The sequence below is a fragment of the Symphalangus syndactylus genome, chromosome 1 (assembly GCF_028878055.3).
Source record: "Symphalangus syndactylus isolate Jambi chromosome 1, NHGRI_mSymSyn1-v2.1_pri, whole genome shotgun sequence".
Classification (NCBI taxonomy): domain Eukaryota; kingdom Metazoa; phylum Chordata; class Mammalia; order Primates; family Hylobatidae; genus Symphalangus; species Symphalangus syndactylus.
In genome coordinates, this window is record NC_072423.2 from 3,590,769 (window position 1) to 3,662,857 (window position 72,089).

Consider the following 72,089-nt stretch of genomic DNA (forward strand, 5'->3'; position numbering starts at 1 on the left):
CTATTACCCACTTAGCGCTACGAATGTCCAGTTGCATTTTCTACAGACAGAGTGTTTCAAAACTGCTCAATCAAAAGTATGGTTTAACTCTGTTAGCTGAATGCTCAGATCAGAAAGAAGTTTCACAGAATGCTTCTGTGTAGTTTATATTTGAATATATTACTTTTTCCACTACTACTCTCTTAGCGCTCCAAATGTCCAGTTGCATTTTCTACAGAAAGAGTGTTCAGATCTGCCCAATCAAAACTATGGTTTAACTCTGTTAGCTGAATGCACAGATCAGAAAGAAGTTTCACAGAATGATTCTGTGTAGTTTATATTTGGAGACATTCCTTTTTCCACTATTACCCTCTTAGCGCTCCGAATCTCCACTTGCATTTTCTACAGAAAGAGTGTTTCAGAACGGCTCAATCAAAACTAAGGTTCAACTCTTTTAGTTGAACAAACAGAACAGAAAGAAGTTTCACACAATTCTTCTGTGTAGTTTTTATTTGTAGACATTCTTTTTCCCAGTATAGGCCTCCTAGCGCTCAGAATGTCCAATTGCAGTTTCTACAGAAAGAGTGTTTCAGAACGGCTCAATGAAAAGTAAGGTTCAACTCTGTTAGTTGAATGCACAGAACAGAAAGAAGTTTCATACAATGCTTCTGTGTAGTTTCTATTTGAACATATTCTTTTTTCCACTATTACCCACTTAGCGCTACGAATGTCCAGTTGCATTTTCTACAGACAGAGTGTTTCAAAACTGCTCAATCAAAAGTATGGTTTAACTCTGTTAGCTGAATGCTCAGATCAGAAAGAAATTTCACAGAATGCTTCTGTGTAGTTTATATTTGAATATATTCCTTTTTCCACTACTACGCTCTTAGCGCTCCAAATGTCCAGTTGCATTTTCTACAGAAAGAGTGTTCAGATCTGCTCAATCAAAAGTATGGTTTAACTCTGTTAGCTGAATGCACAGATCAGAAAGAAGTTTCACCGAATGATTCTGTGTAGTTTATATTTGAAGACATTCCTTTTTCCACTATTACCCTCTTAGCGCTCCGAAATTCCACTTGCATTTTCTACAAAAAGAGTGTTTCATAACTGCTCAATAAAAAAATATGTTTTATCTCTGTTAACTGAATTTACAGATCAGTAATAAGTTTCACAGAATGCATCTGTGTAGTTTTTATTTGAAGATATTCTTTTTCCCAATGTAGGCCTCTTAGCGCTTAGCATGTCCAATTGCAGTTTCTACACAAAGAGTGTTTCAGAACGGCTCAATCAAAAGTAAGGTTCAACTCTGTTAGTTGAATGCAGAGAACAGAAAGAATTTTCACAGAATGCTACTGTGTAGTTTATATTTGAATATATTCCTTTTTCCACTATTACGTTCTTAGCGCTCCGAATGTCCACTTGCATTTTCTACAGAAAGAGTGTTCAGAACTGCGCAATCAAAAGTATGGTTTAACGTTGTTACCTTAATGAACATATCAGAAATAAGTTTCACACAATGCTTCTGTGTAGTTTTTATTTGAAGATATTATTTTTCCCAATAGAGACCTCTTAGCGCTCAGAATGTCCAATTGCAGTTTCTACAGAAAGAGTGTTTCAGAAAGGCTCAATCAAAAGGAAGGTTCAACTCTGTTAGTTGAATGCACAGAACAGAAAGAAGTTTCATACAATGATTCTGTGTAGTTTATATTTGAACATATTCTTTTTTCCACTATTACCCACTTAGCGCTACGAATGTCCAGTTGCATTTTCTACAGACAGAGTGTTTCAAAACTGCTCAATCAAAAGTATGGTTTAACTCTGTTAGCTGAATGCTCAGATCAGAAAGAAGTTTCACAGAATGCTTCTGTGTAGTTTATATTTGAATATATTCCTTTTTCCACTACTACTCTCTTAGCGCTCCAAATGTCCAGGTGCATTTTCTACAGAAAGAGTGTTCAGATATGCTCAATCAAAAGTATGGTTTAACTCTGTTAGCTGAATGCACAGATCAGAAAGAAGTTTCACCGAATGATTCTGTGTAGTTTATATTTGAAGACATTCCTTTTTCCACTATTACCCTCTTAGCGCTCCGAATCTCCACTTGCGTTTTCTACAAAAAGAGTGTTTCATAACTGCTCAATCAAAAATATGTTTTATCTCTGTTAACTGAATTTACAGATCAGAAATAAGTTTCACAGAATGCATCTGTGTAGTTTTTATTTGAAGATATTCTTTTTCCCAATGTAGGCCTCTTAGCGCTTAGCATGTCCAATTGCGGTTTCTACAGAAAGAGTGTTTCAGAACGGCTCAAACAAAAGTAAGGTTCAAATCTGTTAGTTGAATGCACAGAACAGAAAGAATTTTCACAGAATGCTACTGTGTAGTTTATATTTGAATATATTCCTTTTTCCACTATTACCCTCTAAGCGCTCCGAATGTCCACTTGCATTTTCTACAGAAAGAGTGTTCAGAACTGCGCAATCAAAAGTATGGTTTAACTCTGTTAGCTTAATGAACATATCAGAAATAAGTTTCACACAATGCTTCTGTGTAGTTTTTATTTGAAGATATTATTTTTCCCAATAGAGGCCTCTTAGCGCTGAGAATGTCCAATTTTAGTTTCTACAGAAAGAGTGTTTCAGAAATCTCAATCAAAAGTAAGGTTCAACTCTGTTAGTTGAATGCACAGAACAGAAAGAAGTTTCATACAATGCTTCTGTGTAGTTTATATTTGAACATATTCTTTTTTCCACTATTACCCACTTAGCGCTACGAATGTCCAGTTGCATTTTCTACAGACAGAGTGTTTCAAAACTGCTCAATCAAAAGTATGGTTTAACTCTGTTAGCTGAATGCTCAGATCAGAAAGAAGTTTCACAGAATGCTTCTGTGTAGTTTATATTTGAATATATTCCTTTTTCCACTACTACTCTCTTGGCGCTCCAAATGTCCAGTTGCATTTTATACAGAAAGTGTGTTCAGATCTGCTCAATCAAAAGTATGGTTTAACTCTGTTAGCTGAATGCACAGATCAGAAAGAAGTTTCACAGAATGATTCTGTGTAGTTTATATTTGGAGACATTCCTTTTTCCACTATTACCCTCTTAGCGCTCCGAATCTCCACTTGCAGTTTCAACAGAAAGAGTGTTTCAGAACGGCTCAATCAAAACTAAGGTTCAACTCTTTTAGTTGAACAAACAGAACAGAAAGGAGTTTCACACAATTCTTCTGTGTAGTTTTTATTTGTAGACATTCTTTTTCCCAATATAGGCCTCCTAGCGCTCAGAATGTCCAATTGCAGTTTCTACAGAAAGAGTGTTTCAGAACGGCTCAATCAAAAGTAAGGTTCAACTCTGTTAGTTGAATGCACAGAACAGAAAGAAGTTTCATACAATGCTTCTGTGTAGTTTCTATTTGAACATATTCTTTTTTCCACTATTACCTACTTAGCGCTACGAATGTCCAGTTGCATTTTCTACAGACAGAGTGTTTCAAAACTGCTCAATCAAAAGTATGGTTTAACTCTGTTAGCTGAATGCTCAGATCGGAAAGAAGTTTCACAGAATGCTTCTGTGTAGTTTATATTTGAATATATTCCTTTTTCCACTACTACGCTCTTAGCGCTCCAAATGTCCAGTTGCATTTTCTACAGAAAGAGTGTTCAGATCTGCTCAATCAAAAGTATGGTTTAACTCTGTTAGCTGAATGCACAGATCAGAAAGAAGTTTCACCGAATGATTCTGTGTAGTTTATATTTGAAGACATTCCTTTTTCCACTATTACCCTCTTAGCGCTCCGAATCTCCACTTGCATTTTCTACAAAAAGAGTGTTTCATAACTGCTCAATCAAAAATATGTTTTATCTCTGTTAACTGAATTTACAGATCAGAAATAAGTTTCACAGAATGCATCTGTGTAGTTTTTATTTGAAGATATTCTTTTTCCCAATGTAGGCCTCTTAGCGCTTAGCATGTCCAATTGCAGTTTCTACAGAAAGAGTGTTTCAGAAAGGCTCAATCAAAAGGAAGGTTCAACTATGTTAGTTGAATGCACAGAACAGAAAGAAGTTTCATACAATGCTTCTGTGTAGTTTATATTTGAACATAATCTTTTTTCCACTATTACCCACTTAGCGCTACGAATGTCCAGTTGCATTTTCTACAGACAGAGTGTTTCAAAACTGCTCAATCAAAAGTATGGTTTAACTCTGTTAGCTGAATGCTCAGATCAGAAAGAAGTTTCACAGAATGCTTCTGTGTAGTTTATATTTGAATATATTCCTTTTTCCACTACAACTCTCTTAGCGCTCCAAATGTCCAGGTGCATTTTCTACAGAAAGAGTGTTCAGATATGCTCAATCAAAAGTATGGTTTAACTCTGTTAGCTGAATGCACAGATCAGAAAGAAGTTTCACCGAATGATTCTGTGTAGTTTATATTTGAAGACATTCCTTTTTCCACTATTACCCTCTTAGCGCTCCGAATCTCCACTTGCATTTTCTACAAAAAGAGTGTTTCATAACTGCTCAATCAAAAATATGTTTTATCTCTGTTAACTGAATTTACAGATCAGAAATAAGTTTCACAGAATGCATCTGTGTAGTTTTTATTTGAAGATATTCTTTTTCCCAATGTAGGCCTCTTAGCGCTTAGCATGTCCAATTGCGGTTTCTACAGAAAGAGTGTTTCAGAACGGCTCAATCAAAAGTAAGGTTCAACTCTGTTAGTTGAATGCACAGAACAGAAAGAATTTTCACAGAATGCTACTGTGTAGTTTATATTTGAATATATTCCTTTTTCCACTATTACCCTCTTAGCGCTCCGAATGTCCACTTGCATTTTCTACAGAAAGAGTGTTCAGAACTGCGCAATCAAAAGTATGGTTTAACTCTGTTAGCTTAATGAACATATCAGAAATAAGTTTCACACAATGCTTCTGTGTAGTTTTTATTTGAAGATATTATTTTTCCCAATAGAGGCCTCTTAGCGCTCAGAATGTCCAATTGCAGTTTCTACAGAAAGAGTGTTTCAGAAAGGCTCAATCAATAGTAAGGTTCAACTCTGTTAGTTGAATGCACAGAACAGAAAGAAGTGTCATACAATGCTTCTGTGTAGTTTATATTTGAACATATTCTTTTTTCCACTATTACCCACTTAGCGCTACGAATGTCCAGTTGCATTTTCTACAGACAGAGTGTTTCAAAACTGCTCAATCAAAAGTATGGTTTAACTCTGTTAGCTGAATGCTCAGATCAGAAAGAAGTTTCACAGAATGCTTCTGTGTAGTTTATATTTGAATATATTCCTTTTTCCACTACTACTCTCTTGGCGCTCCAAATGTCCAGTTGCATTTTATACAGAAAGTGTGTTCAGATCTGCTCAATCAAAAGTATGGTTTAACTCTGTTAGCTGAATGCACAGATCAGAAAGAAGTTTCACAGAATGATTCTGTGTAGTTTATATTTGGAGACATTCCTTTTTCCACTATTACCCTCTTAGCGCTCCGAATCTCCACTTGCAGTTTCAACAGAAAGAGTGTTTCAGAACGGCTCAATCAAAACTAAGGTTCAACTCTTTTAGTTGAACAAACAGAACAGAAAGGAGTTTCACACAATTCTTCTGTGTAGTTTTTATTTGTAGACATTCTTTTTCCCAATATAGGCCTCCTAGCGCTCAGAATGTCCAATTGCAGTTTCTACAGAAAGAGTGTTTCAGAACGGCTCAATCAAAAGTAAGGTTCAACTCTGTTAGTTGAATGCACAGAACAGAAAGAAGTTTCATACAATGCTTCTGTGTAGTTTCTATTTGAACATATTCTTTTTTCCACTATTACCCACTTAGCGCTACGAATGTCCAGTTGCATTTTCTACAGACAGAGTGTTTCAAAACTGCTCAATCAAAAGTATGGTTTAACTCTGTTAGCTGAATGCTCAGATCGGAAAGAAGTTTCACAGAATGCTTCTGTGTAGTTTATATTTGAATATATTCCTTTTTCCACTACTACGCTCTTAGCGCTCCAAATGTCCAGTTGCATTTTCTACAGAAAGAGTGTTCAGATCTGCTCAATCAAAAGTATGGTTTAACTCTGTTAGCTGAATGCACAGATCAGAAAGAAGTTTCACCGAATGATTCTGTGTAGTTTATATTTGAAGACATTCCTTTTTCCACTATTACCCTCTTAGCGCTCCGAATCTCCACTTGCATTTTCTACAAAAAGAGTGTTTCATAACTGCTCAATCAAAAATATGTTTTATCTCTGTTAACTGAATTTACAGATCAGAAATAAGTTTCACAGAATGCATCTGTGTAGTTTTTATTTGAAGATATTCTTTTTCCCAATGTAGGCCTCTTAGCGCTTAGCATGTCCAATTGCAGTTTCTACAGAAAGAGTGTTTCAGAAAGGCTCAATCAAAAGGAAGGTTCAACTATGTTAGTTGAATGCACAGAACAGAAAGAAGTTTCATACAATGCTTCTGTGTAGTTTATATTTGAACATAATCTTTTTTCCACTATTACCCACTTAGCGCTACGAATGTCCAGTTGCATTTTCTACAGACAGAGTGTTTCAAAACTGCTCAATCAAAAGTATGGTTTAACTCTGTTAGCTGAATGCACAGATCAGAAAGAAGTTTCACCAAATGATTCTGTGTAGTTTATATTTGAAGACATTCCTTTTTCCACTATTACCCTCTTAGCGCTCCGAATCTCCACTTGCATTTTCTACAAAAAGAGTGTTTCATAACTGCTCAATCAAAAATATGTTTTATCTCTGTTAACTGAATTTACAGATCAGAAATAAGTTTCACAGAATGCATCTGTGTAGTTTTTATTTGAAGATATTCTTTTTCCCAATGTAGGCCTCTTAGCGCTTAGCATGTCCAATTGCAGTTTCTACAGAAAGAGTGTTTCAGAACGGCTCAATCAAAAGTAAGGTTCAACTCTGTTAGTTGAATGCACAGAACAGAAAGAATTTTCACAGAATGCTACTGTGTAGTTTATATTTGAATATATTCCTTTTTCCACTATTACGCTCTTAGCGCTCCGAATGTCCACTTGCATTTTCTACAGAAAGAGTGTTCAGAACTGCGCAATCAAAAGTATGGTTTAACTCTGTTAGCTTAATGAACATATCAGAAATAAGTTTCACACAATGCTTCTGTGTAGTTTTTATTTGAAAATATTATTTTTCCCAATAGAGGCCTCTTAGCGCTCAGAATGTCCAATTGCAGTTTCTACAGAAAGAGTGTTTCAGAAAGGCTCAATCAAAAGGAAGGTTCAACTCTGTTAGTTGAATGCACAGAACAGAAAGAAGTTTCATACAATGCTTCTGTGTAGTTTATATTTGAACATATTCTTTTTTCCACTATTACCCACTTAGCGCTACGAATGTCCAGTTGCATTTTCTACAGACAGAGTGTTTCAAAACTGCTCAATCAAAAGTATGGTTTAACTCTGTTAGCTGAATGCTCAGATCAGAAAGCAGTTTCACAGAATGCTTCTGTGTAGTTTATATTTGAATATATTTCTTTTTCCACTACTACGCTCTTGGCGCTCCAAATGTCCAGTTGCATTTTCTACAGAAAGAGTGTTCAGATATGCTAAATCAAAAGTATGGTTTAACTCTGTTAGCTGAATGCTCAGATCAGAAAGAAGTTTCACAGAATGCTTCTGTGTAGTTTATATTTGAATATATTCCTTTTTCCACTACTACGCTCTTAGCGCTCAAAATGTCCAGTTGCATTTTCTACAGAAAGAGTGTTCAGATCTGCTCAATCAAAAGTATGGTTTAACTCTGTTAGCTGAATGCACAGATCAGAAAGAAGTTTCACCGAATGATTCTGTGTAGTTTATATTTGAAGACATTCCTTTTTCCACTATTACCCTCTTAGCGCTCCGAATCTCCACTTGCATTTTCTACAAAAAGAGTGTTTCATAACTGCTCAATCAAAAATATGTTTTATCTCTGTTAACTGAATTTACAGATCAGAAATAAGTTTCACAGAATGCATCTGTGTAGTTTTTATTTGAAGATATTCTTTTTCCCAATGTAGGCCTCTTAGCGCTTAGCATGTCCAATTGCAGTTTCTACAGAAAGAGTGTTTCAGAACGGCTCAATCAAAAGTAAGGTTCAACTCTGTTAGTTGAATGCACAGAACAGAAAGAATTTTCACAGAATGCTACTGTGTAGTTTATATTTGAATATATTCCTTTTTCCACTGTTACCCTCTTAGCGCTCCGAATGTCCACTTGCATTTTCTACAGAAAGATTGTTCAGAACTGCGCAATCAAAAGTATGGTTTAACTCTGTTAGCTTAATGAACATATCAGAAATAAGTTTCACACAATGCTTCTGTGTAGTTTTTATTTGAAGATATTGTTTTTCCCAATAGAGGCCTCTTAGCGCTCAGAATGTCCAATTGCAGTTTCTACAGAAAGAGTGTTTCAGAAAGGCTCAATCAAAAGGAAGGTTCAACTCTGTTAGTTGAATGCACAGAACAGAAAGAAGTTTCATACAATACTTCTGTGTAGTTTATATTTGAACATAATCTTTTTTCCACTATTACCCACTTAGCGCTACGAATGTCCAGTTGCATTTTGTACAGACAGAGTGTTTCAAAACTGCTCAATCAAAAGTATGGTTTAAATCTGTTAGCTGAATGCTCAGATCAGAAAGAAATTTCACAGAATGCTTCTGTGTAGTTTATATTTGAATATATTCCTTTTTCCACTACTACTCTCTTAGCGCTCCAAATGTCCAGGTGCATTTTCTACAGAAAGAGTGTTCAGATATGCTCAATCAAAAGTATGGTTTAACTCTGTTAGCTGAATGCACAGATCAGAAAGAAGTTTCACCGAATGATTCTGTGTAGTTTATATTTGAAGACATTCCTTTTTCCACTATTACCCTCTTAGCGCTCCGAATCTCCACTTGCATTTTCTACAAAAAGAGTGTTTCATAACTGCTCAATCAAAAATATGTTTTATCTCTGTTAACTGAATTTACAGATCAGAAATAAGTTTCACAGAATGCATCTGTGTAGTTTTTATTTGAAGATATTCTTTTTCCCAATGTAGGCCTCTTAGCGCTTAGCATGTCCAATTGCGGTTTCTACAGAAAGAGTGTTTCAGAACGGCTCAATCAAAAGTAAGGTTCAACTCTGTTAGTTGAATGCACAGAACAGAAAGAATTTTCACAGAATGCTACTGTGTAGTTTATATTTGAATATATTCCTTTTTCCACTATTACCCTCTAAGCGCTCCGAATGTCCACTTGCATTTTCTACAGAAAGAGTGTTCAGAACTGCGCAATCAAAAGTATGGTTTAACTCTGTTAGCTTAATGAACATATCAGAAATAAGTTTCACACAATGCTTCTGTGTAGTTTTTATTTGAAGATATTATTTTTCCCAATAGAGGCCTCTTAGCGCTCAGAATGTCCAATTGCAGTTTCTACAGAAAGAGTGTTTCAGAAAGGCTCAATCAAAAGTAAGGTTCAACTCTGTTAGTTGAATGCACAGAACAGAAAGAAGTTTCATACAATGCTTCTGTGAAGTTTATATTTGAACATATTCTTTTTTCCACTATTACCCACTTAGCGCTACGAATTTCCAGTTGCATTTTCTACAGACAGAGTGTTTCAAAACTGCTCAATCAAAAGTATGGTTTAACTCTGTTAGCTGAATGCTCAGATCAGAAAGAAGTTTCACAGAATGCTTCTGTGTAGTTTATATTTGAATATATTCCTTTTTCCACTACTACTCTCTTAGCGCTCCAAATGTCCAGTTGCATTTTCTACAGAAAGAGTGTTCAGATCTGCTCAATCAAAAGTATGGTTTAACTCTGTTAGCTGAATGCACAGATCAGAAAGAAGTTTCACAGAATGATTCTGTGTAGTTTATATTTGCAGACATTCCTTTTTCCACTATTACCCTCTTAGCGCTCCGAATCTCCACTTGCATTTTCAACAGAAAGAGTGTTTCAGAACGGCTCAATCAAAACTAAGGTTCAACTCTTTTAGTTGAACAAACAGAACAGAAAGAAGTTTCACACAATTCTTCTGTGTAGTTTTTATTTGTAGACATTCTTTTTCCCAATATAGGCCTCCTAGCGCTCAGAATGTCCAATTGCAGTTTCTACACAAAGAGTGTTTCAGAACGGCTCCATCAAAAGTAAGGTTCAACTCTGTTAGTTGAATGCACAGAACAGAAAGAAGTTTCATACAATGCTTCTGTGTAGTTTACATTTGAACATATTCTTTTTTCCACTGTTACCCACTTAGCGCTACGAATGTCCAGTTGCATTTTCTACAGACAGAGTGTTTCAAAACTGCTCAATCAAAAGTATGGTTTAACTCTGTTAGCTGAATGCTCAGATCAGAAAGAAGTTTCACAGAATGCTTCTGTGTAGTTTATATTTGAATATATTAATTTTTCCACTACTACGCTCTTAGCGCTCCAAATGTCCAGTTGCATTCTCTACAGAAAGAGTGTTCAGATCTGCTCAATCAAAAGTATGGTTTAACTCTGTTAGCTGAATGCACAGATCAGAAAGAAGTTTCACCGAATGATTCTGTGTAGTTTATATTTGAAGACATTCCTTTTTCCACTATTACCCTCTTAGCGCTCCGAATCTCCACTTGCATTTTCTACAAAAAGAGTGTTTCATAACTGCTCAATCAAAAATATGTTTTATCTCTGTTAACTGAATTTACAGATCAGAAATAAGTTTCACAGAATGCATCTGTGTAGTTTTTATTTGAAGATATTCTTTTTCCCAATGTAGGCCTCTTAGCGCTTAGCATGTCCAATTGCAGTTTCTACAGAAAGAGTGTTTCAGAACGGCTCAATCAAAAGTAAGGTTCAACTCTGTTAGTTGAATGCACAGAACAGAAAGTATTTTCACAGAATGCTACTGTGTAGTTTATATTTGAATATATTCCTTTTTCCACTATTACTCTCTTAGCGCTCCGAATGTCCACTTGCATTTTCTACAGAAAGAGTGTTCAGAACTGCGCAATCAAAAGTATGGTTTAACTCTGTTAGCTTAATGAACATATCAGAAATAAGTTTCACACAATGCTTCTGTGTAGTTTTTATTTGAAGATATTATTTTTCCCAATAGAGGCCTCTTAGCGCTCAGAAGGTCCAATTGCAGTTTCTACAGAAAGAGTGTTTCAGAAAGGCTCAATCAAACGTAAGGTTCAACTCTGTTAGTTGAATGCACAGAACAGAAAGAAGTTTCATACAATGCTTCTGTGTAGTTTATATTTGAACATATTCTTTTTTCCACCATTACCCACTTAGCGCTACGAATGTCCAGTTGCATATTCTACAGACAGAGTGTTTCAAAACTGCTCAATCAAAAGTATGGTTTAACTCTGTTAGCTGAATGCTCAGATCAGAAAGAAGTTTCACAGAATGCTTCTGTGTAGTTTATATTTGAATATATTCCTTTTTCCACTACTACGCTCTTAGCGCTCCAAATATCCAGTTGCATTTTCTACAGAAAGAGTGTTCAGATCTGCTCAATCAAAAGTACGGTTTAACTCTGTTAGCTGAATGCACAGATCAGAAAGAAGTTTCACCGAATGATTCTGTGTAGTTTATATTTGAAGACATTCCTTTTTCCACTATTACCCTCTTAGCGCTCCGAATCTCCACTTGCATTTTCAACAGAAAGAGTGTTTCAGAACGGCTCAATCAAAACTAAGGTTCAACTCTTTTAGTTGAACAAACAGAACAGAAAGAAGTTTCACACAATTCTTCTGTGTAGTTTTTATTTGTAGACATTCTTTTTCCCAATATAGGCCTCCTAGCGCTCAGAATGTCCAATTGCAGTTTCTACACAAAGAGTGTTTCAGAACGGCTCAATCAAAAGTAAGGTTCAACTCTGTTAGTTGAATGCACAGAACAGAAAGAAGTTTCATACAATGCTTCTGTGTAGTTTACATTTGAACATATTCTTTTTTCCACTATTACCCACTTAGCGCTACGAATGTCCAGTTGCATTTTCTACAGACAGAGTGTTTCAAAACTGCTCAATCAAAAGTATGGTTTAACTCTGTTAGCTGAATGCTCAGATCAGAAAAAAGTTTCACAGAATGCTTCTGTGTAGTTTATATTTGAATATATTCCTTTTTCCACTACTACGCTCTTAGCGCTCCAAATGTCCAGTTGCATTCTCTACAGAAAGAGTGTTCAGATCTGCTCAATCAAAAGTATGGTTTAACTCTGTTAGCTGAATGCACAGATCAGAAAGAAGTTTCACCGAATGATTCTGTGTAGTTTATATTTGAAGACATTCCTTTTTCCACTATTACCCTCTTAGCGCTCCGAATCTCCACTTGCATTTTCTACAAAAAGAGTGTTTCATAACTGCTCAATCAAAAATATGTTTTATCTCTGTTAACTGAATTTACAGATCAGAAATAAGTTTCACAGAATGCATCTGTGTAGTTTTTATTTGAAGATATTCTTTTTCCCAATGTAGGCCTCTTAGCGCTTAGCATGTCCAATTGCAGTTTCTACAGAAAGAGTGTTTCAGAACGGCTCAATCAAAAGTAAGGTTCAACTCTGTTAGTTGAATGCACAGAACAGAAAGAATTTTCACAGAATGCTACGGTGTAGTTTATATTTGAATATATTCCTTTTTCCACTATTACTCTCTTAGCGCTCCGAATGTCCACTTTCATTTTCTACAGAAAGAGTGTTCAGAACTGCGCAATCAAAAGTATGGTTTAACTCTGTTAGCTTAATGAACATATCAGAAATAAGTTTCACACAATGCTTCTGTGTAGTTTTTATTTGAAGATATTATATTTCCCAATAGAGGCCTCTTAGCGCTCAGAATGTCCAATTGCAGTTTCTACAGAAAGAGTGTTTCAGAAAGGCTCAATCAAAAGTAAGGTTCAACTCTGTTAGTTGAATGCACAGAACAGAAAGAAGTTTCATACAATGCTTCTGTGTAGTTTATATTTGAACATATTCTTTTTTCCACCATTACCCACTTAGCGCTACGAATGTCCAGTTGCATATTCTACAGACAGAGTGTTTCAAAACTGCTCAATCAAAAGTATGGTTTAACTCTGTTAGCTGAATGCTCAGATCAGAAAGAAGTTTCACAGAATGCTTCTGTGTAGTTTATATTTGAATATATTACTTTTTCCACTACTACGCTCTCAGCGCTCCAAATATCCAGTTGCATTTTCTACAGAAAGAGTGTTCAGATCTGCTCAATCAAAAGTATGGTTTAACTCTGTTAGCTGAATGCACAGATCAGAAAGAAGTTTCACCAAATGATTCTGTGTAGTTTATATTTGAAGACATTCCTTTTTCCACTATTACCCTCTTAGCGCTCCGAATCTCCACTTGCATTTTCTACAAAAAGAGTGTTTCATAACTGCTCAATCAAAAATATGTTTTATCTCTGTTAACTGAATTTACAGATCAGAAATAAGTTTCACAGAATGCATCTGTGTAGTTTTTATTTGAAGATATTCTTTTTCCCAATGTAGGCCTCTTAGCGCTTAGCATGTCCAATTGCAGTTTCTACAGAAAGAGTGTTTCAGAACGGCTCAATCAAAAGTAAGGTTCAACTCTGTTAGTTGAATGCACAGAACAGAAAGAATTTTCACAGAATGCTACTGTGTAGTTTATATTTGAATATATTCCTTTTTCCACTATTACGCTCTTAGCGCTCCGAATGTCCACTTGCATTTTCTACAGAAAGAGTGTTCAGAACTGCGCAATCAAAAGTATGGTTTAACTCTGTTAGCTTAATGAACATATCAGAAATAAGTTTCACACAATGCTTCTGTGTAGTTTTTATTTGAAAATATTATTTTTCCCAATAGAGGCCTCTTAGCGCTCAGAATGTCCAATTGCAGTTTCTACAGAAAGAGTGTTTCAGAAAGGCTCAATCAAAAGGAAGGTTCAACTCTGTTAGTTGAATGCACAGAACAGAAAGAAGTTTCATACAATGCTTCTGTGTAGTTTATATTTGAACATATTCTTTTTTCCACTATTACCCACTTAGCGCTACGAATGTCCAGTTGCATTTTCTACAGACAGAGTGTTTCAAAACTGCTCAATCAAAAGTATGGTTTAACTCTGTTAGCTGAATGCTCAGATCAGAAAGCAGTTTCACAGAATGCTTCTGTGTAGTTTATATTTGAATATATTTCTTTTTCCACTACTACGCTCTTGGCGCTCCAAATGTCCAGTTGCATTTTCTACAGAAAGAGTGTTCAGATCTGCTAAATCAAAAGTATGGTTTAACTCTGTTAGCTGAATGCTCAGATCAGAAAGATGTTTCACAGAATGCTTCTGTGTAGTTTATATTTGAATATATTCCTTTTTCCACTACTACGCTCTTAGCGCTCAAAATGTCCAGTTGCATTCTCTACAGAAAGAGTGTTCAGATCTGCTCAATCAAAAGTATGGTTTAACTCTGTTAGCTGAATGCACAGATCAGAAAGAAGTTTCACCGAATGATTCTGTGTAGTTTATATTTGAAGACATTCCTTTTTCCACTATTACCCTCTTAGCGCTCCGAATCTCCACTTGCATTTTCTACAAAAAGAGTGTTTCATAACTGCTCAATCAAAAATATGTTTTATCTCTGTTAACTGAATTTACAGATCAGAAATAAGTTTCACAGAATGCATCTGTGTAGTTTTTATTTGAAGATATTCTTTTTCCCAATGTAGGCCTCTTAGCGCTTAGCATGTCCAATTGCAGTTTCTACAGAAAGAGTGTTTCAGAACGGCTCAATCAAAAGTAAGGTTCAACTCTGTTAGTTGAATGCACAGAACAGAAAGAATTTTCACAGAATGCTACGGTGTAGTTTATATTTGAATATATTCCTTTTTCCACTATTACTCTCTTAGCGCTCCGAATGTCCACTTTCATTTTCTACAGAAAGAGTGTTCAGAACTGCGCAATCAAAAGTATGGTTTAACTCTGTTAGCTTAATGAACATATCAGAAATAAGTTTCACACAATGCTTCTGTGTAGTTTTTATTTGAAGATATTATATTTCCCAATAGAGGCCTCTTAGCGCTCAGAATGTCCAATTGCAGTTTCTACAGAAAGAGTGTTTCAGAAAGGCTCAATCAAAAGTAAGGTTCAACTCTGTTAGTTGAATGCACAGAACAGAAAGAAGTTTCATACAATGCTTCTGTGTAGTTTATATTTGAACATATTCTTTTTTCCACCATTACCCACTTAGCGCTACGAATGTCCAGTTGCATATTCTACAGACAGAGTGTTTCAAAACTGCTCAATCAAAAGTATGGTTTAACTCTGTTAGCTGAATGCTCAGATCAGAAAGAAGTTTCACAGAATGCTTCTGTGTAGTTTATATTTGAATATATTACTTTTTCCACTACTACGCTCTTAGCGCTCCAAATATCCAGTTGCATTTTCTACAGAAAGAGTGTTCAGATCTGCTCAATCAAAAGTATGGTTTAACTCTGTTAGCTGAATGCACACATCAGAAAGAAGTTTCACCGAATGATTCTGTGTAGTTTATATTTGAAGACATTCCTTTTTCCACTATTACCCTCTTAGCGCTCCGAATCTCAACTTGCATTTTCTACAAAAAGAGTGTTTCATAACTGCTCAATCAAAAATATGTTTTATCTCTGTTAACTGAATTTACAGATCAGAAATAAGTTTCACAGAATGCATCTGTGTAGTTTTTATTTGAAGATATTCTTTTTCCCAATGTAGGCCTCTTAGTGCTTAGCATGTCCAATTGCAGTTTCTACAGAAAGAGTGTTTCAGAACGGCTCAATCAAAAGTAAGGTTCAACTCTGTTAGTTGAATGCACAGAACAGAAAGAATTTTCACAGAATGCTACTGTGTAGTTTATATTTGAATATATTCCTTTTTCCACTATTACCCTCTTAGCGCTCCGAATGTCCACTTGCATTTTCTACAGAAAGAGTGTTCAGAACTGCGCAATCAAAAGTATGGTTTAACTCTGTTAGCTTAATGAACATATCAGAAATAAGTTTCACACAATGCTTCTGTGTAGTTTTTATTTGAAGATATTGTTTTTCCCAATAGAGGCCTCTTAGCGCTCAGAATGTCCAATTGCAGTTTCTACAGAAAGAGTGTTTCAGAAAGGCTCAATCAAAAGGAAGGTTCAACTCTGTTAGTTGAATGCACAGAACAGAAAGAAGTTTCATACAATACTTCTGTGTAGTTTATATTTGAACATAATCTTTTTTCCACTATTACCCACTTAGCGCTACGAATGTCCAGTTGCATTTTCTACAGACAGAGTGTTTCAAAACTGCTCAATCAAAAGTATGGTTTAACTCTGTTAGCTGAATGCTCAGATCAGAAAGAAATTTCACAGAATGCTTCTGTGTAGTTTATATTTGAATATATTCCTTTTTCCACTACTACTCTCTTAGCGCTCCAAATGTCCAGGTGCATTTTCTACAGAAAGAGTGTTCAGATATGCTCAATCAAAAGTAGGGTTTAACTCTGTTAGCTGAATGCACAGATCAGAAAGAAGTTTCACCGAATGATTCTGTGTAGTTTATATTTGAAGACATTCCTTTTTCCACTATTACCCTCTTAGCGCTCCGAATCTCCACTTGCATTTTCTACAAAAAGAGTGTTTCATAACTGCTCAATCAAAAATATGTTTTATCTCTGTTAACTGAATTTACAGATCAGAAATAAGTTTCACAGAATGCATCTGTGTAGTTTTTATTTGAAGATATTCTTTTTCCCAATGTAGGCCTCTTAGCGCTTAGCATGTCCAATTGCGGTTTCTACAGAAAGAGTGTTTCAGAACGGCTCAATCAAAAGTAAGGTTCAACTCTGTTAGTTGAATGCACAGAACAGAAAGAATTTTCACAGAATGCTACTGTGTAGTTTATATTTGAATATATTCCTTTTTCCACTATTACCCTCTAAGCGCTCCGAATGTCCACTTGCATTTTCTACAGAAAGAGTGTTCAGAACTGCGCAATCAAAAGTATGGTTTAACTCTGTTAGCTTAATGAACATATCAGAAATAAGTTTCACACAATGCTTCTGTGTAGTTTTTATTTGAAGATATTATTTTTCCCAATAGAGGCCTCTTAGCGCTCAGAATGTCCAATTGCAGTTTCTACAGAAAGAGTGTTTCAGAAAGGCTCAATCAAAAGTAAGGTTCAACTCTGTTAGTTGAATGCACAGAACAGAAAGAAGTTTCATACAATGCTTCTGTGAAGTTTATATTTGAACATATTCTTTTTTCCACTATTACCCACTTAGCGCTACGAATTTCCAGTTGCATTTTCTACAGACAGAGTGTTTCAAAACTGCTCAATCAAAAGTATGGTTTAACTCTGTTAGCTGAATGCTCAGATCAGAAAGAAGTTTCACAGAATGCTTCTGTGTAGTTTATATTTGAATATATTCCTTTTTCCACTACTACTCTCTTAGCGCTCCAAATGTCCAGTTGCATTTTCTACAGAAAGAGTGTTCAGATCTGCTCAATCAAAAGTATGGTTTAACTCTGTTAGCTGAATGCACAGATCAGAAAGAAGTTTCACAGAATGATTCTGTGTAGTTTATATTTGCAGACATTCCTTTTTCCACTATTACCCTCTTAGCGCTCCGAATCTCCACTTGCATTTTCAACAGAAAGAGTGTTTCAGAACGGCTCAATCAAAACTAAGGTTCAACTCTTTTAGTTGAACAAACAGAACAGAAAGAAGTTTCACACAATTCTTCTGTGTAGTTTTTATTTGTAGACATTCTTTTTCCCAATATAGGCCTCCTAGCGCTCAGAATGTCCAATTGCAGTTTCTACACAAAGAGTGTTTCAGAACGGCTCCATCAAAAGTAAGGTTCAACTCTGTTAGTTGAATGCACAGAACAGAAAGAAGTTTCATACAATGCTTCTGTGTAGTTTACATTTGAACATATTCTTTTTTCCACTGTTACCCACTTAGCGCTACGAATGTCCAGTTGCATTTTCTACAGACAGAGTGTTTCAAAACTGCTCAATCAAAAGTATGGTTTAACTCTGTTAGCTGAATGCTCAGATCAGAAAGAAGTTTCACAGAATGCTTCTGTGTAGTTTATATTTGAATATATTAATTTTTCCACTACTACGCTCTTAGCGCTCCAAATGTCCAGTTGCATTCTCTACAGAAAGAGTGTTCAGATCTGCTCAATCAAAAGTATGGTTTAACTCTGTTAGCTGAATGCACAGATCAGAAAGAAGTTTCACCGAATGATTCTGTGTAGTTTATATTTGGAGACATTCCTTTTTCCACTATTACCCTCTTAGCGCTCCGAATCTCCACTTGCATTTTCTACAAAAAGAGTGTTTCATAACTGCTCAATCAAAAATATGTTTTATCTCTGTTAACTGAATTTACAGATCAGAAATAAGTTTCACAGAATGCATCTGTGTAGTTTTTATTTGAAGATATTCTTTTTCCCAATGTAGGCCTCTTAGCGCTTAGCATGTCCAATTGCAGTTTCTACAGAAAGAGTGTTTCAGAACGGCTCAATCAAAAGTAAGGTTCAACTCTGTTAGTTGAATGCACAGAACAGAAAGTATTTTCACAGAATGCTACTGTGTAGTTTATATTTGAATATATTCCTTTTTCCACTATTACTCTCTTAGCGCTCCGAATGTCCACTTGCATTTTCTACAGAAAGAGTGTTCAGAACTGCGCAATCAAAAGTATGGTTTAACTCTGTTAGCTTAATGAACATATCAGAAATAAGTTTCACACAATGCTTCTGTGTAGTTTTTATTTGAAGATATTATTTTTCCCAATAGAGGCCTCTTAGCGCTCAGAAGGTCCAATTGCAGTTTCTACAGAAAGAGTGTTTCAGAAAGGCTCAATCAAACGTAAGGTTCAACTCTGTTAGTTGAATGCACAGAACAGAAAGAAGTTTCATACAATGCTTCTGTGTAGTTTATATTTGAATATATTCTTTTTTCCACCATTACCCACTTAGCGCTACGAATGTCCAGTTGCATATTCTACAGACAGAGTGTTTCAAAACTGCTCAATCAAAAGTATGGTTTAACTCTGTTAGCTGAATGCTCAGATCAGAAAGAAGTTTCACAGAATGCTTCTGTGTAGTTTATATTTGAATATATTCCTTTTTCCACTACTACTCTCTTAGCGCTCCAAATGTCCAGTTGCATTTTCTACAGAAAGAGTGTTCAGATCTGCTCAATCAAAAGTATGGTTTAACTCTGTTAGCTGAATGCACAGATCAGAAAGAAGTTTCACAGAATGATTCTGTGTAGTTTATATTTGGAGACATTCCTTTTTCCACTATTACCCTCTTAGCGCTCCGAATCTCCACTTGCATTTACGACAGAAAGAGTGTTTCAGAACGGCTCAATCAAAACTAAGGTTCAACTCTTTTAGTTGAACAAACAGAACAGAAAGAAGTTTCACACAATTCTTCTGTGTAGTTTTTATTTGTAGACATTCTTTTTCCCAATATAGGCCTCCTAGCGCTCAGAATGTCCAATTGCAGTTTCTACAGAAAGAGTGTTTCAGAACGGCTCAATCAAAAGTAAGGTTCAACTCTGTTAGTTTAATGCACAGAACAGAAAGAAGTTTCATACAATGCTTCTGTGTAGTTTCTATTTGAACATATTCTTTTTTCCACTATTACCCACTTAGCGCTACGAATGTCCAGTTGCATTTTCTACAGACAGAATGTTTCAAAACTGCTCAATCAAAAGTATGGTTTAACTCTGTTAGCTGAATGCTCAGATCAGAAAGAAGTTTCACAGAATGCTTCTGTGTAGTTTATATTTGAATATATTCCTTTTTCCACTACTACGCTCTTAGCGCTCCAAATGTCCAGTTGCATTTACTACAGAAAGAGTGTTCAGATCTGCTCAATCAAAAGTATGGTTTAACTCTGTTAGCTGAATGCACAGATCAGAAAGAAATTTCACAGAATGATTCTGTGTAGTTTATATTTGGAGACATTCCTTTTTCCACTATTACCCTCTTAGCGCTCCGAATCTCCACTTGCATTTTCTACAAAAAGAGTGTTTCATAACTGCTCAATCAAAAATATGTTTTATCTCTGTTAACTGAATTTACAGATCAGAAATAAGTTTCACAGAATGCATCTGTGTAGTTTTTATTTGAAGATATTCTTTTTCCCAATGTAGGCCTCTTAGCGCTTAGCATGTCCAATTGCAGTTTCTACAGAAAGAGTGTTTCAGAACGGCTCAATCAAAAGTAAGGTTCAACTCTGTTAGTTGAATGCACAGAACAGAAAGAATTTTCACAGAATGCTACTGTGTAGTTTATATTTGAATATATTCCTTTTTCCACTATTACCCTCTTAGCGCTCCGAATGTACACTTGCATTTTCTACAGAAAGAGTGTTCAGAACTGCGCAATCAAAAGTATGGTTTAACTCTGTTAGCTTAATGAACATATCAGAAATAAGTTTCACACAATGCTTCTGTGTAGTTTTTATTTGAAGATATTATTTTTCCCAATAGAGGCCTCTTAGCGCTCAGAATGTCCAATTGCAGTTTCTACAGAAAGAGTGTTTCAGAAAGGCTCTATCAAAAGTAAGGTTCAACTCTGTTAGTTGAATGCACAGAACAGAAAGAAGTTTCCTACAATGCTTCTGTGTAGTTTATATTTGAACATATTCTTTTTTCCACTATTACCCACTTAGCGCTACGAATGTCCAGTTGCATTTTCTACAGACAGAGTGTTTCAAAACTGCTCAATCAAAAGTATGGTTTAACTCTGTTAGCCGAATGCTCAGATCAGAAAGCAGTTTCACAGAATGCTTCTGTGTAGTTTATATTTGAATATATTTCTTTTTCCACTACTACGCTCTTAGCGCTCCAAATGTCCAGTTGCATTTTCTATAGAAAGAGTGTTCAGATCTGCTAAATCAAAAGTATGGTTTAACTCTGTTAGCTGAATGCACAGATCAGAAAGAAGTTTCACCGAATGATTCTGTGTAGTTTATATTTGAAGACATTCCTTTTTCCACTATTACCCTCTTAGCGCTCCGAATCTCCACTTGCATTTTCTACAAAAAGAGTGTTTCATAACTGCTCAATCAAAAATATGTTTTATCTCTGTTAACTGAATTTATAGATCAGAAATAAGTTTCACAGAATGCATCTGTGTAGTTTTTATTTGAAGATATTCTTTTTCCCAATGTAGGCCTCTTAGCGCTTAGCATGTCCAATTGCAGTTTCTACAGAAAGAGTGTTTCAGAACGGCTCAATCAAAAGTAAGGTTCAACTCTGTTAGTTGAATGCACAGAACAGAAAGAATTTTCACAGAATGCTACTGTGTAGTTTATATTTGAATATATTCCTTTTTCCACTATTACCCTCTTAGCGCTCCGAATGTCCACTTGCATTTTCTACAGAAAGAGTGTTCAGAACTGCGCAATCAAAAGTATAGTTTAACTCTGTTAGCTTAATGAACATATCAGAAATAAGTTTCACACAATGCTTCTGTGTAGTTTTTATTTGAAGATATTATTTTTCCCAATAGAGTCCTCTTAGCCCTCAGAATGTCCAATTGCAGTTTCTACAGAAAGAGTGTTTCAGAAAGGCTCAATCAAAAGTAAGGTTCAACTCTGTTAGTTGAATGCACAGAACAGAAAGAAGTTTCATACAATGCTTCTGTGTAGTTTATATTTGAACATATTATTTTTTCCACTATTACCCACTTAGCGCTACGAATGTCCAGTTGCATTTTCTACAGACAGAGTGTTTCAAAACTGCTCAAACAAAAGTATGGTTTAACTCTGTTAGCTGAATGCTCAGATCAGAAAGAAGTTTCACAGAATGCTTCTGTGTAGTTTATATTTGAATATATTCCTTTTTCCACTACTACTCTCTTAGCGCTCCAAATGTCCAGTTGCATTTTCTACAGAAAGAGTGTTCAGATCTGCTCAATCAAAAGTATGGTTTAACTCTGTTAGCTGAATGCACAGATCAGAAAGAAGTTTCACAGAATGATTCTGTGTAGTTTATATTTGGAGACATTCCTTTTTCCACTATTACCCTCTTAGCGCTCCGAATCTCCACTTGCATTTACGACAGAAAGAGTGTTTCAGAACGGCTCAATCAAAACTAAGGTTCAACTCTTTTAGTTGAACAAACAGAACAGAAAGAAGTTTCACACAATTCTTCTGTGTAGTTTTTATTTGTAGACATTCTTTTTCCCAATATAGGCCTCCTAGCGCTCAGAATGTCCAATTGCAGTTTCTACACAAAGAGTGTTTCAGAACGGCTCCATCAAAAGTAAGGTTCAACTCTGTTAGTTGAATGCACAGAACAGAAAGAAGTTTCATACAATGCTTCTGTGTAGTTTACATTTGAACATATTCTTTTTTCCACTGTTACCCACTTAGCGCTACGAATGTCCAGTTGCATTTTCTACAGACAGAGTGTTTCAAAACTGCTCAATCAAAAGTATGGTTTAACTCTGTTAGCTGAATGCTCAGATCAGAAAGAAGTTTCACAGAATGCTTCTGTGTAGTTTATATTTGAATATATTAATTTTTCCACTACTACGCTCTTAGCGCTCCAAATGTCCAGTTGCATTCTCTACAGAAAGAGTGTTCAGATCTGCTCAATCAAAAGTATGGTTTAACTCTGTTAGCTGAATGCACAGATCAGAAAGAAGTTTCACCGAATGATTCTGTGTAGTTTATATTTGAAGACATTCCTTTTTCCACTATTACCCTCTTAGCGCTCCGAATCTCCACTTGCATTTTCTACAAAAAGAGTGTTTCATAACTGCTCAATCAAAAATATGTTTTATCTCTGTTAACTGAATTTACAGATCAGAAATAAGTTTCACAGAATGCATCTGTGTAGTTTTTATTTGAAGATATTCTTTTTCCCAATGTAGGCCTCTTAGCGCTTAGCATGTCCAATTGCAGTTTCTACAGAAAGAGTGTTTCAGAACGGCTCAATCAAAAGTAAGGTTCAACTCTGTTAGTTGAATGCACAGAACAGAAAGTATTTTCACAGAATGCTACTGTGTAGTTTATATTTGAATATATTCCTTTTTCCACTATTACTCTCTTAGCGCTCCGAATGTCCACTTGCATTTTCTACAGAAAGAGTGTTCAGAACTGCGCAATCAAAAGTATGGTTTAACTCTGTTAGCTTAATGAACATATCAGAAATAAGTTTCACACAATGCTTCTGTGTAGTTTTTATTTGAAGATATTATTTTTCCCAATAGAGGCCTCTTAGCGCTCAGAAGGTCCAATTGCAGTTTCTACAGAAAGAGTGTTTCAGAAAGGCTCAATCAAACGTAAGGTTCAACTCTGTTAGTTGAATGCACAGAACAGAAAGAAGTTTCATACAATGCTTCTGTGTAGTTTATATTTGAACATATTCTTTTTTCCACCATTACCCACTTAGCGCTACGAATGTCCAGTTGCATATTCTACAGACAGAGTGTTTCAAAACTGCTCAATCAAAAGTATGGTTTAACTCTGTTAGCTGAATGCTCAGATCAGAAAGAAGTTTCACAGAATGCTTCTGTGTAGTTTATATTTGAATATATTCCTTTTTCCACTACTACTCTCTTAGCGCTCCAAATGTCCAGTTGCATTTTCTACAGAAAGAGTGTTCAGATCTGCTCAATCAAAAGTATGGTTTAACTCTGTTAGCTGAATGCACAGATCAGAAAGAAGTTTCACAGAATGATTCTGTGTAGTTTATATTTGGAGACATTCCTTTTTCCACTATTACCCTCTTAGCGCTCCGAATCTCCACTTGCATTTACGACAGAAAGAGTGTTTCAGAACGGCTCAATCAAAACTAAGGTTCAACTCTTTTAGTTGAACAAACAGAACAGAAAGAAGTTTCACACAATTCTTCTGTGTAGTTTTTATTTGTAGACATTCTTTTTCCCAATATAGGCCTCCTAGCGCTCAGAATGTCCAATTGCAGTTTCTACAGAAAGAGTGTTTCAGAACGGCTCAATCAAAAGTAAGGTTCAACTCTGTTAGTTTAATGCACAGAACAGAAAGAAGTTTCATACAATGCTTCTGTGTAGTTTCTATTTGAACATATTCTTTTTTCCACTATTACCCACTTAGCGCTACGAATGTCCAGTTGCATTTTCTACAGACAGAATGTTTCAAAACTGCTCAATCAAAAGTATGGTTTAACTCTGTTAGCTGAATGCTCAGATCAGAAAGAAGTTTCACAGAATGCTTCTGTGTAGTTTATATTTGAATATATTCCTTTTTCCACTACTACGCTCTTAGCGCTCCAAATGTCCAGTTGCATTTTCTATAGAAAGAGTGTTCAGATCTGCTAAATCAAAAGTATGGTTTAACTCTGTTAGCTGAATGCACAGATCAGAAAGAAGTTTCACCGAATGATTCTGTGTAGTTTATATTTGAAGACATTCCTTTTTCCACTATTACCCTCTTAGCGCTCCGAATCTCCACTTGCATTTTCTACAAAAAGAGTGTTTCATAACTGCTCAATCAAAAATATATTTTATCTCTGTTAACTGAATTTATAGATCAGAAATAAGTTTCACAGAATGCATCTGTGTAGTTTTTATTTGAAGATATTCTTTTTCCCAATGTAGGCCTCTTAGCGCTTAGCATGTCCAATTGCAGTTTCTACAGAAAGAGTGTTTCAGAACGGCTCAATCAAAAGTAAGGTTCAACTCTGTTAGTTGAATGCACAGAACAGAAAGAATTTTCACAGAATGCTACTGTGTAGTTTATATTTGAATATATTCCTTTTTCCACTATTACCCTCTTAGCGCTCCGAATGTCCACTTGCATTTTCTACAGAAAGAGTGTTCAGAACTGCGCAATCAAAAGTATAGTTTAACTCTGTTAGCTTAATGAACATATCAGAAATAAGTTTCACACAATGCTTCTGTGTAGTTTTTATTTGAAGATATTATTTTTCCCAATAGAGTCCTCTTAGCCCTCAGAATGTCCAATTGCAGTTTCTACAGAAAGAGTGTTTCAGAAAGGCTCAATCAAAAGTAAGGTTCAACTCTGTTAGTTGAATGCACAGAACAGAAAGAAGTTTCATACAATGCTTCTGTGTAGTTTATATTTGAACATATTATTTTTTCCACTATTACCCACTTAGCGCTACGAATGTCCAGTTGCATTTTCTACAGACAGAGTGTTTCAAAACTGCTCAAACAAAAGTATGGTTTAACTCTGTTAGCTGAATGCTCAGATCAGAAAGAAGTTTCACAGAATGCTTCTGTGTAGTTTATATTTGAATATATTCCTTTTTCCACTACTACTCTCTTAGCGCTCCAAATGTCCAGTTGCATTTTCTACAGAAAGAGTGTTCAGATCTGCTCAATCAAAAGTATGGTTTAACTCTGTTAGCTGAATGCACAGATCAGAAAGAAGTTTCACAGAATGATTCTGTGTAGTTTATATTTGGAGACATTCCTTTTTCCACTATTACCCTCTTAGCGCTCCGAATCTCCACTTGCATTTACGACAGAAAGAGTGTTTCAGAACGGCTCAATCAAAACTAAGGTTCAACTCTTTTAGTTGAACAAACAGAACAGAAAGAAGTTTCACACAATTCTTCTGTGTAGTTTTTATTTGTAGACATTCTTTTTCCCAATATAGGCCTCCTAGCGCTCAGAATGTCCAATTGCAGTTTCTACAGAAAGAGTGTTTCAGAACGGCTCAATCAAAAGTAAGGTTCAACTCTGTTAGTTGAATGCACAGAACAGAAAGAAGTTTCATACAATGCTTCTGTGTAGTTTCTATTTGAACATATTCTTTTTTCCACTATTACCCACTTAGCGCTACGAATGTCCAGTTGCATTTTCTACAGACAGAGTGTTTCAAAACTGCTCAATCAAAAGTATGGTTTAACTCTGTTAGCTGAATGCTCAGATCAGAAAGAAGTTTCACAGAATGCTTCTGTGTAGTTTATATTTGAATATATTCCTTTTTCCACTACTACGCTCTTAGCGCTCCAAATGTCCAGTTGCATTTTCTACAGAAAGAGTGTTCAGATCTGCTCAATCAAAAGTATGGTTTAACTCTGTTAGCTGAATGCACAGATCAGAAAGAAATTTCACAGAATGATTCTGTGTAGTTTATATTTGGAGACATTCCTTTTTCCACTATTACCCTCTTAGCGCTCCGAATCTCCACTTGCATTTTCTACAAAAAGAGTGTTTCATAACTGCTCAATCAAAAATATGTTTTATCTCTGTTAACTGAATTTACAGATCAGAAATAAGTTTCACAGAATGCATCTGTGTAGTTTTTATTTGAAGATATTCTTTTTCCCAATGTAGGCCTCTTAGCGCTTAGCATGTCCAATTGCAGTTTCTACAGAAAGAGTGTTTCAGAACGGCTCAATCAAAAGTAAGGTTCAACTCTGTTAGTTGAATGCACAGAACAGAAAGAATTTTCACAGAATGCTACTGTGTAGTTTATATTTGAATATATTCCTTTTTCCACTATTACCCTCTTAGCGCTCCGAATGTCCACTTGCATTTTCTACAGAAAGAGTGTTCAGAACTGCGCAATCAAAAGTATGGTTTAACTCTGTTAGCTTAATGAACATATCAGAAATAAGTTTCACACAATGCTTCTGTGTAGTTTTTATTTGAAGATATTATTTTTCCCAATAGAGGCCTCTTAGCGCTCAGAATGTCCAATTGCAGTTTCTACAGAAAGAGTGTTTCAGAAAGGCTCTATCAAAAGTAAGGTTCAACTCTGTTAGTTGAATGCACAGAACAGAAAGAAGTTTCATACAATGCTTCTGTGTAGTTTATATTTGAACATATTCTTTTTTCCACTATTACCCACTTAGCGCTACGAATGTCCAGTTGCATTTTCTACAGACAGAGTGTTTCAAAACTGCTCAATCAAAAGTATGGTTTAACTCTGTTAGCTGAATGCTCAGATCAGAAAGAAGTTTCACAGAATGCTTCTGTGTAGTTTATATTTGAATATATTCCTTTTTCCACTACTACTCTCTTAGCGCTCCAAATGTCCAGTTGCATTTTCTACAGAAAGAGTGTTCAGATCTGCTCAATCAAAAGTATGGTTTAACTCTGTTAGCTGAATGCACAGATCAGAAAGAAGTTTCACAGAATGATTCTGTGTAGTTTATATTTGGAGACATTCCTTTTTCCACTATTACCCTCTTAGCGCTCCGAATCTCCACTTGCATTTTCTACAGAAAGAGTGTTTCAGAACGGCTCAATCAAAACTAAGGTTCAACTCTTTTAGTTGAACAAACAGAACAGAAAGAAGTTTCACACAATTCTTCTGTGTAGTTTTTATTTGTAGACATTCTTTTTCCCAATATAGGCCTCCTAGCGCTCAGAATGTCCAATTGCAGTTTCTACAGAAAGAGTGTTTCAGAACGGCTCAATCAAAAGTAAGGTTCAACTCTGTTAGTTGAATGCACAGAACAGAAAGAAGTTTCATACAATGCTTCTGTGTAGTTTCTATTTGAACATATTCTTTTTTCCACTATTACCCCCTTAGCGCTACGAATGTCCAGTTGCATTTTCTACAGGCAGAGTGTTTCAAAACTGCTCAATCAAAAGTATGGTTTAACTCTGTTAGCTGAATGCTCAGATCAGAAAGAAGTTTCACAGAATGCTTCTGTGTAGTTTATATTTGAATATATTCCTTTTTCCACTACTACGCTCTTAGCGCTCCAAATGTCCAGCTGCATTTTCTACAGAAAGAGTGTTCAGATCTGCTCAATCAAAAGTATGGTTTAACTCTGTTAGCTGAATGCACAGATCAGAAAGAAGTTTCACCGAATGATTCTGTGTAGTTTATATTTGAAGACATTCCTTTTTCCACTATTACCCTCTTAGCGCTCCGAATCTCCACTTGCATTTTCTACAAAAAGAGTGTTTCAAAACTGCTCAATCAAAAATATGTTTTATCTCTGTTAACTGAATTTACAGATCAGAAATAAGTTTCACAGAATGCATCTGTGTAGTTTTTATTTGAAGATATTCTTTTTCCCAATGTAGGCCTCTTAGCGCTTAGCATGTCCAATTGCAGTTTCTACAGAAAGATTGTTTCAGAACGGCTCAATCAAAAGTAAGGTTCAACTCTGTTAGTTGAATGCACAGAACAGAAAGAATTTTCACAGAATGCTACTGTGTAGTTTATATTTGAATATATTCCTTTTTCCACTATTACCCTCTTAGCGCTCCGAATGTCCACTTGCATTTTCTACAGAAAGAGTGTTCAGAACTGCGCAATCAAAAGTATGGTTTAACTCTGTTAGCTTAATGAACATATCAGAAATAAGTTTCACACAATGCTTCTGTGTAGTTTTTATTTGAAGATATTATTTTTCCCAATAGAGGCCTCTTAGCGCTCAGAATGTCCAATTGCAGTTTCTACAGAAAGAGTGTTTCAGAAAGGCTCAATCAAAAGGAAGGTTCAACTCTGTTAGTTGAATGCACAGAACAGAAAGAAGTTTCATACAATGCTTCTGTGTAGTTTATATTTGAACATATTCTTTTTTCCACTATTACCCACTTAGCGCTACGAATGTCCAGTTGCATTTTCTACAGACAGAGTGTTTCAAAACTGCTCAATCAAAAGTATGGTTTAACTCTGTTAGCTGAATGCTCAGATCAGAAAGAAGTTTCACAGAATGCTTCTGTGTAGTTTATATTTGAATATATTCCTTTTTCCTCTACTACTCTCTTAGCGCTCCAAATGTCCAGTTGCATTTTCTACAGAAAGAGTGTTCAGATCTGCTCAATCAAAAGTATGGTTTAACTCTGTTAGCTGAATGCACAGATCAGAAAGAAGTTTCACAGAATGATTCTGTGTAGTTTATATTTGGAGACATTCCTTTTTCCACTATTACCCTCTTAGCGCTCCGAAACTCCACTTGCATTTACTACAGAAAGAGTGTTTCAGAACGGCTCAATCAAAACTAAGGTTCAACTCTTTTAGTTGAACAAACAGAACAGAAAGAAGTTTCACACAATTCTTCTGTGTAGTTTTTATTTGTAGACATTCTTTTTCCCAATATAGGCCTCCTAGCGCTCAGAATGTCCAATTGCAGTTTCTACAGAAAGAGTGTTTCAGAACGGCTCAATCAAAAGTAAGGTTCAACTCTGTTAGTTGAATGCACAGAACAGATAGAAGTTTCATACAATGCTTCTGTGTAGTTTATATTTGAACATATTCTTTTTTCCACTATTACCCACTTAGCGCTACGAATGTCCAGTTGCATTTTCTACAGACAGAGTGTTTCAAAACTGCTCAATCAAAAGTATGGGTTAACTCTGTTAGCTGAATGCTCAGATCAGAAAGAAGTTTCACAGAATGCTTCTGTGTAGTTTATATTTGAATATATTCCTTTTTCCACTACTACGCTCTTAGCGCTCCAAATGTCCAGTTGCATTCTCTACAGAAAGAGTGTTCAGATCTGCTCAATCAAAAGTATGGTTTAACTCTGTTAGCTGAATGCACAGATCAGAAAGAAGTTTCACCGAATGATTCTGTGTAGTTTATATTTGAAGACATTCCTTTTTCCACTATTACCCTCTTAGCGCTCCGAATCTCCACTTGCATTTTCTACAAAAAGAGTGTTTCATAATTGCTCAATCAAAAATATGTTTTATCTCTGTTAACTGAATTTACAGATCAAAAATAAGTTTCACAGAATGCATCTGTGTAGTTTTTATTTGAAGATATTCTTTTTCCCAATGTAGGCCTCTTAGCTCTAAGCATGTCCAATTGCGGTTTCTACAGAAAGAGTGTTTCAGAACGGCTCAATCAAAAGTAAGGTTCAACTCTGTTAGTTGAATGCACAGAACAGAAAGAATTTTCACAGAATGCTACTGTGTAGTTTATATTTGAATATATTCCTTTTTCCACTATTACCCTCTTAGCGCTCCGAATGTCCACTTGCATTTTCTACAGAAAGAGTGTTCAGAACTGCGCAATCAAAAGTATGGTTTAACTCTGTTAGCTTAATGAACATATCAGAAATAAGTTTCACACAATGCTTCTGTGTAGTTTTTATTTGAAGATATTATTTTTCCCAATAGAGGCCTCTTAGCGCTCAGAATGTCCAATTGCAGTTTCTACAGAAAGAGTGTTTCAGAAAGGCTCAATCAAAAGTAAGGTTCAACTCTGTTAGTTGAATGCACAGAACAGAAAGAAGTTTCATACAATGCTTCTGTGTAGTTTATATTTGAACATATTCTTTTTTCCACTATTACCCACTTAGCGCTACGAATGTCCAGTTGCATTTTCTACAGACAGAGTGTTTCAAAACTGCTCAATCAAAAGTATGGTTTAACTCTGTTAGCTGAATGCTCAGATCAGAAAGAAGTTTCACAGAATGCTTCTGTGTAGTTTATATTTTAATATATTCCTTTTTCCACTACTACTCTCTTAGCGCTCCAAATGTCCAGTTGCATTTTCTACAGAAAGAGTGTTCAGATCTGCTCAATCAAAAGTATGGTTTAACTCTGTTAGCTGAATGCACAGATCAGAAAGAAATTTCACAAATGATTCTGTGTAGTTTATATTTGGAGACATTCCTTTTTCCACTATTACCCTCTTAGCGCTCCGAATCTCCACTTGCATTTTCTACAGAAAGAGTGTTTCAGAACGGCTCAATCAAAACTAAGGTTCAACTCTTTTAGTTGAACAAACAGAACAGAAAGAAGTTTCACACAATTCTTCTGTGTAGTTTTTATTTGTAGACATTCTTTTTCCCAATATAGGCCTCTTAGCGCTCAGAATGTCCAATTGCAGTTTCTACAGAAAGAGTGTTTCAGAACGGCTCAATCAAAAGTAAGGTTCAACTCTGTTAGTTGAATGCACAGAACAGAAAGAAGTTTCATACAATGCTTCTGTGTAGTTTCTATTTGAACATATTCTTTTTTCCACTATTACCCACTTAGCGCTACGAATGTCCAGTTGCATTTTATACAGACAGAGTGTTTCAAAACTGCTCAATCAAAAGTATGGTTTAACTGTGTTAGCTGAATGCTCAGATCAGAAAGAAGTTTCACAGAATGCTTCTGTGTAGTTTATATTTGAATATATTCCTTTTTCCACTACTACGCTCTTAGCGCTCCAAATGTCCATTTGCATTTTCTACAGAAAGAGTGTTCAGATCTGCTCAATCAAAAGTATGGTTTAACTCTGTTAGCTGAATGCACAGATCAGAAAGAAGTTTCACCGAATGATTCTGTGTAGTTTATATTTGAAGACATTCCTTTTTCCACTATTACCCTCTTAGCGCTCCGAATCTCCACTTGCATTTTCTACAAAAAGAGTGTTTCATAACTGCTCAATCAAAAATATGTTTTATCTCTGTTAACTGAATTTACAGATCAGAAATAAGTTTCACAGAATGCATCTGTGTAGTTTTTATTTGAAGATATTCTTTTTCCCAATGTAGGCCTCTTAGCGCTTAGCATGTCCAATTGCAGTTTCTACAGAAAGAGTGTTTCAGAACGGCTCAATCAAAAGTAAGGTTCAACTCTGTTAGTTGAATGCACAGAACAGAAAGAATTTTCACAGAATGCTACTGTGTAGTTTATATTTGAATATATTCCTTTTTCCACTATTACCCTCTTAGCGCTCCGAATGTCCACTTGCATTTTCTACAGAAAGAGTGTTCAGAACTGCGCAATCAAAAGTATGGTTTAACTCTGTTAGCTTAATGAACATATCAGAAATAAGTTTCACACAATGCTTCTGTGTAGTTTTTATTTGAAGATATTATTTTTCCCAATAGAGGCCTCTTAGAGCTCAGAATGTCCAATTGCAGTTTCTACAGAAAGAGTGTTTCAGAAAGGCTCTATCAAAAGTAAGGTTCAACTCTGTTAGTTGAATGCACAGAACAGAAAGAAGTTTCATACAATGCTTCTGTGTAGTTTATATTTGAACATATTATTTTTTCCACTATTACCCACTTAGCGCTACGAATGTCCAGTTGCATTTTCTACAGACAGAGTGTTTCAAAACTGCTCAATCAAAAGTATGGTTTAACTCTGTTAGCTGAATGCTCAGATCAGAAAGAAGTTTCACAGAATGCTTCTGTGTAGTTTATATTTGAATATATTCCTTTTTCCACTACTACTCTCTTAGCGCTCCAAATGTCCAGTTGCATTTTCTACAGAAAGAGTGTTCAGATCTGCTCAATCAAAAGTATGGTTTAACTCTGTTAGCTGAATGCACAGATCAGAAAGAAATTTCACAGAATGATTCTGTGTAGTTTATATTTGGAGACATTCCTTTTTCCACTATTACCCTCTTAGCGCTCCGAATCTCCACTTGCATTTACGACAGAAAGAGTGTTTCAGAACGGCTCAATCAAAACTAAGGTTCAACTCTTTTAGTTGAACAAACAGAACAGAAAGAAGTTTCACACAATTCTTCTGTGTAGTTTTTATTTGTAGACATTCTTTTTCCCAATATAGGCCTCCTAGCGCTCAGAATGTCCAATTGCAGTTTCTACAGAAAGAGTGTTTCAGAACGGCTCAATCAAAAGTAAGGTTCAACTCTGTTAGTTTAATGCACAGAACAGAAAGAAGTTTCATACAATGCTTCTGTGTAGTTTCTATTTGAACATATTCTTTTTTCCACTATTACCCACTTAGCGCTACGAATGTCCAGTTGCATTTTCTACAGACAGAGTGTTTCAAAACTGCTCAATCAAAAGTATGGTTTAACTCTGTTAGCTGAATGCTCAGATCAGAAAGAAGTTTCACAGAATGCTTCTGTGTAGTTTATATTTGAATATATTCCTTTTTCCACTACTACGCTCTTAGCGCTCCAAATGTCCAGTTGCATTTTCTACAGAAAGAGTGTTCAGATCTGCTCAATCAAAAGTATGGTTTAACTCTGTTAGCTGAATGCACAGATCAGAAAGAAATTTCACAGAATGATTCTGTGTAGTTTATATTTGGAGACATTACTTTTTCCACTATTACCCTCTTAGCGCTCCGAATCTCCACTTGCATTTTCTACAAAAAGAGTGTTTCATAACTGCTCAATCAAAAATATGTTTTATCTCTGTTAACTGAATTTACAGATCAGAAATAAGTTTCACAGAATGCATCTGTGTAGTTTTTATTTGAAGATATTCTTTTTCCCAATGTAGGCCTCTTAGCGCTTAGCATGTCCAATTGCAGTTTCTACAGAAAGAGTGTTTCAGAACGGCTCAATCAAAAGTAAGGTTCAACTCTGTTAGTTGAATGCACAGAACAGAAAGAATTTTCACAGAATGCTACTGTGTAGTTTATATTTGAATATATTCCTTTTTCCACTATTACCCTCTTAGCGCTCCGAATGTCCACTTGCATTTTCTACAGAAAGAGTGTTCAGAACTGCGCAATCAAAAGTATGGTTTAACTCTGTTAGCTTAATGAACATATCAGAAATAAGTTTCACACAATGCTTCTGTGTAGTTTTTATTTGAAGATATTATTTTTCCCAATAGAGGCCTCTTAGCGCTCAGAATGTCCAATTGCAGTTTCTACAGAAAGAGTGTTTCAGAAAGGCTCTATCAAAAGTAAGGTTCAACTCTGTTAGTTGAATGCACAGAACAGAAAGAAGTTTCATACAATGCTTCTGTGTAGTTTATATTTGAACATATTCTTTTTTCCACTATTACCCACTTAGCGCTACGAATGTCCAGTTGCATTTTCTACAGACAGAGTGTTTCAAAACTGCTCAATCAAAAGTATGGTTTAACTCTGTTAGCTGAATGCTCAGATCAGAAAGAAGTTTCACAGAATGCTTCTGTGTAGTTTATATTTGAATATATTCCTTTTTCCACTACTACTCTCTTAGCGCTCCAAATGTCCAGTTGCATTTTCTACAGAAAGAGTGTTCAGATCTGCTCAATCAAAAGTATGGTTTAACTCTGTTAGCTGAATGCACAGATCAGAAAGAAGTTTCACAGAATGATTCTGTGTAGTTTATATTTGGAGACATTCCTTTTTCCACTATTACCCTCTTAGCGCTCCGAATCTCCACTTGCATTTTCTACAGAAAGAGTGTTTCAGAACGGCTCAATCAAAACTAAGGTTCAACTCTTTTAGTTGAACAAACAGAACAGAAAGAAGTTTCACACAATTCTTCTGTGTAGTTTTTATTTGTAGACATTCTTTTTCCCAATATAGGCCTCCTAGCGCTCAGAATGTCCAATTGCAGTTTCTACAGAAAGAGTGTTTCAGAACGGCTCAATCAAAAGTAAGGTTCAACTCAGTTAGTTGAATGCACAGAACAGAAAGAAGTTTCATACAATGCTTCTGTGTAGTTTCTATTTGAACATATTCTTTTTTCCACTATTACCCCCTTAGCGCTACGAATGTCCAGTTGCATTTTCTACAGGCAGAGTGTTTCAAAACTGCTCAATCAAAAGTATGGTTTAACTCTGTTAGCTGAATGCTCAGATCAGAAAGAAGTTTCACAGAATGCTTCTGTGTAGTTTATATTTGAATATATTCCTTTTTCCACTACTACGCTCTTAGCGCTCCAAATGTCCAGCTGCATTTTCTACAGAAAGAGTGTTCAGATCTGCTCAATCAAAAGTATGGTTTAACTCTGTTAGCTGAATGCACAGATCAGAAAGAAGTTTCACCGAATGATTCTGTGTAGTTTATATTTGAAGACATTCCTTTTTCCACTATTACCCTCTTAGCGCTCCGAATCTCCACTTGCATTTTCTACAAAAAGAGTGTTTCAAAACTGCTCAATCAAAAATATGTTTTATCTCTGTTAACTGAATTTACAGATCAGAAATAAGTTTCACAGAATGCATCTGTGTAGTTTTAATTTGAAGATATTCTTTTTCCCAATGTAGGCCTCTTAGCGCTTAGCATGTCCAATTACAGTTTCTACAGAAAGATTGTTTCAGAACGGCTCAATCAAAAGTAAGGTTCAACTCTGTTAGTTGAATGCACAGAACAGAAAGAATTTTCACAGAATGCTACTGTGTAGTTTATATTTGAATATATTCCTTTTTCCACTATTACCCTCTTAGCGCTCCGAATGTCCACTTGCATTTTCTACAGAAAGAGTGTTCAGAACTGCGCAATCAAAAGTATGGTTTAACTCTGTTAGCTTAATGAACATATCAGAAATAAGTTTCACACAATGCTTCTGTGTAGTTTTTATTTGAAGATATTATTTTTCCCAATAGAGGCCTCTTAGCGCTCAGAATGTCCAATTGCAGTTTCTACAGAAAGAGTGTTTCAGAAAGGCTCAATCAAAAGGAAGGTTCAACTCTGTTAGTTGAATGCACAGAACAGAAAGAAGTTTCATACAATGCTTCTGTGTAGTTTATATTTGAACATATTCTTTTTTCCACTATTACCCACTTAGCGCTACGAATGTCCAGTTGCATTTTCTACAGACAGAGTGTTTCAAAACTGCTCAATCAAAAGTATGGTTTAACTCTGTTAGCTGAATGCTCAGATCAGAAAGAAGTTTCACAGAATGCTTCTGTGTAGTTTATATTTGAATATATTCCTTTTTCCTCTACTACTCTCTTAGCGCTCCAAATGTCCAGTTGCATTTTCTACAGAAAGAGTGTTCAGATCTGCTCAATCAAAAGTATGGTTTAACTCTGTTAGCTGAATGCACAGATCAGAAAGAAGTTTCACAGAATGATTCTGTGTAGTTTATATTTGGAGACATTCCTTTTTCCACTATTACCCTCTTAGCGCTCCGAAACTCCACTTGCATTTACTACAGAAAGAGTGTTTCAGAACGGCTCAATCAAAACTAAGGTTCAACTCTTTTAGTTGAACAAACAGAACAGAAAGAAGTTTCACACAATTCTTCTGTGTAGTTTTTATTTGTAGACATTCTTTTTCCCAATATAGGCCTCTTAGCGCTCAGAATGTCCAATTGCAGTTTCTACAGAAAGAGTGTTTCAGAACGGCTCAATCAAAAGTAAGGTTCAACTCTGTTAGTTGAATGCACAGAACAGAAAGAAGTTTCATACAATGCTTCTGTGTAGTTTCTATTTGAACATATTCTTTTTTCCACTATTACCCACTTAGCGCTACGAATGTCCAGTTGCATTTTCTACAGACAGAGTGTTTCAAAACTGCTCAATCAAAAGTATGGTTTAACTCTGTTAGCTGAATGCTCAGATCAGAAAGAAGTTTCACAGAATGCTTCTGTGTAGTTTATATTTGAATATATTCCTTTTTCCACTACTACGCTCTTAGCGCTCCAAATGTCCATTTGCATTTTCTACAGAAAGAGTGTTCAGATCTGCTCAATCAAAAGTATGGTATAACTCTGTTAGCTGAATGCACAGATCAGAAAGAAGTTTCACCGAATGATTCTGTGTAGTTTATATTTGAAGACATTCCTTTTTCCACTATTACCCTCTTAGCGCTCCGAATCTCCACTTGCATTTTCTACAAAAAGAGTGTTTCATAACTGCTCAATCAAAAATATGTTTTATCTCTGTTAACTGAATTTACAGATCAGAAATAAGTTTCACAGAATGCATCTGTGTAGTTTTTATTTGAAGATATTCTTTTTCCCAATGTAGGCCTCTTAGCGCTTAGCATGTCCAATTGCAGTTTCTACAGAAAGAGTGTTTCAGAACGGCTCAATCAAAAGTAAGGTTCAACTCTGTTAGTTGAATGCACAGAACAGAAAGAATTTTCACAGAATGCTACTGTGTAGTTTATATTTGAATATATTCCTTTTTCCACTATTACCCTCTTAGCGCTCCGAATGTCCACTTGCATTTTCTACAGAAAGAGTGTTCAGAACTGCGCAATCAAAAGTATGGTTTAACTCTGTTAGCTTAATGAACATATCAGAAATAAGTTTCACACAATGCTTCTGTGTAGTTTTTATTTGAAGATATTATTTTTCCCAATAGAGGCCTCTTAGCGCTCAGAATGTCCAATTGCAGTTTCTACAGAAAGAGTGTTTCAGAAAGGCTCTATCAAAAGTAAGGTTCAACTCTGTTAGTTGAATGCACAGAACAGAAAGAAGTTTCATACAATGCTTCTGTGTAGTTTATATTTGAACATATTCTTTTTTCCACTATTACCCACTTAGCGCTACGAATGTCCAGTTGCATTTTCTACAGACAGAGTGTTTCAAAACTGCTCAATCAAAAGTATGGTTTAACTCTGTTAGCTGAATGCTCAGATCAGAAAGAAGTTTCACAGAATGCTTCTGTGTAGTTTATATTTGAATATATTCCTTTTTCCACTACTACTCTCTTAGCGCTCCAAATGTCCAGTTGCATTTTCTACAGAAAGAGTGTTCAGATCGGCTCAATCAAAAGTATGGTTTAACTCTGTTAGCTGAATGCACAGATCAGAAAGAAATTTCACAGAATGATTCTGTGTAGTTTATATTTGGAGACATTCCTTTTTCCACTATTACCCTCTTAGCGCTCCGAATCTCCACTTGCATTTTCTACAGAAAGAGTGTTTCAGAACGGCTCAATCAAAACTAAGGTTCAACTCTTTTAGTTGAACAAACAGAACAGAAAGAAGTTTCACACAATTCTTCTGTGTAGTTTTTATTTGTAGACATTCTTTTTCCCAATATAGGCCTCTTAGCGCTCAGAATGTCCAATTGCAGTTTCTACAGAAAGAGTGTTTCAGAACGGCTCAATCAAAAGTAAGGTTCAACTCTGTTAGTTGAATGCACAGAACAGAAAGAAGTTTCATACAATGCTTCTGTGTAGTTTCTATTTGAACATATTCTTTTTTCCACTATTACCCACTTAGCGCTACGAATGTCCAGTTGCATTTTATACAGACAGAGTGTTTCAAAACTGCTCAATCAAAAGTATGGTTTAACTCTGTTAGCTGAATGCTCAGATCAGAAAGAAGTTTCACAGAATGCTTCTGTGTAGTTTATATTTGAATATATTCCTTTTTCCACTACTACGCTCTTAGCGCTCCAAATGTCCAGTTGCATTTTCTACAGAAAGAGTGTTCAGATCTGCTCAATCAAAAGTATGGTTTAACTCTGTTAGCTGAATGCACAGATCAGAAAGAAGTTTCACCGAATGATTCTGTGTAGTTTATATTTGAAGACATTCCTTTTTCCACTATTACCCTCTTAGCGCTCCGAATCTCAACTTGCATTTTCTACAAAAAGAGTGTTTCATAACTGCTCAATCAAAAATATGTTTTATCTCTGTTAACTGAATTTACAGATCAGAAATAAGTTTCACAGAATGCATCTGTGTAGTTTTTATTTGAAGATATTCTTTTTCCCAATGTAGGCCTCTTAGCGCTTAGCATGTCCAATTGCAGTTTCTACAGAAAGAGTGTTTCAGAACGGCTCAATCAAAAGTAAGGTTCAACTCTGTTAGTTGAATGCACAGAACAGAAAGAATTTTCACAGAATGCTACTGTGTAGTTTATATTTGAATATATTCCTTTTTCCACTATTACCCTCTTAGCGCTCCGAATGTCCACTTGCATTTTCTACAGAAAGAGTGTTCAGACCTGCGCAATCAAAAGTATGGTTTAACTCTGTTAGCTTAATGAACATATCAAAAATAAGTTTCACACAATGCTTCTGTGTAGTTTTTATTTGAAGATATTATTTTTCCCAATAGAGGCCTCTTAGCGCTCAGAATGTCCAATTGCAGTTTCTACAGAAAGAGTGTTTCAGAAAGGCTCTATCAAAAGTAAGGTTCAACTCTGTTAGTTGAATGCACAGAACAGAAAGAAGTTTCATACAATGCTTCTGTGTAGTTTATATTTGAACATATTCTTTTTTCCACTATTACCCACTTAGCGCTACGAATGTCCAGTTGCATTTTCTACAGACAGAGTGTTTCAAAACTGCTCAATCAAAAGTATGGTTTAACTCTGTTAGCTGAATGCTCAGATCAGAAAGAAGTTTCACAGAATGCTTCTGTGTAGTTTATATTTGAATATATTCCTTTTTCCACTACTACTCTCTTAGCGCTCCAAATGTCCAGTTGCATTTTCTACAGAAAGAGTGTTCAGATCTGCTCAATCAAAAGTATGGTTTAACTCTGTTAGCTGAATGCACAGATCAGAAAGAAGTTTCACAGAATGATTCTGTGTAGTTTATATTTGGAGACATTCCTTTTTCCACTATTACCCTCTTAGCGCTCCGAATCTCCACTTGCATTTTCTACAGAAAGAGTGTTTCAGAACGGCTCAATCAAAACTAAGGTTCAACTCTTTTAGTTGAACAAACAGAACAGAAAGAAGTTTCACACAATTCTTCTGTGTAGTTTTTATTTGTAGACATTCTTTTTCCCAATATAGGCCTCCTAGCGCTCAGAATGTCCAATTGCAGTTTCTACAGAAAGAGTGTTTCAGAACGGCTCAATCAAAAGTAAGGTTCAACTCTGTTAGTTGAATGCACAGAACAGAAAGAAGTTTCATACAATGCTTCTGTGTAGTTTCTATTTGAACATATTCTTTTTTCCACTATTACCCCCTTAGCGCTACGAATGTCCAGTTGCATTTTCTACAGACAGAGTGTTTCAAAACTGCTCAATCAAAAGTATGGTTTAACTCTGTTAGCTGAATGCTCAGATCAGAAAGAAGTTTCACAGAATGCTTCTGTGTAGTTTATATTTGAATATATTCCTTTTTCCACTACTACGCTCTTAGCGCTCCAAATGTCCAGCTGCATTTTCTACAGAAAGAGTGTTCAGATCTGCTCAATCAAAAGTATGGTTTAACTCTGTTAGCTGAATGCACAGATCAGAAAGAAGTTTCACCGAATGATTCTGTGTAGTTTATATTTGAAGACATTCCTTTTTCCACTATTACCCTCTTAGCGCTCCGAATCTCCACTTGCATTTTCTACAAAAAGAGTGTTTCAAAACTGCTCAATCAAAAATATGTTTTATCTCTGTTAACTGAATTTACAGATCAGAAATAAGTTTCACAGAATGCATCTGTGTAGTTTTAATTTGAAGATATTCTTTTTCCCAATGTAGGCCTCTTAGCGCTTAGCATGTCCAATTGCAGTTTCTACAGAAAGATTGTTTCAGAACGGCTCAATCAAAAGTAAGGTTCAACTCTGTTAGTTGAATGCACAGAACAGAAAGAATTTTCACAGAATGCTACTGTGTAGTTTATATTTGGAGACATTCCTTTTTCCACTATTACCCTCTTAGCGCTCCGAATGTCCACTTGCATTTTCTACAGAAAGAGTGTTCAGAACTGCGCAATCAAAAGTATGGTTTAACTCTGTTAGCTTAATGAACATATCAGAAATAAGTTTCACACAATGCTTCTGTGTAGTTTTTATTTGAAGATATTATTTTTCCCAATAGAGGCCTCTTAGCGCTCAGAATGTCCAATTGCAGTTTCTACAGAAAGAGTGTTTCAGAAAGGCTCAATCAAAAGTAAGGTTCAACTCTGTTAGTTGAATGCACAGAACAGAAAGAAGTTTCATACAATGCTTCTGTGTAGTTTATATTTGAACATATTATTTTTTCCACTATTACCCACTTAGCGCTACGAATGTCCAGTTGCATTTTCTACAGACAGAGTGTTTCAAAACTGCTCAATCAAAAGTATGGTTTAACTCTGTTAGCTGAATGCTCAGATCAGAAAGAAGTTTCACAGAATGCTTCTGTGTAGTTTATATTTGAATATATTCCTTTTTCCACTACTACTCTCTTAGCGCTCCAAATGTCCAGTTGCATTTTCTACAGAAAGAGTGTTCAGATCTGCTCAATCAAAAGTATGGTTTAACTCTGTTAGCTGAATGCACAGATCAGAAAGAAGTTTCACAGAATGATTCTGTGTAGTTTATATTTGGAGACATTCCTTTTTCCACTATTACCCACTTAGCGCTCCGAAACTCCACTTGCATTTACTACAGAAAGAGTGTTTCAGAACGGCTCAATCAAAACTAAGGTTCAACTCTTTTAGTTGAACAAACAGAACAGAAAGAAGTTTCACACAATTCTTCTATGTAGTTTTTATTTGTAGACATTCTTTTTCCCAATATAGGCCTCCTAGCGCTCAGAATGTCCAATTGCAGTTTCTACAGAAAGAGTGTTTCAGAACGGCTCAATCAAAAGTAAGGTTCAACTCTGTTAGTTGAATGCACAGAACAGAAAGAAGTTTCATACAATGCTTCTGTGTAGTTTATATTTGAACATATTCTTTTTTCCACTATTACCCACTTAGCGCTACGAATGTCCAGTTGCATTTTCTACAGACAGAGTGTTTCAAAACTGCTCAATCAAAAGTATGGTTTAACTCTGTTAGCTGAATGCTCAGATCAGAAAGAAGTTTCACAGAATGCTTCTGTGTAGTTTATATTTGAATATATTCCTTTTTCCACTACTACGCTCTTAGCGCTCCAAATGTCCAGTTGCATTCTCTACAGAAAGAGTGTTCAGATCTGCTCAATCAAAAGTATGGTTTAACTCTGTTAGCTGAATGCACAGATCAGAAAGAAGTTTCACCGAATGATTCTGTGTAGTTTATATTTGAAGACATTCCTTTTTCCACTATTACCCTCTTAGCGCTCCGAATCTCCACTTGCATTTTCTACAAAAAGAGTGTTTCATAACTGCTCAATCAAAAATATGTTTTATCTCTGTTAACTGAATTTACAGATCAGAAATAAGTTTCACAGAATGCATCTGTGTAGTTTTTATTTGAAGATATTCTTTTTCCCAATGTAGGCCTCTTAGCGCTAAGCATGTCCAATTGCGGTTTCTACAGAAAGAGTGTTTCAGAACGGCTCAATCAAAAGTAAGGTTCAACTCTGTTAGTTGAATGCACAGAACAGAAAGAATTTTCACAGAATGCTACTGTGTAGTTTATATTTGAATATATTCCTTTTTCCACTATTACCCTCTTAGCGCTCCGAATGTCCACTTGCATTTTCTACAGAAAGAGTGTTCAGAACTGCGCAATCAAAAGTATGGTTTAACTCTGTTAGCTTAATGAACATATCAGAAATAAGTTTCACACAATGCTTCTGTGTAGTTTTTATTTGAAGATATTATTTTTCCCAATAGAGGCCTCTTAGCGCTCAGAATGTCCAATTGCAGTTTCTACAGAAAGAGTGTTTCAGAAAGGCTCAATCAAAAGTAAGGTTCAACTCTGTTAGTTGAATGCACAGAACAGAAAGAAGTTTCATACAATGCTTCTGTGTAGTTTATATTTGAACATATTCTTTTTTCCACTATTACCCACTTAGCGCTACGAATGTCCAGTTGCATTTTCTACAGACAGAGTGTTTCAAAACTGCTCAATCAAAAGTATGGGTTAACTCTGTTAGCTGAATGCTCAGATCAGAAAGAAGTTTCACAGAATGCTTCTGTGTAGTTTATATTTGAATATATTCCTTTTTCCACTACTACTCTCTTAGCACTCCAAATGTCCAGTTGCATTTTCTACAGAAAGAGTGTTCAGATCTGCTCAATCAAAAGTATGGTTTAACTCTGTTAGCTGAATGCACAGATCAGAAAGAAATTTCACAGAATGATTCTGTGTAGTTTATATTTGGAGACATTCCTTTTTCCACTATTACCCTCTTAGCGCTCCGAATCTCCACTTGCATTTTCTACAGAAAGAGTGTTTCAGAACGGCTCAATCAAAACTAAGGTTCAACTCTTTTAGTTGAACAAACAGAACAGAAAGAAGTTTCACACAATTCTTCTGTGTAGTTTTTATTTGTAGACATTCTTTTTCCCAATATAGGCCTCTTAGCGCTCAGAATGTCCAATTGCAGTTTCTACAGAAAGAGTGTTTCAGAACGGCTCAATCAAAAGTAAGGTTCAACTCTGTTAGTTGAATGCACAGAACAGAAAGAAGTTTCATACAATGCTTCTGTGTAGTTTCTATTTGAACATATTCTTTTTTCCACTATTACCCACTTAGCGCTACGAATGTCCAGTTGCATTTTATACAGACAGAGTGTTTCAAAACTGCTCAATCAAAAGTATGGTTTAACTCTGTTAGCTGAATGCTCAGATCAGAAAGAAGTTTCACAGAATGCTTCTGTGTAGTTTATATTTGAATATATTCCTTTTTCCACTACTACGCTCTTAGCGCTCCAAATGTCCAGTTGCATTTTCTAAAGAAAGAGTGTTCAGATCTGCTCAATCAAAAGTATGGTTTAACTCTGTTAGCTGAATGCACAGATCAGAAAGAAGTTTCACCGAATGATTCTGTGTAGTTTATATTTGAAGACATTCCTTTTTCCACTATTACCCTCTTAGCGCTCCGAATCTCAACTTGCATTTTCTACAAAAAGAGTGTTTCATAACTGCTCAATCAAAAATATGTTTTATCTCTGTTAACTGAATTTACAGATCAGAAATAAGTTTCACAGAATGCATCTGTGTAGTTTTTATTTGAAGATATTCTTTTTCCCAATGTAGGCCTCTTAGCGCTTAGCATGTCCAATTGCAGTTTCTACAGAAAGAGTGTTTCAGAACGGCTCAATCAAAAGTAAGGTTCAACTCTGTTAGTTGAATGCACAGAACTGAAAGAATTTTCACAGAATGCTACTGTGTAGTTTATATTTGAATATATTCCTTTTTCCACTATTACCCTCTTAGCGCTCCGAATGTCCACTTGCATTTTCTACAGAAAGAGTGTTCAGAACTGCGCAATCAAAAGTATGGTTTAACTCTGTTAGCTTAATGAACATATCAGAAATAAGTTTCACACAATGCTTCTGTGTAGTTTTTATTTGAAGTTATTATTTTTCCCAATAGAGGCCTCTTAGCGCTCAGAATGTCCAATTGCAGTTTCTACAGAAAGAGTGTTTCAGAAAGGCTCAATCAAATGTAAGGTTCAACTCTGTTAGTTGAATGCACAGAACAGAAAGAAGTTTCATACAATGCTTCTGTGTAGTTTATATTTGAACATATTCTTTTTTCCACTATTACCCACTTAGCGCTACGAATGTCCAGTTGCATTTTCTACAGACAGAGTGTTTCAAAACTGCTCAATCCAAAGTATGGTTTAACTCTGTTAGCTGAATGCTCAGATCAGAAAGAAGTTTCACAGAATGCTTCTGTGTAGTTTATATTTGAATATATTCCTTTTTCCACTACTACTCTCTTAGCGCTCCAAATGTCCAGTTGCATTTTCTACAGAAAGAGTGTTCAGATCTGCTCAATCAAAAGTATGGTTTAACTCTGTTAGCTGAATGCACAGATAAGAAAGAAGTTTCACAGAATGTTTCTGTGTAGTTTATACTTGGAGACATTCCATTTTCCACTATTACCCTCTTAGAGTTCCGAATCTCCACTTGCATTTTCTACAGAAAGAGTGTTTCAGAACGGCTCAATCAAAACTAAGGTTCAACTCTTTTAGTTGAACAAACAGAACAGAAAGAAGTTTCACACAATTCTTCTGTGTAGTTTTTATTTGTAGACATTCTTTTTCCTAATATAGGCCTCCTAGCGCTCAGAATGTCCAATTGCAGTTTCTACAGAAAGAGTGTTTCAGAACGGCTCAATCAAAAGTAAGGTTCAAATCTGTTAGTTGAATGCACAGAACAGAAAGTAGTTTCATACAATGCTTCTGTGTAGTTTATATTTGAACATATTCTTTTTTCCACTATTACCCACTTAGCGCTACGAATGTCCAGTTGCATTTTCTACAGACAGAGTGTTTCAAAACTGCTCAATCAAAAGTATAGTTTAACTCTGTTAGCTGAATGCTCAGATCAGAAAGCAGTTTCACCGAATGCTTCTGTGTAGTTTATATTTGAATATATTCCTTTTTCCACTACTACGCTCTTAGCGCTCCAAATGTCCAGTTGCATTTTCTACAGAAAGAGTGTTCAGATCTGCTCAATCAAAAGTATGGTTTAACTCTGTTAGCTGAATGCACAGATCAGAAAGAAGTTTCACCGAATGATTCTGTGTAGTTTATATTTGAAGACATTCCTTTTTCCACTATTACCCTCTTAGCGCTCCGAATCTCCACTTGCATTTTCTACAAAAAGAGTGTTTCATAACTGCTCAATCAAAAATATGTTTTATCTCTATTAACTGAATTTATAGATCAGAAATAAGTTTCACAGAATGCATCTGTGTAGTTTTTATTTGAAGATATTCTTTTTCCCAATGTAGGCCTCTTAGCGCTTAGCATGTCCAATTGCAGTTTCTACAGAAAGAGTGTTTCAGAACGGCTCAATCAAAAGTAAGGTTCAACTCTGTTAGTTGAATGCACAGAACAGAAAGAATTTTCACAGAATGCTACTGTGTAGTTTATATTTGAATATATTCCTTTTTCCACTATTACCCTCTTAGCGCTCCGAATGTCCACTTGCATTTTCTACAGAAAGAGTGTTCAGAACTGCGCAATCAAAAGTATAGTTTAACTCTGTTAGCTTAATGAACATATCAGAAATAAGTTTCACACAATGCTTCTGTGTAGTTTTTATTTGAAGATATTATTTTTCCCAATAGAGGCCTCTTAGCGCTCAGAATGTCCAATTGCAGTTTCTACAGAAAGAGTGTTTCAGAAAGGCTCAATCAAATGTAAGGTTCAACTCTGTTAGTTGAATGCACAGAACAGAAAGAAGTTTCATACAATGCTTCTGTGTAGTTTATATTTGAACATATTATTTTTTCCACTATTACCCACTTAGCGCTACGAATGTCCAGTTGCATTTTCTACACACAGAGTGTTTCAAAACTGCTCAATCAAAGTATGGTTTAACTCTGTTAGCTGAATGCTCAGATGAGAAAGAAGTTTCACAGAATGCTTCTGTGTAGTTTATATTTGAATATATTCCTTTTTCCACTACTACTCTCTTAGCGCTCCAAATGTCCAGTTGCATTTTCTACAGAAAGAGTGTTCAGATCTGCTCAATCAAAAGTATGGTTTAACTCTGTTGGCTGAATGCACAGTTCAGAAAGAAGTTTCACAGAATGATTCTGTGTAGTTTATATTTGGAGACATTCCTTTTTCCACTATTACCCTCTTAGCGCTAGGAATCTCCACTTGCATTTACTACAGAAAGAGTGTTTCAGAACGGCTCAATCAAAACTAAGGTTCAACTCTTTTAGTTGAACAAACAGAACAGAAAGAAGTTTCACACAATTCTTCTGTGTAGTTTTTATTTGTAGACATTCTTTTTTTCAATATAGGCCTCCTAGCGCTCAGAATGTCCAATTGCAGTTTCTACAGAAAGAGTGTTTCTTAACGGCTCAATCAAAAGTAAGGTTCAACTCTGTTAGTTGAATGCACAGAACAGAAAGAAGTTTCATACAATGCTTCTGTGTAGTTTCTATTTGAACATATTCTTTTTTCCACTATTACCCACTTAGCGCTACGAATGTCCAGTTGCATTTTCTACAGACAGAGTGTTTCAAAACTGCTCAATCAAAAGTATGGTTTAACTCTGTTAGCTGAATGCTCAGATCGGAAAGAATTTTCACAGAATGCTTCTGTGTAGTTTATATATGAATATATTCCTTTTTCCACTACTACGCTCTTAGCGCTCCAAATGTCCAGTTGCATTCTCTACAGAAAGAGTGTTCAGATCTGCTCAATCAAAAGTATGGTTTAACTCTGTTAGCTGAATGCACAGATCAGAAAGAATTTCACCAAATGATTCTGTGTAGTTTACATTTGAAGACATTCCTTTTTCCACTATTACCCTCTTAGCGCTCCGAATCTCCACTTGCATTTTCTACAAAAAGAGTGTTTCCTAACTGCTCAATCAAAAATATGTTTTATCTCTGTTAACTGAATTTACATATCAGAAATAAGTTTCACAGAATGCATCTGTGTAGTTTTTATTTGAAGATATTCTTTTTCCCAATGTAGGCCTCTTAGCGCTTAGCATGTCCAATTGCAGTTTGTACAGAAAGAGTGTTTCAGAACGGCTCAATCAAAAGTAAGGTTCAACTCTGTTAGTTGAATGCACAGAACAGAAAGAATTTTCACAGAATGCTACTGTGTAGTTTATATTTGCATATATTCCTTTTTCCACTATTACACTCTTAGCGCTCCGAATGTCCACTTGCATTTTCTACAGAAAGAGTGTTCAGAACTGCGCAATCAAAAGTATAGTTTAACTCTGTTAGCTTAATTAACATATCAGAAATAAGTTTCACACAATGCTTCTGTGTAGTTTTTATTTGAAGATATTATTTTTCCCAATAGAGGCCTCTTAGCGCTCAGAATGTCCAATTGCAGTTTCTACAGAAAGAGTGTTTCAGAAAGGCTCAATCAAAAGTAAGGTTCAACTCTGTTAGTTGAATGCACAGAACAGAAAGAAGTTTCATACAATGCTTCTGTGTAGTTTATATTTGAACATATTCTTTTTTCCACTATCACCCACATAGCGCTACGAATGTCCAGTTGCATTTTCTACAGACAGAGTGTTTCAAAACTGCTCAATCAAAAGTATGGGTTAACTCTGTTAGCTGAATGCTCAGATCAGAAAGAAGTTTCACAGAATGCTTCTGTGTAGTTTATATTTGAATATATTCCTTTTTCCACTACTACTCTCTTAGCGCTCCAAATGTCCAGTTGCATTTTCTACAGAAAGAGTGTTCAGATCTGCTCAATCAAAAGTATGGTTTAACTCTGTTAGCTGAATGCACAGATCAGAAAGATGTTTCACAGAATGATTCTGTGTAGTTTATATTTGGAGACATTCCTTTTTCCACTATTACCCTCTTAGCGCTGCGAATCTCCACTTGCATTTTCTACAGAAAGAGTGTTTCAGAACGGCTCATTCAAAACTAAGGTTCAACTCTTTTAGTTGAACAAACAGAACAGAAAGAAGTTTCACACAATTCTTCTGTGTAGTTTTTATTTGTAGACATTCTTTTTCCCAATATAGGCCTCTTAGCGCTCAGAATGTCCAATTGCAGTTTCTACAGAAAGAGTGTTTCAGAACGGCTCAATCAAAAGTAAGGTTCAACTCTGTTAGTTGAATGCACAGAACAGAAAGAAGTTTCATACAATGCTTCTGTGTAGTTTATATTTGAACATATTCTTTTTTCCACTATTACCCACTTAGCGCTACGAATGTCCAGTTGCATTTTCTACAGACAGAGTGTTTCAAAACTGCTCAATCAAAAGTATTGTTTAACTCTGTTAGCTGAATGCTCAGATCAGAAAGAAGTTTCACAGAATGCTTCTGTGTAGTTTTATTTGAATATATTCCTTTTTCCACTACTACGCTCTTAGCGCTCCAAATGTCCAGTTGCATTTTCTACAGAAAGAGTGTTCAGATCTGCTCAATCAATAGTATGGTTTAACTCTGTTAGCTGAATGCACAGATCAGAAAGAAGTTTCACCGAATGATTCTGTGTAGTTTATATTTGAAGACATTCCTTTCTCCACTATTACCCTCTTAGCGCTCCGAATCTCCACTTGCATTTTCTACAAAAAGAGTGTTTCATAACTGCTCAATCAAAAATATGTTTTATCTCTGTTAACTGAATTTACAGATCAGAAATAAGTTTCACAGAATGCATCTGTGTAGTTTTTATTTGAAGATATTCTTTTTCCCAATGTAGGCCTCTTAGCGCTTAGCATGTCCAATTGCAGTTTCTACAGAAAGAGTGTTTCAGAACGGCTCAATCAAAAGTAAGGTTCAACTCTGTTAGTTGAATGCACAGAACAGAAAGAATTTTCACAGAATGCTACTGTGTAGTTTATATTTGAATATATTCCTTTTTATACTATTACCCTCTTAGCGCTCCGAATGTCCACTTGCATTTTCTACAGAAAGAGTGTTCAGAACTGCGCAATCAAAATTATGGTTTAACTCTGTTAGCTTAATGAACATATCAGAAATAAGTTTCACACAATGCTTCTGTGTAGTTTTTATTTGAAGATATTATTTTTCCCAATAGAGGCCTCTTAGCGCTCAGAATGTCCAATTGCAGTTTCTACAGAAAGAGTGTTTCAGAAAGGCTCAATCAAAAGTAAGGTTCAACTCTGTTAGTTGAATGCACAGAACAGAAAGAAGTTTCATACAATGCTTCTGTGTAGTTTATATTTGAACATATTCTTATTTTTACTATTACCCACTTAGCGCTACGAATGTCCAGTTGCATTTTCTACAGACAGAGTGTTTCAAAACTGCTCAATCAAAAGTATGGTTTAACTCTGTTAGCTGAATGCTCAGATCAGAAAGAAGTTTCACAGAATGCTTCTGTGTAGTTTATATTTGAATATATTCCTTTTTCCACTACTACTCTCTTAGCGCTCCAAATGTCCAGTTGCATTTTCTACAGAAAGAGTGTTCAGATCTGCTCAATCAAAAGTATGGTTTAACTCTGTTAGCTGAATGCACAGATCAGAAAGAAGTTTCACAGAATGATTCTGTGTAGTTTATATTTGGAGACATTCCTTTTTCCACTATTACCCTCTTAGCGCTCCGAATCTCCACTTGCATTTTCTACAGAAAGAGTGTTTCAGAACGGCTCAATCAAAACTAAGGTTCAACTCCTTTAGTTGAACAAACAGAACAGAAAGAAGTTTCACACAATTCTTCTGTGTAGTTTTTATTTGTAGACATTCTTTTTCCCAATATAGGCCTCCTAGCGCTCAGAATGTCCAATTGCAGTTTCTACAGAAAGAGTGTTTCAGAACGGCTCAATCAAAAGTAAGGTTCAACTCTGTTAGTTGAATGCACAGAACAGAAAGAAGTTTCATACAATGCTTCTGTGTAGTTTATATTTGAACATATTCTTTTTTCCACTATTACCCACTTAGCGCTACGAATGTCCAGTTGCATTTTCTACAGACAGAGTGTTTCAAAACTGCTCAATCAAAAGTATGGTTTAACTCTGTTAGCTGAATGCTCAGATCAGAAAGAAGTTTCACAGAATGCTTCTGTGTAGTTTATATTTGAATATATTCCTTTTTCCACTACTACGCTCTTAGCGCTCCAAATGTCCAGTTGCATTTTCTACAGAAAGAGTGTTCAGATCTGCTCAATCAAAAGTATGGTTTAACTCTGTTAGCTGAATGCACAGATCAGAAAGAAGTTTCACCGAATGATTCTGTGTAGTTTATATTTGAAGACATTCCTTTTTCCACTATTACCCACTTAGCGCTCCGAATCTCCACTTGCATTTTCTACAAAAAGAGTGTTTCATAACTGCTCAATCAAAAATATGTTTTATCTCTGTTAACTGAATTTACAGATCAGAAATAAGTTTCAAAGAATGCATCTGTGTAGTTTTTATTTGAAGATATTCTTTTTCCCAATGTAGGCCTCTTAGCGCTTAGCATGTCCAATTGCAGTTTCTACAGAAAGAGTGTTTCAAAACGGCTCAATCAAAAGTAAGGTTCAACTCTGTTAGTTGAATGCACAGAACAGAAAGAATTTTCACAGAATGCTACTGTGTAGTTTATATTTGAATATATTCCTTTTTCCACTATTACCCTCTTAGCGCTCCGAATGTCCACTTGCATTTTCTACAGAAAGAGTGTTCAGAACTGCGCAATCAAAAGTATAGTTTAACTCTTTTAGCTTAATGAACATATCGGAAATAAGTTTCACCCAATGCTTCTGTGTAGTTTTTATTTGAAGAAATTATTTTTCCCAATAGAGGCCTCTTAGCGCTCAGAATGTCCAATTGCAGTTTCTACAGAAAGAGTGTTTCAGAAAGGCTCAATCAAAAGTAAGGTTCAACTCTGTTAGTTGAATGCACAGAACAGAAAGAAGTTTCATACAATGCTTCTGTGTAGTTTATATTTGAACATATTCTTTTTCCACTATTACCCACTTAGCGCTACGAATGTCCAGTTGCATTTTCTACAGACAGAGTGTTTCAAACTGCTCAATCAAAAGTATGGTTTAACTCTGTTAGCTGAATGCTCAGATCAGAAAGAAGTTTCACAGAATGCTTCTGTGTAGTTTATATTTGAATATATTCCTTTTTCCACTACTACTCTCTTAGCGCTCCAAATGTCCAGTTGCATTTTCTACAGAAAGAGTGTTCAGATCTGCTCAATCAAAAGTATGGTTTAACTCTGTTAGCTGAATGCACAGATCAGAAAGAAGTTTCACAGAATGATTCTGTGTAGTTTATATTTGGAGACATTCCTTTTTCCACTATTACCCTCTTAGCGCTCCGAATCTCCACTTGCATTTTCTACAGAAAGAGTGTTTCAGAACGGCTCAATCAAAACTAAGGTTCAACTCCTTTAGTTGAACAAACAGAACAGAAAGAAGTTTCACACAATTCTTCTGTGTAGTTTTTATTTGTAGACATTCTTTTTCCCAATATAGGCCTCCTAGCGCTCAGAATGTCCAATTGCAGTTTCTACAGAAAGAGAGTTGCAGAACGGCTCAATCAAAAGTAAGGTTCAACTCTGTTAGTTGAATGCACAGAACAGAAAGAAGTTTCATACAATGCTTCTGTGTAGTTTATATTTGAACATATTCTTTTTTCCACTATTACCCACTTAGCGCTACGAATGTCCAGTTGCATTTTCTACAGACAGAGTGTTTCAAAACTGCTCAATCAAAAGTATGGTTTAACTCTGTTAGCTGAATGCTCAGATCAGAAAGAAGTTTCACAGAATGCTTCTGTGTAGTTTATATTTGAATATATTCCTTTTTCCACTACTACGCTCTTAGCGCTCCAAATGTCCAGTTGCATTTTCTACAGAAAGAGTGTTCAGATCTGCTCAATCAAATGTATGGTTTAACTCTGTTAGCTGAATGCACAGATCAGAAAGAAGTTTCACCGAATGATTCTGTGTAGTTTATATTTGAAGACATTCCTTTTTCCACTATTACCCTCTTAGCGCTCCGAATCTCCACTTGCATTTTCTACAAAAAGAGTGTTTCAAAACTGCTCAATCAAAAATATGTTTTATCTCTGTTAACTGAATTTACAGATCAGAAATAAGTTTCAAAGAATGCATCTGTGTAGTTTTTATTTGAAGATATTCTTTTTCCCAATGTAGGCCTCTTAGCGCTTAGCATGTCCAATTGCAGTTTCTACAGAAAGAGTGTTTCAAAACGGCTCAATCAAAAGTAAGGTTCAACTCTGTTAGTTGAATGCACAGAACAGAAAGAATTTTCACAGAATGCTACTGTGTAGTTTATATTTGAATATATTCCTTTTTCCACTATTACCATCTTAGCGCTCCGAATGTCCACTTGCATTTTCTACAGAAAGAGTGTTCAGAACTGCGCAATCAAAAGTATAGTTTAACTCTTTTAGCTTAATGAACATATCAGAAATAAGTTTCACACAATGCTTCTGTGTAGTTTTTATTTGAAGAAATTATTTTTCCCAATAGAGGCCTCTTAGCGCTCAGAATGTCCAATTGCAGTTTCTACAGAAAGAGTGTTTCAGAAAGGCTCAATCAAAAGTAAGGTTCAACTCTGTTAGTTGAATGCACAGAACAGAAAGAAGTTTCATACAATGCTTCTGTGTAGTTTATATTTGAACATATTCTTTTTTCCACTATTACCCACTTAGCGCTACGAATGTCCAGTTGCATTTTCTACAGACAGAGTGTTTCAAAACTGCTCAATCAAAAGTATGGTTTAACTCTGTTAGCTGAATGCTCAGATCAGAAAGAAGTTTCACAGAATACTTCTGTGTAGTTTATATTTGAATATATTCCTTTTTCCACTACTACACTCTTAGCGCTCCAAATGTCCAGTTGCATTTTCTACAGAAAGAGTGTTCAGATCTGCTCAATCAAAAGTATGGTTTAACTCTGTTAGCTGAATGCACAGATCAGAAAGAAGTTTCACAGAATGATTCTGTGTAGTTTATATTTGGAGACATTCCTTTTTCCACTATTACCCTCTTAGCGCTCCGAATCTCCACTTGCATTTTCTACAGAAAGAGTGTTTCAGAACGGCTCAATCAAAACTAATGTTCAACTCTTTTAGTTGAACAAACAGAAGAGAAAGATGTTTCACACAATTCTTCTGTGTAGTTTTTCTTTGTAGACATTCTTTTTCCCAATATAGGCCTCTTAGCGCTCAGAATGTCCAATTGCAGTTTCTACAGAAAGAGTGTTTCAGAACGGCTCAATCAAAAGTAAGGTTCAACTCTGTTAGTTGAATGCACAGAACAGAAAGAAGTTTCATACAATGCTTCTGTGTAGTTTATATTTGAACATATTCTTTTTTCCACTATTACCCACTTAGCGCTACGAATGTCCAGTTGCATTTTCTACAGACAGAGTGTTTCAAAACTGCTCAATCAAAAGTATCGTTTAACTCTGTTAGCTGAATGCTCAGATCAGAAAGAAGTTTCACAGAATGCTTCTGTGTAGTTTATATTTGAATATATTCCTTTTTCCACTACTACGCTCTTAGCGCTCCAAATGTCCAGTTGCATTTTCTACAGAAAGAGTGTTCAGATCTGCTCAATCAAAAGTATGGTTTAACTCTGTTAGCTGAATGCACAGATCAGAAAGAAGTTTCACCGAATGATTCTGTGTAGTTTATATTTGAAGACATTCCTTTTTCCACTATTACCCTCTTAGCGCTCCGAATCTCCACTTGCATTTTCTACAGAAAGAGTGTTTCAGAACTGCTCAATCAAAACTAAGGTTCAACTCCTTTAGTTGAACAAACAGAACAGAAAGAAGTTTCACACAATTCTTCTGTGTAGTTTTTATTTGTAGACATTCTTTTTCCCAATATAGGCCTCCTAGCGCTCAGAATGTCCAATTGCAGTTTCTACAGAAAGAGAGTTTCAGAACGGCTCAATCAAAAGTAAGGTTCAACTCTGTTAGTTGAATGCACAGAACAGAAAGAAGTTTCATACAATGCTTCTGTGTAGTTTATATTTGAACATATTCTTTTTTCCACTATTACCCACTTAGCGCTACGAATGTCCAGTTGCATTTTCTACAGACAGAGTGTTTCAAAACTGCTCAATCAAAAGTATGGTTTAACTCTGTTAGCTGAATGCTCAGATCAGAAAGAAGTTTCACAGAATGCTTCTGTGTAGTTTATATTTGAATATATTCCTTTTTCCACTACTACGCTCTTAGCGCTCCAAATGTCCAGTTGCATTTTCTACAGAAAGAGTGTTCAGATCTGCTCAATCAAATGTATGGTTTAACTCTGTTAGCTGAATGCACAGATCAGAAAGAAGTTTCACCGAATGATTCTGTGTAGTTTATATTTGAAGACATTCCTTTTTCCACTATTACCCTCTTAGCGCTCCGAATCTCCACTTGCATTTTCTACAAAAAGAGTGTTTCATAACTGCTCAATCAAAAATATGTTTTATCTCTGTTAACTGAATTTACAGATCAGAAATAAGTTTCAAAGAATGCATCTGTGTAGTTTTTATTTGAAGATATTCTTTTTCCCAATGTAGGCCTCTTAGCGCTTAGCATGTCCAATTGCAGTTTCTACAGAAAGAGTGTTTCAAAACGGCTCAATCAAAAGTAAGGTTCAACTCTGTTAGTTGAATGCACAGAACAGAAAGAATTTTCACAGAATGCTACTGTGTAGTTTATATTTGAATATATTCCTTTTTCCACTATTACCCTCTTAGCGCTCCGAATGTCCACTTGCATTTTCTACAGAAAGAGTGTTCAGAACTGCGCAATCAAAAGTATAGTTTAACTCTTTTAGCTTAATGAACATATCAGAAATAAGTTTCACACAATGCTTCTGTGTAGTTTTTATTTGAAGAAATTATTTTTCCCAATAGAGGCCTCTTAGCGCTCAGAATGTCCAATTGCAGTTTCTACAGAAAGAGTGTTTCAGAAAGGCTCAATCAAAAGTAAGGTTCAACTCTGTTAGTTGAATGCACAGAACAGAAAGAAGTTTCATACAATGCTTCTGTGTAGTTTATATTTGAACATATTCTTTTTTCCACTATTACCCACTTAGCGCTACGAATGTCCAGTTGCATTTTCTACAGACAGAGTGTTTCAAAACTGCTCAATCAAAAGTATGGTTTAACTCTGTTAGCTGAATGCTCAGATCAGAAAGAAGTTTCACAGAATACTTCTGTGTAGTTTATATTTGAATATATTCCTTTTTCCACTACTACACTCTTAGCGCTCCAAATGTCCAGTTGCATTTTCTACAGAAAGAGTGTTCAGATCTGCTCAATCAAAAGTATGGTTTAACTCTGTTAGCTGAATGCACAGATCAGAAAGAAGTTTCACAGAATGATTCTGTGTAGTTTATATTTGGAGACATTCCTTTTTCCACTATTACCCTCTTAGCGCTCCGAATCTCCACTTGCATTTTCTACAGAAAGAGTGTTTCAGAACGGCTCAATCAAAACTAATGTTCAACTCTTTTAGTTGAACAAACAGAACAGAAAGATGTTTCACACAATTCTTCTGTGTAGTTTTTCTTTGTAGACATTCTTTTTCCCAATATAGGCCTCTTAGCGCTCAGAATGTCCAATTGCAGTTTCTACAGAAAGAGTGTTTCAGAACGGCTCAATCAAAAGTAAGGTTCAACTCTGTTAGTTGAATGCACAGAACAGAAAGCAGTTTCATACAATGCTTCTGTGTAGTTTATATTTGAACATATTCTTTTTTCCACTATTACCCACTTAGCGCTACGAATGTCCAGTTGCATTTTCTACAGACAGAGTGTTTCAAAACTGCTCAATCAAAAGTATCGTTTAACTCTGTTAGCTGAATGCTCAGATCAGAAAGAAGTTTCACAGAATGCTTCTGTGTAGTTTATATTTGAATATATTCCTTTTTCCACTACTACGCTCTTAGCGCTCCAAATGTCCAGTTGCATTTTCTACAGAAAGAGTGTTCAGATCTGCTCAATCAAAAGTATGGTTTAACTCTGTTAGCTGAATGCACAGATCAGAAAGAAGTTTCACCGAATGATTCTGTGTAGTTTATATTTGAAGACATTCCTTTTTCCACTATTACCCTCTTAGCGCTCCGAATCTCCACTTGCATTTTCTACAGAAAGAGTGTTTCAGAACTGCTCAATCAAAACTAAGGTTCAACTCCTTTAGTTGAACAAACAGAACAGAAAGAAGTTTCACACAATTCTTCTGTGTAGTTTTTATTTGTAGACATTCTTTTTCCCAATATAGGCCTCCTAGCGCTCAGAATGTCCAATTGCAGTTTCTACAGAAAGAGTGTTTCAGAACGGCTCAATCAAAAGTAAGGTTCAACTCTGTTAGTTGAATGCACAGAACAGAAAGAAGTTTCATACAATGCTTCTGTGTAGTTTCTATTTGAACATATTCTTTTTTCCACTATTACCCACTTAGCGCTACGAATGTCCAGTTGCATTTTCTACAGACAGAGTGTTACAAAACTGCTCAATCAAAAGTATGGTTTAACTCTGTTAGCTGAATGCTCAGATCAGAAAGAAGTTTCACAGAATGCTTCTGTGTAGTTTATATTTGAATATATTCCTTTTTCCACTACTACGCTCTTAGCGCTCCAAATGTCCAGTTGCATTTTCTACAGAAAGAGTGTTCAGATCTGCTCAATCAAAAGTATGGTTTAACTCTGTTAGCTGAATGCACAGATCAGAAAGAAGTTTCACCGAATGATTCTGTGTAGTTTATATTTGAAGACATTCCTTTTTCCACTATTACCCTCTTAGCGCTCCGAATCTCCACTTGCATTTTCTACAAAAAGAGTGTTTCATAACTGCTCAATCAAAAATATGTTTTATCTCTGTTAACTGAATTTACAGATCAGAAATAAGTTTCACAGAATGAATCTGTGTAGTTTTTATTTGAAGATATTCTTTTTCCCAATGTAGGCCTCTTAGCGCTTAGCATGTCCAATTGCAGTTTCTACAGAAAGAGTGTTTCAGAACGGCTCAATCAAAAGTAAGGTTCAACTCTGTTAGTTGAATGCACAGAACAGAAAGAATTTTCACAGAATGCTACTGTGTAGTTTATATTTGAATATATTCCTTTTTCCACTATTACCCTCTTAGCGCTCCGAATGTCCACTTGCATTTTCTACAGAAAGAGTGTTCAGAACTGCGCAATCAAAAGTATGGTTTAACTCTGTTAGCTTAATGAACATATCAGAAATAAGTTTCACACAATGCTTCTGTGTAGTTTTTATTTGAAGATATTATTTTTCCCAATAGAGGCCTCTTAGCGCTCAGAATGTCCAATTGCAGTTTCTACAGAAAGAGTGTTTCAGAAAGGCTCAATCAAAAGTAAGGTTCAACTCTGTTAGTTGAATGCACAGAACAGAAAGAAGTTTCATACAATGCTTCTGTGTAGTTTATATTTGAACATATTCTTTTTTCCACTATTACCCACTTAGCGCTACGAATGTCCAGTTGCATTTTCTACAGACAGAGTGTTTCAAAACTGCTCAATCAAAAGTATGGTTTAACTCTGTTAGCTGAATGCTCAGATCAGACAGAAGTTTCACAGAATGCTTCTGTGTGGTTTATATATGAATATATTCCTTTTTCCACTACTACGCTCTTAGCGCTCCAAATGTCCAGTTGCATTTTCTACAGAAAGAGTGTTCAGATCTGCTCAATCAAAAGTATGGTTTAACTCTGTTAGCTGAATGCACAGATCAGAAAGAAGTTTCACCGAATGATTCTATGTAGTTTATATTTGAAGACATTCCTTTTTCCACTATTAACCTCTTAGCGCTCCGAATCTCCAATTGCATTTTCTACAAAAAGAGTGTTTCATAACTGCTCAATCAAAAATATGTTTTATCTCTGTTAACTGAATTTACAGATCAGAAATAAGTTTCACAGAATGCATCTGTGTAGTTTTTATTTGAAGATATTCTTTTTCCCAATGTAGGCCTCTTAGCGCTTAGCATGTCCAATTGCAGTTTCTACAGAAAGAGTGTTTCAGAACGGCTCAATCAAAAGTAAGGTTCAACTCTGTTAGTTGAATGCACAGAACAGAAAGAATTTTCACAGAATGCTACTGTGTAGTTTATATTTGAATATATTCCTTTTTCCACTATTACCCTCTTAGCGCTCCGAATGTCCACTTGCATTTTCTACAGAAAGAGTGTTCAGAACTGCGCAATCAAAAGTGTGGATTAACTCTGTTAGCTTAATGAACATATCAGAAATAAGTTTCACACAATGCTTCTGTGTAGTTTTTATTTGAAGAAATTATTTTTCCCAATACAGGCCTCTTAGCGCTCAGAATGTCCAATTGCAGTTTCTACAGAAAGAATGTTTCAGAAAGGCTCAATCAAAAGTAAGGTTCAACTCTGTTAGTTGAATGCACAGAACAGAAAGAAGTTTCATACAATGCTTCTGTGTAGTTTATATTTGAACATATTCTTTTTTCCACTATTACCCACTTAGCGCTACGAATGTCCAGTTGCATTTTCTACAGACAGAGTGTTTCAAAACTGCTCAATCAAAAGTATGGTTTAACTCTGTTAGCTGAATGCTCAGAACAGAAAGAAGTTTCACAGAATGCTTCTGTGTAGTTTATATTTGAATATATTCCTTTTTCCACTAGTACTCTCTTAGCGCTCCAAATGTCCAGTTGCATTTTATATAGAAAGAGTGTTCAGATCTGCTCAATCAAAAGTATGGTTTAACTCTGTTAGCTGAATGCACAGATCAGAAAGAAGTTTCACAGAATGATTCTGTGTAGTTTATATTTGGAGACATTCCTTTTTCCACTATTACCCTCTTAGCGCTCCGAATCTCCACTTGCATTTTCTACAGAAAGAGTGTTTCAGAACGGCTCAATCGAAACTAAGGTTCAACTCTTTTAGTTGAACAAAGAGAACAGAAAGAAGTTTCACACAATTCTTCTGTGTAGTTTTTATTTGTAGACATTCTTTTTCCCAATATAGGCCTCCTAGCGCTCAGAATGTCCAATTGCAGTTTCTACAGAAAGAGTGTTTCAGAACGGCTCAATCAAAAGTAAGGTTCATCTCTGTTAGTTGAATTTACAGAACAGAAAGAAGTTTCATACAATGCTTCTGTGTAGTTTATATTTGAACATATTCTTTTTTCCACTGTTACCCACTTAGTGCTACGAATGTCCAGTTGCATTTTCTACAGACAGAGTGTTTCAAAACTGCTCAATCAAAAGTATGGTTTAACTCTGTTAGCTGAATGCTCAGATCAGATACAAGTTTCACAGAATGCTTCTATGCAGTTTATATTTGAATATATTCCTTTTTCCACTACTACGCTCTTAGCGCTCCAAATGTCCAGTTGCATTTTCTACAGAAAGAGTGTTCAGATCTGCTCAATCAAAAGTATGGTTTAACTCTGTTAGCTGCATGCACAGATCAGAAAGAAGTTTCACCGAATGATTCTGCGTAGTTTATATTTGAAGACATTCGATTTTCCACTATTACCCTCTTAGCGCTCCGAATCTATACTTGCATTTTCTACAAAAAGAGTGTTTCATACCTGCTCAATCAAAAATATGTTTTATCTCTGTTAACTGAATTTACAGATCAGAAATAAGTTTCACAGAATGCATCTGTGTAGTTTTTATTGAAGATATTCTTTTTCCCAATATAGGCCTCTTAGCGCTTAGCATGTCCAATTGCAGTTTCTACAGAAAGAGTGTTTCAGAACGGCTCAATCAAAAGTAAGGTTCAACTCTGTTAGTTGAATTCACAGAACAGAAAGTATTTTCACAGAATGCTACTGTGTAGTTTATATTTGAATATATTCCTTTTTCCACTATTACCCTCTTAGCGCTCCGAATGTCCACTTGCATTTTCTACAGAAAGAGTGTTCAGAACTGCGCAATCAAAAGTATGGTTTAACTCTGTTAGCTTAATGAACATATCAGTAATAAGTTTCACACAGTGCTACTGTGTAGTTTTTATTTGAAGATATTATTTTTCCCAATATAGGCCTCTTAGCGCTCAGAATGTCCAATTGCAGTTTCTACAGAAAGAGTGTTTCAGAAAGGCTCAATCAAAAGTAAGGTTCAACTCTGTTAGTTGAATGCACAGAACAGAAAGAAGTTTCATACAATGCTTCTGTGTAGTTTATATTTGAACATATTCTTTTTTCCACTATTACCCACTTAGCGCTACGAATGTCCAGTTGCATTTTCTACAGACAGAGTGTTTCAAAACTGCTCTATCAAAAGTATGGTTTAACTCTGTTAGCTGAATGCTCAGATCAGAAAGAAGTTTCACAGAATGCTTCTGTGTAGTTTATATTTGAATATATTCCTTTTTCCACTACTACTCTCTTAGCGCTCCAAATGTCCAGTTGCATTTTCTACAGAAAGAGTGTTCAGATCTGCTCAATCAAAAGTATGGTTTAACTCTGTTAGCTGAATGCACAGATCAGAAAGAAGTTTCACAGAATGATTCTGTGTAGTTTATATTTGGAGACATTCTTTTTTCCACTATTACCCTCTTAGCGCTCCGAATCTCCACTTGCATTTTCTACAGAAAGAGTGTTTCAGAACGGCTCAATCAAAACTAAGGTTCAACTATTTTAGTTGAACAAACAGAACAGAAAGAAGTTTCACACAATTCTTCTGTGTAGTTTTTATTTGTAGACATTCTTTTTCCCAATGTAGGCCTCTTAGCGCTCAGAATGTCCAATTGCAGTTTCTACAGAAAGAGTGTTTCATAACTGCTCAATCAAAAATATGTTTTATCTCTGTTAACTGAATTTACAGATCAGAAATAAGTTTCACAGAATGCATCTGTGTAGTTTTTATTTGAAGATATTCTTTTTCCCAATGTAGGCCTCTTAGCGCTTAGCATGTCCAATTGCAGTTTCTACAGAAAGAGTGTTTCAGAACGGCTCAATCAAAAGTAAGGTTCAACTCTGTTAGTTGAATGCACAGAACAGAAAGAATTTTCACAGAATGCTACTGTGTAGTTTATATTTGAATATATTCCTTTTTCCACTATTACCCTCTTAGCGCTCCGAATGTCCACTTGCATTTTCTACAGAAAGAGTGTTCAGAACTGCGCAATCAAAAGTATGGTTTAACTCTGTTAGCTTAATGAACATATCAGAAATAAGTTTCACACAATGCTTCTGTTTAGTTTTTATTTGAAGATATTATTTTTCCCAATATAGGCCTCTTAGCGCTCAGAATGTCCAATTGCAGTTTCTACAGAAAGAGTGTTTCAGAAAGGCTCAATCAAAAGTAAGGTTCAACTCTGTTAGTTGAATGCACAGAACAGAATGAAGTTTCATACAATGCTTCTGTGTAGTTTATATTTGAACATATTCTTTTTTCCACTATTACCCACTTAGCGCTACGAATGTCCAGTTGCATTTTCTACAGACAGAGTGTTTCAAAACTGCTCAATCAAAAGTATGGTTTAAATCTGTTAGCTGAATGCTCAGACCAGAAATAAGTTTCACAGAATGCTTCTGTGTAGTTTATATTTGAATATATTCCTTTTTCCACTTCTACGCTCTTAGCGCTCCAAATGTCCAGTTGCATTTTCTACAGAAAGAGTGTTCAGATCTGCTCAATCAAAAGTATGGTTTAACTCTGTTAGCTGAATGCACAGATCAGAAAGAATTTTCGCCGAATGATTCTGTGTAGTTTATATTTGAAGACATTCCTTTTTCCAATATTACCCCCTTAGCGCTCCGAATCTCCACTTGCATTTTCTACAAAAAGAGTGTTTCATAACTGCTCAATCAAAAATATGTTTTATCTCTGTTAACTGAATTTACAGATCAGAAATAAGTTTCACAGAATGCATCTATGTAGTTTTTATTTGAAGATATTCTTTTTCCCAATGTAGGCCTCTTAGCGCTTAGCATGTCCAATTGCAGTTTCTACAGAAAGAGTGTTTCAGAACGGCTCAATCAAAAGTAAGTTTCAACTCTGTTAGTTGAATGCACAGAACAGAAAGAATTTTCACAGAATGCTACTGTGTAGTTTATATTTGAATATATTCCTTTTTCCACTATTACCCTCTTAGCGCTCCGAATGTCCACTTGCATTTTCTACAGAAAGAGGGTTCAGAACTGCGCAATCAAAAGTATGGTTTAACTCTGTTAGCTTAATGAACATATCAGAAATAAGTTTCACACAATGCTTCTGTGTAGTTTTTATTTGAAGATATTATTTTTCCCAATATAGGCCTCTTAGCGCTCAGAATGTCCAATTGCAGTTTCTACAGAAAGAGTGTTTCAGAAAGGCTCAATCAAAAGTAAGGTTCAACTCTGTTAGTTGAATGCACAGAACAGAAAGTAGTTTCATACAATGCTTCTGTGTAGTTTATATTTGAACATATTCTTTTTTCCACTATTACCCACTTAGCGCTACGAATGTCCAGTTGCATTTTCTACAGACAGAGTGTTTCAAAACTGCTCAATCAAAAGTATGGTTTAACTCTGTTAGCTGAATGCTCAGATCAGAAAGAAGTTTCACAGAATGCTTCTGTGTAGTTTATATTTTAATATATTCCTTTTTCCACTACTACTCTCTTAGGGCTCCAAATGTCCAGTTGCATTTTCTACAGAAAGAGTGTTCAGATCTGCTCAATCAAAAGTATGGTTTAACTCTGTTAGCTGAATGCACAGATCAGAAAGAAGTTTCACAGAATGATTCTGTGTAGTTTATATTTGAAGACATTCCTTTTTCCACTATTACCCTCTTAGCGCTCCGAATCTCCACTTGCATTTTCTACAGAAAGAGTGTTTCATAACTGCTCAATCAAAAATATGTTTTATCTCTGTTAACTGAATTTACAGATCAGAAATAAGTTTCACAGAATGCATCTGTGTAGTTTTTATTTGAAGATATCCTTTTTCCCAATGTAGGCCTCTTAGCGCTTAGCATGTCCAATTGCAGTTTCTACAGAAAGAGTGTTTCAGAACGGCTCAATCAAAAGTAAGTTTCAACTCTGTTAGTTGAATGCACAGAACAGAAAGAATTTTCTCAGAATGCTACTGTGTAGTTTATATTTGAATATATTCCTTTTTCCACTATTACCCTCTTAGCGCTCCGAATGTCCACTTGCATTTTCTACAGAAAGAGTGTTCAGAACTGCGCAATCAAAAGTATGGTTTAACTCTGTTAGCTTAATGAACATATCAGAAATAAGTTTCACACAATGCTTCTGTGTAGTTTTTATTTGAAGATATTATTTTTCCCAATAGAGGCCTCTTAGCGCTCAGAATGTCCAATTGCAGTTTCTACAGAAAGAGTGTTTCAGAAAGGCTCAATCAAAAGTAAGGTTCAACTCTGTTAGTTGAATGCACAGAACAGAAAGAAGTTTCATACAATGCTTCTGTGTAGTTTATATTTGAACATATTCTTTTTTCCACTATTACCCACTTAGCGCTACGAATGTCCAGTTGCATTTTCTACAGACAGAGTGTTTCAAAACTGCTCAATCAAAAGTTTGGTTTAACTCTGTTAGCTGAATGCTCAGATCAGAAAGAAGTTTCACAGAATGCTTCTGTGTAGTTTATATTTGAATATATTCCTTTTTCCACGACTACTCTCTTAGCGCTCCAAATGTCCAGTTGCATTTTCTACAGAAAGAGTGTTCAGATCTGCTCAATCAAAAGTATGGTTTAACTCTGTTAGCTGAATGCACAGATCAGAAAGAAGTTTCACAGAATGATTCTGTGTAGTTTATATTTGGAGACATTCCTTTTTCCACTATTACCCTCTTAGCGCTCCGAATCTCCACTTGCATTTTCTACAGAAAGAGTGTTTCATAACTGCTCAATCAAAAATATGTTTTATCTCTGTTAACTGAATTTACAGATCAGAAATAAGTTTCACAGAAGGCATCTGTGTAGTTTTTATTTGAAGATATTCTTTTTCCCAATGTAGGCCTCTTAGGGCTTAGCATGTCCAATTGCAGTTTCTACAGAAAGAGTGTTTCAGAACGGCTCAATCAATAGTAAGGTTCAACTCTGTTAGTTGAATGCACAGAACAGAAAGAATTTTCACAGAATGCTACTGTGTAGTTTATATTTGAATATATTCCTTTTTCCACTATTAGCCTCTTAGCGCTCCGAATGTCCACTTGCATTTTCTACAGAAAGAGTGTTCAGAACTGCACAATCAAAAGTATGGTTTAACTCTGTTAGCTTAATGAACATATCTGAAATAAGTTTCACACAATGCTTCTGTGTAGTTTTTATTTGAAGATATTATTTTTCCCAATATAGGCCTCTTAGCGCTCAGAATGTCCAATTGCAGTTTCTACAGAAAGAGTGTTTCAGAAAGGCTCAATCAAAAGTAAGGTTCAACTCTGTTAGTTGAATGCACAGAACAGAAAGAAGTTTCATACAATGCTTCTGTGTAGTTTATATTTGAACATATTCTTTTTTCCACTATTACCCACTTAGCGCTACGAATGTCCAGTTGCATTTTCTTCAGACAGAGTGTTTCAAAACTGCTCAATCAAAAGTATGGTTTAACTCTGTTAGCTGAATGCTCAGACCAGAAAGAAGTTTCACAGAATGCTTCTGTGTAGTTTATATTTGAATATATTCCTTTTTCCACTACTACGCTCTTAGCGCGCCAAATGTCCAGTTGCATTTTCTACAGAAAGAGTGTTCAGATCTGCTCAATCAAAAGTATGGTTTAACTCTGTTAGCTGAATGCACAGATCAGAAAGAAGTTTCACCGAATGATTCTGTGTAGTTTATATTTGAAGACATTAATTTTTTCCACTATTACCCTCTTAGCGCTCCGAATCTCCACTTGCATTTTCTACAAAAAGAGTGTTTCATAACTGCTCAATCAAAAATATGTTTTATCTCTGTTAACTGAATTTACAGATCAGAAATAAGTTTCACAGAATGCATCTGTGTAGTTTTTATTTGAAGATATTCTTTTTCCCAATGTAGGCCTCTTAGCGCTTAGCATGTCCAATTGCAGTTTCTACAGAAAGAGTGTTTCAGAACGGCTCAATCAAAAGTAAGTTTCAACTCTGTTAGTTGAATGCACAGAACAGAAAGAATTTTCACAGAATGCTACTGTGTAGTTTATATTTGAATATATTCCTTTTTCCACTATTACCCTCTTAGCGCTCCGAATGTCCACTTGCGTTTTCTACAGAAAGAGGGTTCAGAACTGCGCAATCAAAAGTATGGTTTAACTCTGTTAGCTTAATGAACATATCAGAAATAAATTTCACACAATGCTTCTGTGTAGTTTTTATTTGAAGATATTATTTTTCCCAATAGAAGCCTCTTAGCGCTCAGAATGTCCAATTGCAGTTTCTACAGAAAGAGTGTTTCAGAAAGGCTCAATCAAAAGTAAGGTTCAACTCTGTTAGTTGAATGCACAGAACAGAAAGAAGTTTCATACAATGCTTCTGTGTAGTTTATATTTGAACATATTCTTTTTTCCACTATTACCCACTTAGCGCTACGAATGTCCAGTTGCATTTTCTACAGACAGAGTGTTTCAAAACTGCTCAATCAAAAGTTTGGTTTAACTCTGTTAGCTGAATGCTCAGATCAGAAAGAAGTTTCACAGAATGCTTCTGTGTAGTTTATATTTGAATATATTCCTTTTTCCACTACTACTCTCTTAGCGCTCCAAATGTCCAGTTGCATTTTCTACAGAAAGAGTGTTCAGATCTGCTCAATCAAAAGTATGGTTTAACTCTGTTAGCTGAATGCACAGATCAGAAAGAAGTTTCACAGAATGATTCTGTGTAGTTTATATTTGGAGACATTCCTTTTTCCACTATTACCCTCTTAGCGCTCCGAATCTCCACTTGCATTTTCTACAGAAAGAGTGTTTCAGAACGGCTCAATCAAAACTAAGGTTCAACTCTTTTAGTTGAACAAACAGAACAGAAAGAACTTTCACACAATTCTTCTGTGTAGTTTTTATTTGTAGACATTCTTTTTCCCAATATAGGCCTCTTAGCGCTCAGAATGTCCAATTGCAGTTTCTACAGAAAGAGTGTTTCAGAACGGCTCAATCAAAAGTAAGGTTCAACTCTGTTAGTTGAATGCACAGAACAGAAAGAAGTTTCATACAATGCTTCTGTGTAGTTTATATTTGAACATATTCTTTTTTCCACTATTACCCACTTAGCGCTACGAATGTCCAGTTGCATTTTCTACAGACAGAGAGTTTCAAAACTGCTCAATCAAAAGTATGGTTTAACTCTGTTAGCTGAATGCTCAGATCAGAAAGAAGTTTCACAGAATGCTTCTGTGTAGTTTATATTTGAATATATTCCTTTTTCCACTACTACGCTCTTAGCGCTCAAAATGTCCAGTTGTATTTTCTATAGAAAGAGTGTTCAGATCTGCTCAGTCAAAAGTATGGTTTAACTCTGTTAGCTGAATGCACAGATCAGAAAGAAGTTTCACCGAATGATTCTGTGTAGTTTATATTTGAATACATTCCTTTTTCCACTATTACCCTCTTAGCGCTCCGAATCTCCACTTGCATTTTCTACAAAAAGAGTGTTTCATAACTGCTCAATAAAAAATATGTTTTATCTCTGTTAACTGAATTTACAGATCAGAAATAAGTTTCACAGAATGCATCTGTGTAGTTTTTATTTGAAGATATTCTTTTTCCCAATGTAGGCCTCTTAGCGCTTAGCATGTCCAATTGCAGTTTTTACAGAAAGAGTGTTTCAGAACGGCTCAATCAAAAGTAAGGTTCAACTCTGTTAGTTGAATGCACAGAACAGAAAGAATTTTCACAGAATGCTACTGTGTAGTTTATATTTGAATATATTCCTTTTTCCACTATTACCCTCTTAGCGCTCTGAATGTCCACTTGCATTTTCTACAGAAAGAGTGTTCAGAACTGCGCAATCAAAGTATGGTTTAACTCTGTTAGCTTAATGAACATATCAGAAATAAGTTTCACACAATGCTTCTGTGTAGTTTTTATTTGAAGATATTATTTTTCCCAATATAGGCCTCTTAGCGCTCAGAATGTCCAATTGCAGTTTCTACAGAAAGAGTGTTTCAGAAAGGCTCAATCAAAAGTAAGGTTCAACTCTGTTAGTTGAATGCACAGAACAGAAAGAAGTTTCATACAATGCTTCTGTGTAGTTTATATTTGAACATATTCTTTTTTCCACTATTACCCACTTAGCGCTACGAATGTCCAGTTGCATTTTCTACAGACAGAGTGTTTCAAAACTGCTCAATCAAAAGTATGGTTTAACTCTGTTAGCTGAATGCTCAGATCAGAAAGAAGTTTCACAGAATGCTTCTGTGTAGTTTATATTTGAATATATTCCTTTTTCCACTACTACTCTCTTAGGGCTCAAAATGTCCAGTTGCATTTTCTACAGAAAGAGTGTTCAGATCTGCTCAATCAAAAGTATGGTTTAACTCTGTTAGCTGAATGCACAGATCAGAAAGAAGTTTCACAGAATGATTCTGTGTAGTTTATATTTGAAGACATTCGTTTTTCCACTATTACCCTCTTAGCGCTCCGAATCTCCACTTGCATTTTCTACAGAAAGAGTGTTTCATAACTGCTCAATCAAAAATATGTTTTATCTCTGTTAACTGAATTTACAGATCAGAAATAAGTTTCACAGAATGCATCTGTGTAGTTTTTATTTGAAGATATTCTTTTTCCCAATGTAGGCCTCTTAGCGCTTAGCATGTCCAATTGCAGTTTCTACAGAAAGAGTGTTTCAGAACGGCTCAATCAAAAGTAAGGTTCAACTCTGTTAGTTGAATGCACAGAACAGAAAGAATTTTCACAGAATGCTACTGTGTAGTTTATATTTGAATATATTCCTTTTTCCACTATTACCCTCTTAGCGCTCCGAATGTCCACTTGCATTTTCTACAGAAAGAGTGTTCAGAACTGCGCAATCAAAAGTATGGTTTAACTCTGTTAGCTTAATGAACATATCAGAAAGAAGTTTCACACAATGCTTCTGTGTAGTTTTTATTTGAAGATATTATTTTTCCCAATAGAGGCCTCTTAGCGCTCAGAATGTCCAATTGCAGTATCTACAGAAAGAGTGTTTCAGAAAGGCTCAATCAAAGGTAAGGTTCAACTCTGTTAGTTGAATGCACAGAACAGAAAGGAGTTTCATACAATGCTTCTGTGTAGTTTATATTTGAACATATTCTTTTTTCCACTATTACCCACTTAGCGCTACGAATGTCCACTTGCATTTTCTACAGACAGAGTGTTTCAAAACTGCTCAATCAAAAGTATGGTTTAACTCTGTTAGCTGAATGCTCAGATCAGAAAGAAGTTTCACAGAATGCTTCTGTGTAGTTTATATTTGAATATATTCCTTTTTCCACTACTACTCTCTTAGGGCTCCAAATGTCCAGTTGCATTTTCTACAGAAAGAGTGTTCAGATCTGCTCAATCAAAAGTATGGTTTAACTCTGTTAGCTGAATGCACAGATCAGAAAGAAGTTTCACAGAATGATTCTGTGTAGTTTATATTTGGAGACATTCCTTTTTCCACTATTACCCTCTTAGCGCTCCGAATCTCCACTTGCATTTTCTACAGAAAGAGTGTTTCAGAACGGCTCAATCAAAACTAAGGTTCAACTCTTTTAGTTGAACAAACAGAACAGAAAGAAGTTTCACACAATTCTTCTGTGTAGTTTTTATTTGCAGACATTCTTTTTCCCAATATAGGCCTCTTAGCGCTCAGAATGTCCAATTGCAGTTTCTACACAAAGAGTGTTTCAGAACGGCTCAATCAAAAGTAAGGTTCAACTCTGTTAGTTGAATGCACAGAACAGAAAGAAGTTTCATACAATGCTTCTGTGTAGTTTATATTCGAACATATTCTTTTTTCCACTATTACCCACTTAGCGCTACGAATGTCCAGTTGCATTTTCTACAGACAGAGTGTTTCAAAACTGCTCAATCAAAAGTATGGTTTAACTCTGTTAGCTGAATGCTCAGATCAGAAAGAAGTTTCACAGAATGCTTCTGTGTAGTTTATATTTGAATATATTCCTTTTTCCACTACTACTCTCTTAGCGCTCCAAATGTCCAGTTGAATTTTCTACAGAAAGAGTGTTCAGATCTGCTCAAACAAAAGTATGGTTTAACACTGTTAGCTGAATGCACAGATCAGAAAGAAGTTTCACAGAATGATTCTGGGTAGTTTATACTTGGAGACATTCTTTTTTCCACTATTACCCTCTTAGGGCTCCGAATCTCCACTTGCATTTTCTACAGAAAGAGTGTTTCAGAACGGCTCAATCAAAACTAAGGTTCAACTCTTTTTGTTGAACAAACAGAACAGAAAGAAGTTTCACACAATTCTTCTGTGTAGTTTTTATTTGTAGACATTCTTTTTCCCAATATAGGCCTCTTAGCGCTCAGAATGTCCAATTGCAGTTTCTACACAAAGAGTGTTTCAGAACGGCTCAATCAAAAGTAAGGTTCAACTCTGTTAGTTGAATGCACAGAACAGAAAGAAGTTTCATACAATGCTTCTGTGTAGTTTATATTTGAACATATTCTTTTTTCCACTATTACCCACTTAGCCCTACGAATGTCCAGTTGCATTTTCTACAGACAGAGTGTTTCAAAACTGCACAATCAAAAGTATTGTTTAACTCTGTTAGCTGAATGCCCAGATCAGAAAGAAGTTTCACAGAATGCTTCTGTGTAGTTTATATTTGAATATATTCCTTTTTCCACGACTACGCTCTTAGCGCTCCAAATGTCCAGTTGCATTTTCTACAGAAAGAGTGTTCAGATCTGCTCAATCAAAAGTATGGTTTAACTCTGTTAGCTGAATGCACAGATCAGAAAGAAGTTTCACCGAATGATTCTGTGTAGTTTATATTTGAAGACATTCCTTTTTCCACTAGTACCCTCTTAGCGCTCCGAATCTCCACTTGCATTTTCTACAAAAAGAGTGTTTCATAACTGCTCAATCAAAAATATGTTTTATCTCTGTTAACTGAATTTACAGATCAGAAATTAGTTTCACAGAATGCATCTGTGTAGTTTTTATTTGAAGATATTCTTTTTCCCAATGTAGGCCTCTTAGCGCTTAGCAAGTCCAATTGCAGTTTCTACAGAAAGAGTGTTTCAGAACGGCTCAATCAAAAGTAAGGTTCAACTCTGTTAGTTGAATGCACAGAACAGAAAGAATTTTCACAGAATGCTACTGTGTAGTTTATATTTGAATATATTCCTTTTTCCACTATTACCCTCTTAGTGCTCCGAATGTCCACTTGCATTTTCTACAGAAAGAGTGTTCAGAACTGCGCAATCAAAAGTATGGTTTAACTCTGTTAGCTTAATGAACATATCAGAAATAAGTTTCACACAACGCTTCTGTGTAGTTTTTATTTGAAGGTATTATTTTTCCCAATATAGGCCTCTTAGCGCTCAGAATGTCCAATTGCAGTTTCTACAGAAAGAGTGTTTCAGAAAGGCTCAATCAAAAGTAAGGTTCAACTCTGTTAGTTGAATGCACAGAACAGAAAGAAGTTTCATACAATGCTTCTGTGTAGTTTATATTTGAACATATTCTTTTTTCCACTATTACCCACTTAGCGCTACGAATGTCCAGTTGCATTTTCTACAGACAGAGTGTTTCAAAACTGCTCAATCAAAAGTATGGTTTAACCCTGTTAGCTGAATGCTCAGATCAGAAAAAAGTTTCACAGAATGCTTCTGTGTAGTTTATATTTGAATATATTCCTTTTTCCACTACTACTCTCTTAGCGCTCCAAATGTCCAGTTGCATTTTCTACAGAAAGAGTGTTCAGATCTGCTCAATCAAAAGTATGGTTTAACTCTGTTAGCTGAATGCACAGATCAGAAAGAAGTTTCACAGAATGATTCTGTGTAGTTTATATTTGGAGACATTCCTTTTTCCACTATTACCCTCTTAGCGCTCCGAATCTCCACTTGCATTTTCTACAGAAAGAGTGTTACAGAACGGCTCAATCAAAACTAAGGTTCAACTCTTTTAGTTGAATAAACAGAACAGAAAGAAGTTTCACACAATTCTTCTGTGTAGTTTTTATTTGTAGACATTCTTTTTCCCAATATAGGCCTCTTAGCGCTCAGAATGTCCAATTGCAGTTTCTACAGAAAAAGTGTTTCAGAACGGCTCAATCAAAAGTAAGGTTCAACTCTGTTAGTTGAATGCACAGAACAGAAAGAAGTTTCATACAATGCTTCTGTGTAGTTTATATTTGAACATATTCTTTTTTCCACTATTACCCACATAGCGCTACGAATGTCCAGTTGCATTTTCTACAGACAGAGTGTTTCAAAACTGCTCTATCAAAAGTATGGTTTAACTCTGTTAGCTGAATGCTCAGACCAGAAAGAAGTTTCACAGAATGCTTCTGTGTAGTTTATATTTGAATATATTCCTTTTTCCACTACTACGCTCTTAGCGCTCCAAATGTCCAGTTGCATTTTCTACAGAAAGATTGTTCAGATCTGCTCAATCAAAAGTATGTTTTAACTCTGTTAGCTGAATGCACAGATCAGAAAGAAGTTTCGCCGAATGATTCTGTGTAGTTTATATTTGAAGACATTCCTTTTTCCACTATTACCCCCTTAGCGCTCCGAATCTCCACTTGCATTTTCTACAAAAAGAGTGTTTCATAACTGCTCAATCAAAAATATGTTTTATCTCTGTTAACTGAATTTACAGATCAGAAATAAGTTTCACAGAATGCATCTGTGTAGTTTTTATTTGAAGATATTCTTTTTCCCAATGTAGGCCTCTTAGCGCTTAGCATGTCCAATTGCAGTTTCTACAGAAAGAGTGTTTCAGAACGGCTCAATCAAAAGTAAGGTTCAACTCTGTTAGTTGAATGCACAGAACAGAAAGAATTTTCACAGAATGCTACTGTGTAGTTTATATTTGAATATATTCCTTTTTCCACTATTACCCTCTTAGCGCTCCGAATGTCCACTTGCATTTTCTACAGAAAGAGTGTTCAGAACTGCGCAATCAAAAGTATGGTTTAACTCTGTTAGCTTAATGAACATATCAGAAATAAGTTTCACACAACGATTCTGTGTAGTTTTTATTTGAAGGTATTATTTTTCCCAATATACGCCTCTTAGCGCTCAGAATGTCCAATTGCAGTTTCTACAGAAAGAGTGTTTCAGAAAGGCTCAATCACAAGTAAGATTCAACTCTGTTAGTTGAATGCACAGAACAGAAAGAAGTTTCATACAATGCTTCTGTGTAGTTTATATTTGAACATATTCTTTTTTCCAGTATTACCCACTAAGCGCTACGAATGTCCAGTTGCATTTTCTACAGACAGAGTGTTTCAAAAC